The sequence below is a fragment of the Ptychodera flava genome, unplaced genomic scaffold (genome assembly GCF_041260155.1).
Source record: "Ptychodera flava strain L36383 unplaced genomic scaffold, AS_Pfla_20210202 Scaffold_52__1_contigs__length_894533_pilon, whole genome shotgun sequence".
Lineage (NCBI taxonomy): Eukaryota > Metazoa > Hemichordata > Enteropneusta > Ptychoderidae > Ptychodera > Ptychodera flava.
In genome coordinates, this window is record NW_027248374.1 from 108,752 (window position 1) to 180,840 (window position 72,089).

A 72,089-nucleotide genomic window follows, 5' to 3' on the forward strand; every position below is an offset into this window, starting at 1 on the left:
TTAAAGCTGCAAGCAGCGTTGGCGGGGCCCAAGCGGTTAACATGGTTGAAAAATCTTGCACTAATGATATTATGTGCAAAATTCGAGCTTGCAAAAGTAGGATTTTGAACATCATCTAATAGTTACTGTACGTTTCACTTGGAATTTAATATTTTACGGAAAATCCAATATGGCGGCAAAACCACGTGACCGATGAAAATGCTTTTCACAAACTTGAAAGAGATCACACTTAAGATGTTACACAAACAATTTCAGCTCAATCGGTGTGTTGTTGTGGAGAGGAAAATTTTTAAAGATTAAATCATGATTTTCCTAAAATCCAATATGGCGGCCAAACCACGTGACCGATCAAAACGCCTTTCGCAAACTTGAAAGAGATCACACTTTTTATGTTACATGTCAAATTTCAGTCGAATCGGTGTGTTGGTTCTGGAGAAGAAGATTTTTAAAGATTTCATCACGATTTTTGCAAAATCCAATATGGCGGCCAAACCACGTGACCGATCAAAACATTTTTCGCAAACTTGAAAGAGACAACACTTAAGATGATACATGTCAAATTTCAGTCAAATCGGTGAGTTGGTTCTGGAGATGAAGATTTTTAAAGATTAAATCATGATTTTCGCAAAAATCCAATATGGCGGCCAGACCACGTGACCGATCAAAACGCCTTCCGCAAACTTGAAAGAGATCACACTTAAGATGTTACATATCAAATTTCAGTAGAATCAGTGTGTTGGTTCTGGAGAAGAAGATTTTTGAAGATTAAATCACGATTTTCGCAAAATCCAATATGGCGGCCAAACAATATGACCGATCAAAACGCCTTTCGCAAACTTGAAAGAGATCACACTTAAGATGTTACATGTGAAGTTTTAGTCGAATCGGTGTTTTGGTTCTGGAGAAGAAGATTTTTAAAGATTAAATTGGTATTTTTCAAAAATCCAATATGGCGGCCAAGGTCACGTGACCGCATGCGATTTATTGGCAAATTTTTAAGACCTTAGGCCATGCTTGCTATACAAAAAATTTCAAATCGACTAGACCCCTAGGTATTCTGGAGAAGCCATTTTTAGATTTTTGGAAAATCCAATATGGCCGCCAGGTCACGTGACCAATCGAAATTTGTATACCCAGGTGCACGAGATCTCATAGGTACCTATTAGCCCTGCAAGTTTCAGAAGTTTGCGGTAAGCGGTGTTTGAGTTCTAGGTCGACAAAAAAAGAGCGGAAGAAAAAGAAGAAGAAGAAAGTTGAATTCCTACGAAAACAATAGGGGCCCAGCCGGTAGGCTTGGCCCCTAATTAAAGCTGCAAGCAGCGTTAGCGGGGCCCAAGCGGTTAACATTGTTGAAAAATCTTGCACTAATGATATTATGGGCAAATTTCGAGCTTGAAAAAGTAGGATTTTGAATATCATCTAATAGTTACTGTACGTTTCACTTGGAATGTAATATTTTACGGAAAATCCAATATGGCGGCCAAACCATGTGACCGATTAAAACGCATTTCGCAAACTTGAAAGAGATCACACTTAAGATGTAACACATAAAATTTCAGCTCAATCAGTGTGTTGGTTGTGGAGAAGAAAATTTTTAAAGATTAAATCATGATTTTCCTAAAAACCAATATGGCGGCCAAACCACGTGACCGATCAAAACGCCTTTCGCAAACTTGAAAGAGATCACACTTAAGATCTTACATGTCAAATTTCAGTCGAATCAGTTTGTTGGTTCAGGAGAAGGAGATTTTTAAAGATTAAATCACGATTTTAGCAAAATCCAATATGGTGGCCAAACCACGTGACCGATCAAAACGCCTTTCGCAAACTTGAAACACATCACACTTAAGATGTTACATGTCACATTTCAGTCAAATCGGTTCGTTGGTTCTGGAGAAGATGATTTTTAAAGATTAAACCATGATTTTTGCAAAAATCCAATATGGCGGCCAGACCACGTGACCGATCAAAACGCCTTTCGCAAACTTGAAAGAGATCACACTTAAGATGTTAAATGTCAAATTTTAGTCGAATCGGTGTGTTTGTTCTGGAGAAGAAGATTTTTGAAGATTAAATCACGATTTTCTCAAAATCCAATATGGCGGCCAAACCACGTGACCGATCAAAACGCCTTTCGCAAACTTGAAAGAGATCACACTTAAGATGTTACATGTGAAATTTCAGTCGAATCGGTGTTTTGGTTCTGGAGAAGAAGATTTTTGAAGATTAAATGGGTATTTTTCAAAAATCCAATATGGCGGCAAAGGTCACGTGACCGCATGCGATTTTATTGGCAAATTCTTAAGACCTTAGATCATGCTTGCTATACAAAAAATTTCAAATCGACTAGACCCCTGGGTCTTCTGGATAAGCCATTTGTAGGTTTTTGGAAAATCCAATATGGCCGCCAGGTCACGTGACCAATGAAAATTTCAAGGGTCAGGTGCACGAGTACTTATTAACACCAACAAGTCCTGCAAGTTTGGGAAGTTTTCGTTCAGCCGTTTAAGAGATCTAGGTTGACAAAAAACGGCAGAAGAAGAAGAGAAGAGGAAGAAGAAATAGTAGAACTCGAGCAATAACAATAGGGGCCCAGCCGGTCGGCTTGGGCCCCTAAGAAGAAGAAGAAAGTTGAATTCCTATAAAACCAATAGGGGCCCACCGGTCGGCTGGCCCCTAACAAGTTTTAATGTGCATCAAACTATTGTTTTCAACCACTTCTAGTTCTGCAGTCATAGTGTAATGAATATATTCAATTTTTACTATGGCCCTAATGGGATTCGAACACACACACATTTACGGCAACATCGCCTAGCTACTAGTCAGCACACTAAACCACTAGGCCACTCGATCCAACTCTAAATAGAGTTGGTCGACGCAACCAGTTAGATGTTACCATTTGGAACGCGTACCAACAACACAATGTGCGTTGAGCAGACGAGCAGACACACAGACACGCGCACACACAAACATAGTAAATCTAAAAGCACGAAGCTTTTAACTGAGCGATCAGACAAACATCTTCTTTCTTTCTGTTAAACACATGATGTAATGCAGTAACTGGCAAGAATCCCCATAAAAGAAAAATGCGCATGAAATTGATTTTATCATGATGATGTGTGTTTTCTTAACAATTCAAACTGTAATAACCAGTTAAAATGATTTTTGCCACAAACCATTATAGGAGACGTCCAGCGTCTTAATTTAAAATGAATGTATACCTTTCTGCCTTGGTGACTTTGCTTTGCGTTCTTCGCTCACACATTGACCCCTATTGTAACTCAGTGTCCCCTATTTAAACAATCACGGGACACTGTGTCCCACCTTTACAATTCCTGGGCAAAACACTGACTATGACACATACAGGGATGGCCAATGTTTGTTGGGCATAAATATTGGGGAGAGTCACTTTTCTCAGCATCATTTTGAAAAACTCGCCCTCCCTCCCTATAATTTTTTTCCAGTTCCTTACCGGTCAGCACATGTTGTTGAATTCGTAAACACACATGCCATGTTGCAGGTAACCACTTCATGCATACAAGGGCTTTCAATGCCTGTTAACAGTGAAGATGAATCGATAAAGTGAATTATGGTGAAAATGCAAATTATGACTGGTGAATTTTGGCTCGCGGCACGTTAGGGCTGATCGACAAATGACGTCACTGCTCTCTCATTAATATGCATAAATAAACATTTGTCCGCATTTCCCTCATAAACGACGAAAATAAAACCTGCGAGTGTTAGAATGGCTATTTAGCATCACACTTATTCGTATGAATTGATGACTGAGACTACAAGCTGCAACAACAGCCGCGCATACAACGACAAAATTTGTCCGAATGTCAGCATATTCGTCCGCAAGTCGCGCGCGTACATCTATATTTAGTAGCAAACCCGAAATTACCCCTTTATTGGACACAGTTGCCCTCGCCATGTATCGAACCACAGGTGACTTGCTCCAAGTCTGTGGGCATTTAATTATCAAAACAGAACAAACTGAAGGAAAGAACTTCGGCAGACGGCTAGGTGGTAGCTGGTACTTTTGGTCGCGCGTGGAGAGTGAAAACTTTAAAAGCCTAATTGGCCCAACTGCTCAGTGCTCCGCTGAAGTGCCGAGACAAGCCAGGCGACTAGCGACTGGGGCCTGTCTTCGACCGACAACCTCAGGCAAAACTCAACCTACTGTACTGCAAGTATTGAGCGATCATAGCGTACACTCTTAACAAAATAACAGCCTGAAAAACTGTAAGCAAACTGTCATAAATGAGCTGAAAGGGGACTCACATACATTAAGCTTGTCCGGTATCCATTTTTGGTTACCGCGCCGACATCTTGGACACGTCTCAGCAATATGGCACCTTGCAGACGATGACAAGGACCAGGGAGAACACATCTCCGAAAGTGGGACATGTGAATAATGACGAACTCAATCATCGCTGGTCGTGTACATTACTATGCATCACAATAGATGAATACTCCCTTGGAATATGTGAACGCTGCTGGCTGTCCATCACAACGACTGCAGACAGACGTCGACTGATATGATATTCACAGCGCGCAGTCTTGATCACGTGACCAAGTTAATAGTTGCCATGACACACGGACGCGTTCATCGTGTCTGTGTGTGTGATGACATATCAATTATTGAAGTGATTCTGACAGACTGTGATAAAGTGGTGGACATGTACACAGTCAGTTAGTGGTTCGATACACGGCTAGGCCTGCTGTATCTGTGCTCTCGCTGTCGCTCGTAACTTTCGTAAATTACGAACAAAATGAAAATTTACGAAAAACAATGAATGCTCGATCGGCCATTTACGAACGATTTTGTTGTTTTTGAAGCCTGATTTTCGGTCAAGATTGTGAATTCCGGGGAAATACTGTCATATCTCGTCTTTCAAAACTTACGCTGCCCCTATCATCGGCGCATCGACACATGGTGATAGCTGGCTTTGGACTTTGACCTGTGATAACATTAGCATGCGCGAAAAGGTTTCAAGATCCCCGGGTCTTGTAATCTCATAGTGGTGTGTCATGCATTACCACCCCAACCCAATAAGGTAGTTTCGAGACACCCAAACACTCACATGCTGTCAATTTTCCGAATGGACTGTTGAAGCGGATCGAGGGAAGCGGGCAGTTACAAATACTTTGGATTGATAGTATCCAGTTGGGAAAGAAGTTGGGCATAAAAACGGCAACTGATGTGAAAAAAATACGAAACAATGAAACCGCCGAGCTAGAAGAGACCAAGAACAGTCAGCCTGAAAGACAGTCGAACTACAGCAGAACTGTAGTCCGGACCGCGCATGGTTGAACATGTACAGCAAAGTGTTTTTTCTGTGCATGGAGGCGGAAGCGAGCCGGAAATCTTAGATGTCATAGATTTATCATTTGACGATCTGCAAATTGAATTTTTCAGTCAGCTTGCCAATTTTAATAGGTTTCCTTCAAATATTTTACAAGAAACTGTCTCAGCAAATGTTATGAATACTGATAGTTTTCTATGATCCAGAGAAAATGCTGTGCACAGTCCCATGACCAAAAAGTTTATCCAGACAAAAAATAAATGACGATCATCTGCAGCGTTTTAAAAGTGTAACTGTCTCTAAGAAAACATTAGCAGGATCACCAGTCTCAGTTTGCGTACTTAAATTGATTGAGATGAGACAAAATTTGTGCGAAACACAGACTGCCAAATGTTCTGATCAGTGGTTGTTTAAAAAGAATTTTAGAGATGAACATGGCATAATGACTGCAGCTATAGAGGCACCACCTAGTACCCATGAATGACGTTGCATACTTTCAATTGAAAGTAACAGAGCTTTCCAAATATGAAAAACAGGGGACAGATTTCTAGCATCTATAACTTGTGCAAACACTGATAATATTTGATAATATAATGGCCGCTTCATAAATTAATATATATTCATCAACCACTGACTACACACACAAGGGAGTTATGATTTGTGTCACAATATACTTGAACATGTTATGCTGTGTAATAAAGATAGAGTAATTTAATAACATTCATTGGCCGTTGACCAAATTACACACTTTATTGAGACAAGGAAGAAATTTCAATGTTACAAGCATTCATGACCATGATGCACTGTGTTATTCAATAAATCTTTTGAAAATGCGTATCAAAATATGAGTGTTCATTGTCAAAAAAACTAAAAAGGGATTTTTCATTTTCTTTTGTCTATAATGAAATCATTCATCATTTCTATCCCCTTAAAATCATCTATTGAGTACCAGAAGTGCTTGTTGAAAGTTGTGGGTTCAGAATAACATAATTTGTGCTTACTAATTTTTTTGAACCCAATTCGTAAATTTACTAACAATTTCAAAAGGCCAGGGAGAAGCACAGTGTATTGCCAATTTTTCTAATGCATAAACGTATATCGCCCTGCGACCACAGGGTCCTCGAGCTCCGATGATGATGGTGATTAAACATTTAAAAATGAAGAAAAATAAAATATATTTGGACTCAGTAAAGTTGTTGTTGTTGTTGTTGTTGTTATTGTTGTTGTAGTTGATAGTATTTGCAGAACAGGACAAATTATGCGCTGCAAAATTCAATACAGCCTCACTGTACACATGGAGGTAAGCTACCTCCATGCTATACACATGCGCTGCAAATTCAATACAGCGATATTGATGATGATGATGATTAAATATTTAAAAAGGGAGAAAAATAAAAATTTATTGGACTCTGTAAAGTTGTTGTTGTTGTTGTTTTATTATTGTTGTTGTTGTTGTTGATAGTATTTGCAGAAAAGAACAAATTATGCGCTGCGAAATTCAATACAGCCTTACTATACTATGCGCTGCAAAATTCAATACAGCCTAACTATACATGTGCGTTGCAGCCTAACTATACTATGCGTTGCAAATTCAATACAGCCTAACTATACATGTGCGTTGCCGCCTAACTATACTATGCGTTGCAAATTCAATACAGCCTAACATTACCCAAGGGTTGTCACTTCATTGCCACACACTTTTTTTTCAATCGCCAAAAATGCACCTAGCAAGCATCGAAATCGGTAAAATTCGACGTAGGGTCAAAGCACATTGGTCCTTCTCAATCATACTCAAACATGTTTACCTCTTACCGATGAAAGTCGAGAAATCAGCAGGTTTTTCGGCGCATCTGGTCGTCTCTCACATTATAGATTTAAAAGACCGCGCGGTACATTAAGTCACATGGGCGCATTCAAATCGAACCAATAGCAGAGCTGGATGGGCCCAGCGTGAAAACCTGGCAGTAACGTAAGTTTCTTACGTCTTTTGAAGACTATGGGTGACACTGTCTGCGTATGAAATTCTGGTAACTTTAACAGTTGCACTTCACCCATAGCAAGAGAAAGTTCTTTCCAAAGACGTGAGAAACTTACGTTACTGCCGGGTTTCACGTCGGGCCCATTCATTCAGTACGGGCTCAGCTATTGGTTCGATTTGAAATGCGCCCATGTGACTTAATGTACCGCGCGGTCTTTTAAATCTATAATGTGAGAGACGACCAGATGCGCCGAAAAACCTGCTGATTTCTCGACTTTTCATCGGTAAGAGGTAAACATGTTTGAGTATGATTGAGAAGGACCAATGTGCTTTGACCCTACGTCGAATTTTACCGATTTCGATGCTTGCTAGGTGCATTTTTGGCGATTGAAAAAAAGTGTGTGGCAATGAAGTGACAACCCTTGGGTAATGTTAGGCTGTATTGAATTTGCAACGCATAGTATAGTTAGGCGGCAACGCACATGTATAGTTAGGCTGTATTGAATTTGCAACGCATAGTATAGTTAGGCTGCAACGCACATGTATAGTTAGGCTGTATTGAATTTTGCAGCGCATAGTATAGTAAGGCTGTATTGAATTTCGCAGCGCATAATTTGTTCTTTTCTGCAAATACTATCAACAACAACAACAACAATAATAAAACAACAACAACAACAACTTTACAGAGTCCAATAAATTTTTATTTTTCTCCCTTTTTAAATATTTAATCATCATCATCATCAATATCGCTGTATTGAATTTTGCAGCGCTTGTGTATAGCATGGAGGTAGCTTACCTCCATGTGTACAGTGAGGCTGTATTGAATTTTGCAGCGCATAATTTGTCCTGTTCTGCAAATACTATCAACTACAACAACAATAACAACAACAACAACAACAACACTTTACTGAGTCCAAATATATTTTTATTTTTCTTCATTTTTAATGTTTAATCACCATCATCATCGGAGCTCGAGGACCCTGTGCTGCGACTGAGAATTCAATGTCACTCCACTGGGGGCTCGCAACGAATACACTGATACATCTGGGGTCGGACGAATTGCATTAGGAAATAGAAACACCGAAATTTGAATAACCAACCCCCCCCCCGCCCACCATCATGAGATTTGACGTCATGTGCCACTCACTGAAATTTTAACAGACCCCCAAAAACACACACACACACACAAAAAAACTTTGAATAGTTAAACACCAATGGCCTACATGTGGGCCCCATTTGTATAATTTTCACCAATACCTGATAAAGGAAAGACATTTCAACTCCTGGTATTAATATCCTGATAGATTATCATCAGTGCCTTTTGTTGGTTGAAAAAGGTGAAACCAACGGAATGAAATTCAAAGTCACAACAAAATGTAAATATAAATATCACCCTATAGGCCTAACCAATATCAAACCGATTATACCGGTAGGTATGGTTAAATAACATAGTGGTTATTAATTACACGTTTTCACATTTTGAGTGCATCAGCAGCTAATCATACATATTGAATTTACGCATACTGTACGTTGGTCATTTTTGTATGGTTTCATGTAAATAAATATTATTGTTCTCTTAAAGTATTTATTTGCTGTATATTAGAGATTTATAAGAGCAAAAAATACATTATCAAATAAACATTTAGGTATGCATATGAATGCATGTTATGCATTTTTTTATTTATTATGTCAAAACTTTGTTGTTGCAATATTGTGTTTATCAAAAGATTACCAAAATGTGTGTCAAAGTGGACAAAAAACAAGACAAAGAAAGCACAAAATTAATGTAAAGATTAAATTACATTTCGTTGAAGATACAAGAAATCTCTATCGCTTAGGTATTGTTATATATACAACGTACAGTATATATATATATATATATATATATATATATATATATATATATATATATATATATATATAATTGCACCATGTTTTAATCTATTGTTTTTCATTTTTTTCTATTATTTTCTGAATCATTTGATAACGACACTAAGTACTTCATTACATTTCCTAAAAAGGGTGCAGAGCACTCCCCCTCGGCCCCTTGCACACCCACACGATGCCCTGGTAGTTTTTTACAAGTTTTTTTTTTACTTTTTAATTTCAATAAGAATTCATTAGAGACGATCTTCTATTTTACAACATCTCTGTCCTCTAATTTAATGTCATCCTGCCTGTGCTCACATAGAGTACTACTACTTATTATGTAATCCGATTAAATGACAGAACATGTCTGTGTCTTATACAGGACGGATAGATCATCGTCGTACACCACGCGCCTCTTTACGGCAACAGCCCAGTAGGTCAGCGGAGCGGAAATTATTGCTCTGGCTCGCGAGAATGGGATTGATTTTATACGCTGACTTCACTATTGAAATTTGCGAAGTTCTTACTTTTTGCACAGTCCCTCGTGGGCTATTCAGCTCTGGGACTATTCACCCCTTGGACGAGTGTACATAAGCGAGAAACAACCCAAGTCTGAAAACAGAATGGCTATAAAAACCACGCCATGTCACATTCCGTTTCCAATTTCACTGTGAAAATTAGCAAGTTCATCTATCATGTAACCGTCGATCGTTCCCTATCATTCTCAAAATTCATACCTGGTACTTAATTTGCTTCAAAAACGCTCGTTTCGTGTGATTTTCGGCAGAATTCGACGGACACATCGCCAAAACATAAGCGTGAGCAACATTCCGGTCACCTCACAGTGAACGTTGGGCACCTCCACTTTACTGACGTTAACGCCGCGTACCCATGAGGGGTGACTGGAAGGTTGTTCACGCCTTATGTTTTGGCGAGATGTCTTCTGAACTCGGCCTAAAATCACACAAATATTCATACCTGATACTTTATCTGCTTACAACAATGCTCATTTTCAAGTGATTTCGCCTGAGGTCGAGAGACACCTCGCCAAAACATAAGCGTGAGTAACATTCCAGTCATCCCTCATGGGTAGGCGGCGCCAACGTCAGTAAAGTGGAGGTGCCCAAGAGGTGACCGGAATGTTGCTCACGCTTATGTTTTGGCGATGTGTCCGTCGAATTCAGCCGAAAATCACACAAAACGAGCGTTTTTGAAGCAAATTAAGTACCAGGTATGAATTTTGAGAATGCTAGGGAACGATCGACGGCTATACATGATAGATGAACTTGCTAATTTTCACAGTGAAATCGGACATGGAATGTGACATGGCGTGGTTTTTATAGCCATTCTGTTTCCAGACTTTGGTTGTTTCTCGCTTCTGTACACTCGTCTATGGGCGAATAGTCCCAGAGCTGAATAGCTCTCGAGCGACTGTGCTTTTTGTCAGGGAAAATGGTATGTTTTGTGGTCGTATATTTATAGCTTTTTCGACTCCTACCATTCTAGATCACTGAAAATAAGATCACTGAAATAAGTCCTTGTCAACTCGACTGCAATGCTTCACATTGCCACATATGCTTGTTCAGCAGGTCTGACAAAACCAAAAGACCAAAGTCCACATTCTTCATTTTAATTGTGACCAGTAAGCAAAATGGTTTGTTCCTCTTTTAAACTTTGTGACATCGCCTACGAAAGTTACAGAAACACTGCTTCAGATGCTGAGCTTATATTCAATGTCATTATAATTTTGTAGTGTGGGACGAGCGAGGAAGACACTAGAAGCATGTACTCAGTTTTACACAATGGCTGCTATAGTCTATACGGACAGACCGACAAGGCGTGAATGGGGGTGGACCATTGGGGGTCTGGAAGATTGATGAGGTAGCATTATTTTTGTACCTGATCCATTGTACATTTTTTCAACTCTCCCGTTTTATTGTCAATCCTTCTCTGGCTGATTTTTTGACATTTGCTTGGAATTTTTCTTCTTTCGAAAATATTCCAGACCCCCGGGATATCAAACAGGCCACACCTTAGTCAACAATCCCTTGTTATCTGACGTCACTTGTGCCTGCCGTATTATACCACAAACTTGTGTAAATTCTCGATGCATATATCAGATTCAACTATTCATGCACCGAACACATTGTTTCAAATAAGCCTCTACCATGCAAATTTGTTGCCTTCACGAGGCTGTGAGAGAGCGTAGCAACACAGTAACCCACCTCTCAATATTTGTCCCAAGCTGCACTAGGACGCCATTACTGTGGTGTTGGTTTGTTGGCCTGGGTCTGCTCTGCTGATTTAACACAAGCACAGTCGATGTTACATTGCACTGGTTGCCTCTGTGGAGGGACCGTGCCGTCAATAAGATATCCACTTAATCCTACAAAGTGTCTTTCAGTAAATTTCCATCAGCATACACAACTTAAACCGGAATACTCTGTAGTACATGGTGAGTCAATGTAGTCAGATTGATAATGGAATTTGGTTAATTATTAATATTTAACCACAAATAAACTGGGCGGCTGTCGAGGAACCATTTCGTCGCATGACCTTAGCTGACCCCTTGCAACGTTATTCAAACACTGAGGACAACAATAGTTCTTTATTGTTCAGGTTCTCAAGGATTATTACTGTTTTCCTGATCGACTTTAATAGATGGCCATTCATAGTCAATCTCATAGCCCTTTGATCAATTGGTTTTTTAAAAGAAAAATTTATTCCAACCTGAATACACTAAAATCTACTGAACTTTAAGTAATAATGTAAAAGTACAAAATGTTAGTTTTGAAAGTAGTCATTTAGCTTGAAAGCAGAGCAAATATAAGTAAAATGGCACCATTATTTGAATGCGTTCATGTCCTTTACCGATAAAGGCAACGTAGGTATACTGGTCACCTCTATTTTCCTACAAAATCACGACAAGCCCGAGTTACCCAGACTGCACTTGTGGGCTCTCGTCTGGACGCGTACGCCCGGATGAGAACAGTAAGCCCAGTCTGCGTAACTGGAACCGAGGGTAACCCTAAGGTCGCAACGCAATTTGGCCGGCTTCACACAGGCACCCGTGCGCTGGGTAGTCTGCTAGATCGATCGATTTTATGCTCGTTACATATCGATATTGTACTCGATCTGCCCGCTACTGCAACCTAAATACTCAGTGGCGGGCAGATTGAGCCTGAGTACGGTATTGAGAGATCGAGCACAGAATCGAACGCGCAGCAGATCCATGCAGCTCACGGGCACCTGTGTAGCTTCACCAGCTCCCTGAGTTTAGTCCGGATGAAATGAGAGCACTTGTATGGCCTGAGTCGGCTTAACCGGGCCACCGGAGGGCGGTGAGAGGGGCCATTCAATGCATTGACTGAAATAGAAACATAAGAGGAATTCGACCGCTCGGCGCATATTTTTCTGACGTGTCCTACGAAATCACAGAACGAACAACAAACTACATTTAAGATATCAGAGGGACACGTTCCGAAAATATTCTACTTCCCCGTTGACAAGCTTATATACTTTGCGACAACCAGTGCATCACGCATCGAAAACAAAACTAACGTTACTTCACGATATCGATTCGTTGCAACACAAGCTTTACTGTGTCATAATTCATTGAGTATACACAGAAAAGCACTGATACATCGACAGAATAAACACTGAACATAAAAGACCGCATAAACAAATAAAAACTGTAATCCTTTGATGTCTTTGCGCGTGTACAGCTATTAAAGGTGCTAAAAATTCATATTATAGAATTAAATATTCTTAATTTGTAATATAGGGCATCAGCTAGGTTTAAAGAGAACATTCCTGTACAAATGTGTTTCGAAGTGCAAAAGACACTAATTACAAATACCGATTATTCATATATAATCACAATGCACTATTTGTATATCCTATACCAACAGTATATCACTTATTGAATTAAATGGATTATATCCACATATGTCACGTTGAGATGTTCAATTTTTGTGAACTTGTGATTCTTTCAAACCGGCAATCATCTTGATTACAATATGAACTTGATGATTTACTAAAGGTTTAGACATGCCCTGTCTGCTTCTTAATAAATCTGCTTTATCTTGCGATATTCACCTCACGTACCATCTTCCTATCATATGGTTAAGTCTCACTGTGTGTAGAAAAGTCTGAGGCAACGTCTTTCCACCTACGTTATATATACATTGATTGCCAAAATGAGACGCAAAATATTTCCCTGTTCATAATCTAATTGAAACACGGCGATTTCGATTTAATCTAGTTCATATTTGAGTAATTTACGTTTACCTTTCTTCTTCCGTGATAGATAATAGAGTCTTGGTTCCAACGCCTTCTAATGCAGATAATTCAGTATTCGCTGAGCGGTAGTTTCGAAAGCGCACTTGTGCGGCTGCATCTCAGCTCGGCGTTGCGTCCTCTTCTTCTATGCAAAAATATTAACCATTCATAATTCACCTTGTTCAAAATCATTGCATTCATAAATAGATTTCCATTCGTTGACTAAAGTTCATGGATTTAAATAATAATACATAAATAAATAAATAAATAAATAAATAAATAAATAAATAATAAATAAATAAATAAATAAATAAATAAGTACTTTGTAAGAGACGCCATGGCAAGTTCCTTCTCAGTGGGTTCTACAGTATCTCTAGGTGGCTTTGAATTAGACGTTACAAGACAGCGAACGATACAGAAATTGTATGACATAAAGTAGAAGTAAACGTTCGTGTACATTGAAACGTTGAATATACTGTACAGTATAGCAGTCGAAATATTCGAACTTCGATCATTTGTTTTCACCAGGATGTGACGCAAAAAAATGACTCAATCATTAATCGCGACGCAAAAAACCCGGAAGCTCAGCGGAGAGAACAGAGGGAAATCGTCGGGGTTGGGGGCAACAGAACTGCAACAAAACACCGTCAAACAGTTCAAGCTAGATATAACCATGTCAGTTAAATTAAAATAAAAAATACTATCAAATTTGCAACACACGTTGCTAGGCCGAAAAAAGACAACTGAATTCCATGGTGTCACACCATTCCACATAGTGGATGCGTTTGAGTAAAAACTGCCCCCTGCGTGCATTGTTAATACTATAGGAAATGCTTCACAGGTGTCTGTCTGTGTTTGACTTAAAAAACTTCAAAACGAACACCCACATGCAGTAGACCAGAAAAGTGTTGTAAAAATTTGAGAGTCTGAATATTTTCCCTAAGGCCTATCCTACCCTGAGTGAGAAGTGCATCAACTAATCGGGCGCGTTTTAAGGTTTTGCAAATACTTTGGTCATTGTGGAAAATTTAGCCAATCCTCTGTCAAATTCATGAATAGAAACGAGGGTCACTGTGCATAGTTTAGCTTATGAGAGACAAATTGCCTAAAGTATACTGTTTCAGTGATCGTCGGATTCCCATTGTTGAGTTTTCACCTGAAAACGATCCGTTTGTGAGCTTATATATATATATAATATATATATATATATATATATATATATATATATATATATATATATATATATATATTATATATATATATATATATATATATATATGAAAATTGATTGCTTGTCAATGCAGGCAAAGTATAGTGCTCAATGCATTTCTGCAGGACGGTAATACTGGGAATCTAGGAACTTGTAGTTGTCACTCATAAACAGTCTCATTCCCGCCATATCCTCACTCCTGATGATTGCTTAGCGCAAGAAATAGCCTGTAGAGTGACAACTACAAGTTCCTAGATTCTCAGTATGTATATATATATATATATATATATATATATATATATATATATATATATATATATATATATATATATATATATATATATATATATATCTATATAGATAGATAGATAGATAGATAGATAGATAGATAGATAGATAGATAGATAGATAGATAGATAGATAGATATAGATATATATATGTTCGACTGTGGTTTTTCAGGTTGTCCCCAGTGTTGTCGGTGGCGTGGTTATGATATAAATTCGTTTGTAGGATATTACACACGTACCAATCTTCCGGTTCAAATAGTTTATTATAACAGCACAACGTTTCGTCCTAAAAGTAGGACTTCCTCAGGTGCTACAGATCAAAAAGTTTCAACACGGAGTAAGTCACAGTGATATTTAACGTACAAAAGTTACATGTCGGAGAAAATACTAAGTGACAGTATGGTGAAAATACAGGAGTTGTTTCTTACCTATTTGAATGGCTCAGATGTTGAATGGCAATTGGGAGAATGTTTGAATGTGTATTTATAGTGTGGCTGGGAGGGCGCTTGTATATATATATATATATATATATATATATATATATATAATATATAATTATTATTATTATCATTATTATTATTATTATTATTACATTTTTGTCATGAGCGCAACATGCTATCCCAAGTATTAGCTTATAATCCCACTCCGCGATTCCAAGATATGAATGTAACTTAAGTTGAGAGTTTAATGCAAATGTACGTATTCGAAGCAAACGCCTCTAAGTTTAGAAGATGGCGTCATTTGAGTAGCTTCAGAGGCATACAAACAATGAGTTGTGTAACCTGCGATTGCTTTCTCCCAACATATCGCCCACCTGTATCATGTGGCTCCGTTACCGTTGTCGTGGTTTGTAACAACTCCAAAATTTGACTTTTGTAACACATATAAAGTGACTGCTTATCCCACGGCCCTACCCAATGAGTTAACTTACATGCATAGAAATGTCACCAGATATGCACTGCAAGAAACAAAAAACAAATGGACCACTACACTTGTATACTCTTAGTTATGTGCAGAAGAACAACGCATTGCGAATTATATATAGTAGATATACAACTATCTTATCTCAACCCAAAAACAGATGAGGCTTGGCTTATATACCAGTTTGCTGTTCGTGATTATGAGGTGAGAAAATCTTCAGAACCGAGAAATGCTTGATGAATGAAGGCACAACACAGTTAAAACCAACGAAATAAATACCGATTACAGGTATTAAATAAAAAAGAATTGAGGCTTTCTTTTCTTCCGCCGCGGTGGTGGTACTCTAAGGGAAAATGTGTACCCATGCGCAATACCGAATTCATGGAAAATGGGGAGTATATTCTTCATCATATAGGTCCATGAAAGTAAGAAAAGAGTACTTTTTTTAAAATCAGTTTTTTGAAAAAAACTGATCCGTGAGAGAATTGGAATACCCCTTTGAAATCCGGTAAATAATTTTCGTATATGTGCAGCCATATCAACGAAATTGAAAATGAAATCTTTCAATAGAATACGTCATCATGTACACTATTTTTCACAAATGATAGCATGTTTCTCCAGACTTTGTTGATGGAGGTAGGCTGGTACAGACAACAACAATACACTATTTTGATGCGTCAAGACAATCTCATCGCTACGATATCGACACGGTGATGGTCATTCTATGTAGACTGTATTTGCAGTGAGGACTTATATCACCTACACCTAGAATTTATAAAAGTAACGTGGTGTTTTCGGATTTATTTTTGTCTTATATTTCTTGTCAATTTTCGCGCCAGGAAATTACCCCTGGACTGTACCATTATATTGTAGGGAGGGCCATATGGTGTGAGGGACAAAAGGTTGGTAATATTCATTTGATACACTTAGATTTGCATCTATATTTTATAGATTATTCTAACTTTGGCTTTGGATAACTAAACGTGTAAGATGACTACAGAGACATGATTTTCGCAGCAGTCACTAGTCGAGTACTGTAAGTTGTTGCGAGAGGTCTGCAGCATCAAGCCACGGTTACTCTTTTGGTGTAGAGTAGGACCGTGATCAAGATCATCAGTGAAGGCGGCTGGAGCAATGTGATTGAGATCCGACGATAAAAGTTGTACCGGGATTTATTATCCATTCGCGTCAAGCGACATTTTTATATCAGAGACATTTTACATCCTCCAAAAACAGAGATGCCGTCCAAAAATTTAAAGTACAACGCCTTTTTATGTCCCGGAAGACATGCACATGTCCCTCAAAGTACCTACAGGCCCTACCCATAACTCAATGGTGCAATCCTGGGTTTGCTCCGTTGTATGACATATAACACTTGAGGCAAAGTCCCTTGGAAAGTCCCAGATAAGATGTATTTTGACATTTTGCGGGACCATCATGAATACCAAGCCTTTTCCTGCGAATGAGCGCACATGAACAAACAGTCAGTAGCATTTTGTGACATCTTAAGGGTGGAGTATGGTACTCAAGGTTGCAGAGTACGGAACACAATCTATAATATGGTACGTGTAAAACAAATCTGTATGCAAAAAACGTAGACCCTTGAGCGACACCCTCGCCCAGCACTCTTGCTCGCTCCTGACAAACTGAACCAGTAAAGCAAGCGCCTTCCAGGCTTGACCTGACCTCAAATGAACCCTATTACCCACAACCCCCTGCTTTGTATGCAAACATACAACATGGCGGCGGCCGCGTCTCCTCGACTGCTTCAGACCACAGTCCCTCAAGAGCGACTGTGTTGAGACCGTGACGGTTCCGCAGCCTTGCCGCAACATCTAGGTACTAGGTATCAACGATTTTCAGTCAACGACGCATCGATATCCCCGGAAGGGGAGTCGTACACTGACATTACGGACGGAGCAATTTTACAAGTGACCCATGTTGAGCTTCATCGTCCGCCAGCACGGCTCGAATAGCCAGACAGGAGTCTGATTTCGGGAAGCATCCGGCTGACCGAACAGCAGGCCGTGGCAAGCGAAGATGGTTGAGCTTCGGCGTCGCCTGAGCTAACCTAAGGTATACTGCTGTACACTGTTTTACCATGACATAGCTGGGGCTGCGGCCATTCGAGTTACTCTGTCGCTAACTAACATTATAGTTTACACAATCAGTCTGAAACATTGTTCAAGGCATGAAGGTAGCAAACTGCACACTCTGAGATGATCGAATTGCATTCGCTGACATTGCGCCGCGTTCAAAAAAAGTGGTGGTGGAGGGGGGGGGGGGGGCTGGAGGAATTCAGGGGGGATTCGAAAATTTTTGGGGTAGTCGAGGGGGGGGGACTTGAAAGTTTTGCTCTGCCTATAGGGGGGGGGGACCTGAAAATATTTGACTCCCAACATTTTGATGTCGTCCATGGTTCTAATGTTAGTAAAATCTAGAATCGTTTTGTTATACTTTATGTCTTTAATCTCGAAAAAGTCTAAAAATATATGAATGCCATTAAATTTTCGTAGAACAAGTTGGCCTTGTAATGGGGCAGGAGCTTCTGAGATGAAACTGTTGATAATTTTTCAATATTTCTATGCAATGTATCAAACACAGTTTCTTGGTGTCTCTCTACAGCATGCTGAAAAACACAATATTCAGTTTGTCAACAAAGCCAGTTTGTCTAAATATTGGTGATAATTGAATGATACAAATGCACGGTTCACGTAGGCTGTGTTGGCAAGCTGAATACTGCTGGATAGCTCAACATTCTGTAGGGAGTAGAACAAGAACGCAATTGTATAAACTGAACAAAAATATTGTCAAAATAAAAAGTTATTACAACTACTGCCCTGCTACTACATACTGGCAGTGACAGTGATACATGTAGCTCTGACTCTGATGTAGTTTAAGAAGAGTTTCGGTCATAGGACACTCAATCGACAGTGAAACATACATCTACTTGTACACAAGATCCAGCCAGAGAGTAACACAATTACCATGGATTTTTGAATTCTGACATATTAGAACAATCAAATATTAGAGAAAAAAGATGGGGTCACCATAATTGATCTTATACAAATGTACGATGAAAAGTCAGTTTTTCTAAAATCACTTAAAATCAATATATAAAACCATTCATTTCAAGTTCATGCAGTGAATGAAATTTTCATTCTCATTGTACCAATAACACAAAAAAATTGTTTAATAAGCAGTTTTTGAACAGTAAAGACTCTAATTTAAATCTTGAAAAATGTGTTAAAGAAAAATGGAAATGGAATCTTTTATTTTTTATCAAATTTGCCATTATTACACCCAAAATTTCTGAGATTAAAACATTAATTTCATGGAATATTTTAACCTTCCAGTATTGTCAATTTTGTAAAACATTTTATAAGTGGCATCTAAGTTGTATACCGGTATGTCTTGTACTTTTGAAAAAGAATTGGTAGATCACTGTGCTCTTTTTTTCACAATTTGGTTAAACGTAGCTAGGAATACACAATTTTCATACTCTCTCATGATTGTCATTTAGTGTGCTTTTCGGTTGGTGCCATTAAACTGGCCAGAGGTGGATAAACTCAAGTCGGCTTAGACTGAGAAATCCAAAAAAATGTACTGATGCATTTAAAAATCAATCAATTCAAGAACTTGCCCTAGGTATCTGGCTCTACAACCTGCTGATAAGAGGTAGTGTTGAACATTTGCATGCAGAACGACACATTACATGTTTTTTTTACTCTGCGTGCATTCCTAATAAATATGCGGCTATATGGTAATTTGGGGGGGGGACTTGAAAATTTTTGAGGGTATTGAGGGGGGACTTGAAAATTTTTGAGGGTATTGAGGGGGGATCTGAAAAAAAATAAGATTTCAATCGCGATTCCTCCAGCCCCCCCCCCCCCCCTCACCATTTTTTTTGAACGCGGCCTAATGCCCGTCTAGAACAGGTCAGCTGCAAGAGGTAAGCTGTGAAACAGCCCAATCCTTTTAATGTGTCAGGACTTCTGATATGTGTCCTGGCTTTGTGGTTTTGTTGTTGTTGTTTGGTGACCTGTAGCGCTTCCATCACCTCGGTTATGTTTTCCTTCAAGGATCGAGGTACCTCCTTACTTTCCCCATGGAAGTAGATGTGAAACTACCTCCATGCTCGCCCTGTGGAGCATGAAGGTAGCCCAACACAGCACTGTGACAACTACCAGAAAGTCAACAGGTGTTCAGAGTGTACCGGTAGAGTGTTCTACTTTGGCTACTCGGCTCCCAGAGGACCTCTTGTACTGTTCATCAATTACTGTGCTATAGTGGTATATCAAAACGTATCACAGCATTTCCAACTTTGAATAAAGTACTCTGAAGTTTTCTTACAGTGTAGCTGCAAAATTGTAGTGCTACGGTGAGGCGGTCGGTGATATTGGGTTTTGCGACTTAACTCACCTGAAGCGCTACAATGCCAACGGCCCTGTAGAGGTGAAAATAGAGGTATTCTGTTAGTCGCTATTTGGGCTAGTGCAACTCTAACAACCACGTCGATCATTGGTCAATAAAGAACAATAAACAAAAGAACAGCTATCTTTTGGAACAATTATGTCATAACAAATGATATAATATGATATTATAATTGTTGATATAATATGATATAATCATGATGTAATTGTTCCAAAAGATAGTTGTTAATTAGGATATTATTGGTTTTGTTGTTTATTGTTCTTTATTGACCAATCATCGACGTGGTTCTTACCGCAGTTGTCAGTGTGGTACTAGCCCGAATAGCAACTAACAGAATACCTCGAAAATAAGCGCACCCCATTGGACAAGGAGTGTTGATGTGATTACCAACTTCCAGTAATGGCGGCTCCCAAAAACACAGATGCCCAATGCACGCCCAATGTTTAAATTGGAACGCGATCGACGTGTTTGAACAAATTTCAGTAGTGATAAATCGGTACGACCAAATGCAGTAAACATGTAGCATTTCACATCAACGCGCCTGGTCCAGTGGGGTGCGCTTATTTTCACCTCTACAGGGCCGTCGGCATTAATTGTAGTGCTACTGGTGAGCGAAGTCCCCAAACCCAAAATTCACTGACCATCTCACTGTAGTAGCGCTATAATTTTGCAGATAATCTTACAGTGCATCTTGCTGATTGACACCATTCTAGGGAGGCCAAAAGAGAAAGTCATACAGCAGTGCACCACAACATGTACAGTACTCCTTAGTTTACAGATGTATCTACATCTGTTAACAAAGTTTACAAAATTGCCAGGGTCGCATTTTTTATCTTCTTGATTAAAATTTCGAAGGCCTTCATAGACTTCAAATCGCATAATATTAGCAAAATAGTCTGAAGATAGCATAATTTGTTTTCATCAATTTATGCAGTCCACACAAGTCCAAATGCGGCTGGTGTTATTGAAATAAAGTATTCTGATCAGAAGTGTAACAGTTTGACTGGAAATCATTTACTAGTATTCTGAACTTCATCATAACAAAGGCAATGCTGCAATTTCCCTTACATCTCTTTCTTTCCATGATGTTTGAAATTTAATCACAGTCTTGGTGTTTTTCTTACAGTTTTTTGAAAAAAGAATTCAGCCCTTTTGTGGATAAGTTGGCATCTGCACAAAGATTTCCGGCAAATCAACTTTTCAAGAAATGGACAATGCTGGATTCCTGGGTATAAATAGATCAACAGGTGAGAAATGTGTCTCAACCTTTTTAAACAACCTTTGTCTTGTTAGTATGTTTGGGTAGTTGACAAGTTGTTGATGATAGACAATCAGAGAATTAGAGGAAGTCACTGACCTGTTTCCTTCCCTCTATGTTTAACCCCTTTTACCATCATGGTTTGGCCCAAACCTATTGTTATCAAAGGTGATTATGGACCTGCAAACTGGGAATGGAGACAAACAGGTCATAGGACACTTTGACAGAAAAATTGTTGGCTAAGTGTAGAGAATTACGTGGAGCCGTGTCAACTTTGAGCTTTAAGAAAAGAGTAGGCCAAAGAACCATGGTATATTGGCAATATACCACGGCTGACATACACGCAAGCTCTCAGCTATTATAGCTTTGTCAATACCAGTGAATTTTGTGATGTCATACTGTCAGATTATTACTGATAATGTATCAAATTATCCAGCATTGTGGCCCAAGATGTTTTCTACATGTACAAATTCACAGGCATGGCCTAAACTATATACTGTAGCAATAATGTTCATCCCTATTTCCCTGTACATAGATCCACATTCCCCACTGAAAACAATAGGTGTGGGTCAAACCATTATGGTGACGGGGTTAAAACAAGTCAACAGAAGCCATAGATCTGCCACCCTCGGGCAGATGTGATGAACCACTGACTGATAGTGTTCTTGTTGATGCAAATTCTACAGATTACATACATTAGAACAAGGCTATTTTTAGAATTCCTAAACTTGACCCAAAAAGTTCAAAAAAATTAAAATGAAGAGAGCAAAGTGATCAACAGTAAAAGTAATACGCATTGAGAAGTTGAAAGTCTGTCCCAATGTTGCATGTTGCCTTAATTCTCTGTAATTTCTTGATAGTGTATTGTACAGATGTAGAAATATATTTGGGTACTTTGAATAATCATTAGTGCACCCTCTAGGCTAAATTGACACTCCACAAGTTCTGTCATAATAATTTGACATATTACATGTACTGGTATTGAGTGGATGCGAAGAAATTTCCAGAAATTCATAGACTCAAAGAGTTAGTGAGTTAGAGGGCACAATGGTGAGCATTCATTTGTCATCAAACTGATCAGGGGATCAGAAACTGAATATGATGTTACGGTTTTCAGCAAAACTGACACGTGCATGGGTTTCTTGATCCTGTACATAAATGTACATGTACAATCTGCTCTGATGTTTTAAAATTCATGTTTAAGATGTAGACTCATAGGAAACTTGGACTGCTGACAAAATAAAATATTCACTGTATTTATCTTCCTGAAATAAATATTCATGTTCCTGTTGTTTTCAACATAAAAATGATAATATACAGCAAAATGATAATGTACAGCCAAAATCTGCTCAACATTATCATGACTTTGCAACCTGTCTTAACTTTGAACTTTCATTACATTGTGAGCCGTCAATGAGGGGTTGGTGTTTTTAGGGATACTAGACTAGTTTCTAAACTGTAAAACCTTGACATTGAAAATCACTGATTTTACATCTTTAGGGAGATTTCCGTGAAATGACAGAACAGTGAGAACAAGGAACATCATTGCACCAAACTTGACATCTTTGCCAAAGACCATTGAAATGAAGTATATTTTTTATCAAAACACAGAATGTTTAGGTGCATATGTAGATTGAATTGTATCCCTTGTATAATGTATGAATGATTGTAGACATAGCTGGTCACTTACAGTAAAGGCGGCTCAAAATACATGTACCATGGTGGTGTTGTATTGTTTATGGGGGTATAGCCTCAGCCTTTATGGTGTTAGCAGATTCATGTGTATCATTTGATGTTGACAACAACGAAAACTTTGAAATTTATTTGAAACACGATAAGTACATTCTGTTTTGTGTACACAAATAGCAACAACACATTGACAAAAAGTAGATAGGAGCAAAAATTGCCTTTGGTAGGTTGAGAATTACCATTTTGGCGTTATGTGTAATCAATATAACGTGTGCTGATGTCACAGTGTAAGTCTATAATATTTGTATTTTAATTTGTAACAGAATATGGCAGAACGTGTGCAGATTTCTTCTACACTGTTGCATATATGAAAGAGATTGACGGAATTTGATGTGGTGGTTTGCCTCTGTCAATTGGTATGCAGTCAGGTGAGGGAACTCCAGGTCACCACAGGTATCGTCTACTTGTTCACTTTCAACAGAGGATTTATTTTGGTTTATTTTTTTTGTGTTTGTGTCACCATTGAAAGAGAGAAAAACAGACTTTGGATATCTGCTCTGCTTTGTGTATATATAGTCAATACATGTACACTCTGAAGTCTGAGACATACATATAATATCGCATAACAACTCATGACTTTATTAACCAACTATCATGTACATTATGTCATTGGGGACAGCGCAACCAAGGGTAAGACATGAGCAATTCAACTTTCCACCTTCATGTCAACAAACAAAAAATGTCCTTGGAAGCAAAACATTTAGTGTTGAACATGAAATTGCAAGTTTAAGACTCAAATTTTACACTTGTAATTTGCCAACGCTATGGTGTGAAACGTTCAAAACTAAACACCAAAACAAGAGCATTTTGAAACTTAGACTTGCAGCAAATGATTTTCGTGTAACAACAATGAACACCGATGTCAGCTTTCAATATCACAACAAGAATGCTGAGTAACCAGTGTACTGGTACATGCACAGTCACTCCACAAAGACAGTGGTACAAGTAGATGTTTGCCCTGGACTCACTGGCAGAATGTAGGTCGGGCTACACTGTACTTTCACAGTAAGTCGCCAAATGCCCTAGTGGTTGGGAGGGCATCAGGCATCCATGTCTTAAGTACATTCAGCCCACCCCACGTTCCGCCTATGAGTCCAGGGCTATGCACATACACTTAGACCACCGCATGCTTCCCCACGATTCAAAGCCATGCACTGCTGTACCCCTTTCTGATACACAGATGTGTTATGTAAAACTTGAAAGCATGTTTTCTCATCTTTGAATCATCTAAAACACATCAATGAAAGCTAAAATTATATTCATGAACAATACATTGAAAAAGGACATGTATCAAACCCCTGGGGACAGAAATTCAGGCTTTCAAATTTTATCAATTCTCCACTGACTTACCACTTTTGGAGGCTCATTTTAAAGCTCTTGATGAAAGAAAAGTTGTCACTGTCTAAGTTTTTTAAAATCGAAAATTGTATATTACCTGTAGAGTTATAACACAGTGATGGCGGCCATTTTGAATTTCAAAAATCAGGAAATCTTGGGGACCGTCTCAGATTGTCGCAGAAGTTCAAAAAGCGAAATTCATTCGTTTAGGGGGGGAGGGGGTTTGACCTCCATTCAATTAGTGAACTTCACTTTCGCACTTTTATTTTGTGATCACAAGTTTTCGTGTGTTTATTTTAAATTAAAGAAAAACTGCACACTTGTGCCAACAAATTTGTAACCGTTTCCATCTCGTTTGTGCCCCACACACAATTTACCAATACTAACATTGTATCCTAAACCTTTCACTTATCAAATTCAACAAAGAAAAAAGTATCATTTTTTAAATGCGCTATTTATAAGCGTATGCTCTAACCACTTGATGTCTTTATTCTCACATGTTATGCATCTGGTCATAGTCGTTTTAATATGATTGAACATGCCTGGTCCCCCTTGTCAAAGTTTCTCGCTTATTTACCGCCCCTACCAAGTACAAATTGCGTGTTCGCAGAGACAAAGAACAGATTCAAAAAGGGAAATAAAATAAAATGAAACTTTTATGCGGTAAAATGCCCTGTTAGTAGTCTAATCGATCGTTACTTAATTAGTCCCCACGGACACCGTCGGGGGGGACTTATAGGTTTGGTCATGTCCGTGCGTGCGTGCGTGCGTCGTCTGTGCGTCCGTCCGTCCGTTCACGCAGATATCTCAGATACGCCTCGAGCGATTTCATTCAAACTTGGTACATAGATTACTTCATATGTCATACATATGCACGTCGATTTGTTTTTTGATACGATCCAATATGGCCGCCAGGCGGCCATTTTATTACGATTTTTCATGTACAGAGCCATTACTCAGGCATATCTAACCGATTTATTCAAATTTGGTACAAGGACATTGACCTATGTCATACATATGCACGTCGATTTGTTTTGTGATACGATCCAATATGGCCGCCAGGCGGCCATTTATTATGATTTTTTCATGTACAGAGCCATAACTCAGGCATATCTCAACTGATTTTATTCAAAGTTGGTACAAGGACATTGACCTATGTCATACATATGCACGTCGATTTGTTTTGTGATACGATCCAATATGGCCGCCAGGCGGCCATTTTATTACGATTTTTTCATGTACAGAGCCATAACTCAGGCATATCTCAACTGATTTTATTCAAAGTTGGTACAAGGACATTGACCTATGTAATACATATGAACGGTAATCTGTTTTGTGATACGATCCAATGTGGCCGCCAGGCGGCCATTTTGTTATGATTTTTTATGTACAGAGCCATAACTCAGACATGTTTCAACCGATTTTATTCAAAGTTGGTACAAGGACATTGACCAATGTCATAGACATGCACGTCAATTTGTTTTGTGATACGATCCAATATGGCCGCCGTGCGGCCATTTTTTTACGTTTTTCTATGTATATAGCCATAACTCGGGCATATCTCAACCGATTTTATTCAAAGTTGGTACAAGGACATTAACCTATGTCATACATATGTAAGTCAATTTGTTTCATGATATGATCCAATATGGCTGCATGGCAGCCATTTTGTTACAATTTTTTCATGTCCTTAGCCAAAACACGGGCACGTCTCAACCGATTTTATTCACCGATTTTATTCAAACTTAGTAAAAGGACATCAGACCAAATTCATGAAGAGGACTCTATCCTCTCTGAGGACTTGTAATCAAAGTACCCATTAACAAGTGGGGACTGTGTCATCTACGATGACTTGTTGTAATGTGGCATGGGGAATGCGTCTTCAGTAGCTATAGCAAAATGCAACATTGCACCCTAAGGCAGACATAAACGCATTTCGCACTTTTGAAGTTTCGTTTTAGGGGGAGGGGGAGGGGGGTTTTGATCAAAACGAATTAATTTTCGTTTCTTGAACTTCTCGACAATCTGAGACGTTCCCTGGGTAATTTGTCTCTGTTGTACCAAACTCTGCACGGTTACCTGTGACGCTATTTCTTGCTTTGGTGAGAGAATGGTTGAAAGTTTCACTGAGGAAAGTTGGAGCAAAAGTTGAAGCCTTTAACTTTTGAGGCTCATATTACTTGAATGAGACTGTATCAATATAAGAATATTTACATTTTAATGAACTTTTATCTGGTTCTTGAATCTAAAGGTAGTGGCTATCTCCTTTAAGGAACTAGGGTTGTATATTAAGTCAGTAGATTAATCTGTCAGAGTTCTGTCTTGAGACAAAAATGAGAAAAACACGGTAGAAAGATGACGGTTTTTGTCCCTTTACCGAAAGCGATTTTCAAACACTATTATAATGATGTGTCCATGTTGTAATATCTGAGCAATCATATTTATTTTCTAGCTTTGATTCAGATGAACTGAAGCAAATGTTTTTAGAGCCAAGCATCAAAGATGATATGGTTGCCAGTCTTGGAGTAAGTGAAACTTGAAGTGGTTCTGATTAACTAGTAGGTAAGGTTTATCACATTTCCATTAACCCATTCATCAGCATGGTTTAACCCAACCCCATTGCACTGCTACATGCAGTCATGTCAGTGTAAGAAGATCATAACTGACATTGACCCATTCATCAGCATGGTTTGACCCAACCCCATTGCACTGCTACATGCAGTCATGTCAGTGTAAGAAGGTCATAACTGACATTTTTTGATGAAACTGACTGAGAATAACTTGCATGGGCTAGATTTCAAAACCAAGTGAAATCTTTGCCAAAGACCACTCTTGAGCATTTATCGGTCCATGTTTCACATTCATGTTATGACTGCTACTATTACAAAATGACACAACAGTTTGTACATATGACCCTTTTGTACTATGATGATGTACAGAGCAATGGATGGGATAAGGGTTATCCACACTCATAAGGTAGATTGTGCCTCAATTTGGACTGCTACAGTTTTACAATACTTTGCTGACATGCTACTTGTGAGGACTCAATTTTAAACTTGTCAGGAAAATAAAGTATTCACCTTGATTTTGTGAAAATCAAATATTTCATTTTCCCCATGGATTTAAAGGATTAGTAGCTGTAACTTTTGACAATTTGTTTCTTTTTTTTTGTCTTTAAATGCCAAAAGAACTACATTTGTTTTTTTTTCCTACTCCCCAAAGAATGTTGGGATACAAAGTATTCAGCTTGTACTCTGCATGTACTGTATTTTTTGTCAACAATAATAATTCTAGTTTTATCAGAATTCAAATGTCAACAATAACAGTGCATTTCACATTTATAGACACTGTGTTGACAAGCTAGATTGTGATTTAAAATGATTTGGAGTAGAACAACAAAGAAACTTGAGTTGACGTTGAAAACAAAAACTGAAAAAAGTCATCAAAAGTTACAGTTACTGTGCATTTATCATAAGGATAGCTTCCATTTGAATTTTAAGGAGTATTAATGAGATGATCATACAGTACAGGTTTGAGGTCAGGAAATAATCCTTTGACATCTTAATATTGTTACATTTTATTTAGTTTGTCCCACCACTACGCTAATTTGCATGGTGACGCCTGATATTTATTTATTACTGCTGATTGGAAAGTTTCCTGGAGGCAAATTTCGAGGAAAAATTAAAATAGTTCTGTTCTTTCAGGTTCAAACAATGTACTGATATTATGTGATATTCTTCCAAAGTGACTTTTCACAGTATTAACTTTGCACTGAAATAATAACCATAAAGCTGTGTCATATTTTGTGTTTACACTTTTTAAACAAACTGACCAATCAGAGACAACATTAAAGATAAATGCCATGCAAACTGACCAATCACAGACAACATTAAAGTCAAACTCCATGGAAACTGACCAATCACAGACAACATTAAAGACAAACTCCATGCAAACTAACCAATCACAAACAACATTAAAGGCAAACTCCATGCACACTGACCGATCACAAACAACATTAAAGATAAATGCCATGCAAATTGACCAATCACAGACAACATTAAAGATAAATGGCATGTAAATTGACCATTCACACACAACATTAAAGGCAAACTCCATGCAGCCCCCCTAACTTTTGCTTTTTAATTTCACTTGCAAGACATGAACACCACGGCAGTCAATAAAGGTGCATGGTGATTACGTCACCAATGGTTGCAAAATGTGGGTAACCAATAGGATTCAAGCAGACTGGATGTGCTTGCTTGCCACAGTGGTGATGGGCCCCTGCATCTGAATAAATCTATGATCTGTGTTGCTCTGATACCAAAGTAAACATCAATGCTGAAGGACTGATTTTTTTCAGTGTCTTGTTGGTATTTTGAAATGACAGTGGTGTGATGTATTCCTTAACCCTTTCACACCCCCCATTTCCCTTTGTAGAGGTCCAACTTTACTTTACTCCATGCAAACTGACCAATCACAGACAACATTAAAGGCACACTCCATGCAAACAGACCAACACAGACACATTAGCCCTTTTAGGCCTGACTATCTGGTAACTAACTAGAGCTACCCATATATATAGGGGTTAGTCCTAAAAAGATTAAAGGCAAATGCCATGCAAACTGACCAATCACAGACAACATTAAAGGCAAACTCCATGCAAACTGACCAATCACAGGCAACATTAAAGGCACACTCCATGCAAACAGACTAATAATAGACAACATTAAAGGCAAACGCCATGCAAACAGACCAATAATAGACAACATTAAAGGCAAACTCAAAGCAGCCTGTAACTTTTCTTTTTAATTTGACTTGCAAGACATCAAGACCATGGCTGTCAAGAAAGGTTGTGATTACATCATCAATGGCGGTAAGATGTGGATAACCAATGCGATTCAAGCAGACTGGATTGCGTGCTTGATAACACTGGTGCTTGGCCCTGCATCTGAATAAATCTATGATCTGTGTGCTCTCAAAGGTAAACATTAATGCTTGAAGTCTCTGTGTTTTTTTCAGTGTCTTGTTTGCATTTAGAAATGACAGTGGTGTGATCTATTCCTTTACCCTTTCACCCACCCCCCCCATTTCCCTTTGTAGAGGTCCAACTTTACCATAGAAAACAATGGGATCGATACAAACCATGGTGGTGAAAGGGTTAAGCAGGATGAACACCAATACTTGGCTGGTTCACAAAGTGTAATGTATGTGTGAGGTGCATTGTTGTTGACGACTGAATTCAAATCTTGACTGAAAGTCAGCATTTAACAATAGCAATGCAGCTTATGAATGCACAGATTGTATTGATAAGCTGAGTACAAGTCTTAGTTTAGTTTATACATGCCAAGGAACTGTGGTTGATACAGAACAAAATACTGCAAAAAAAGTTAATACTAAAAGTTATTGATTGGTGTTAAAAAGCCAGTTGCTTTAATTTGCAATGATTTTTTCCCTATTTTTTTAATCAACTGCATTTGCTTGTTCAGCTCTCAAATTGCCTTTCATTACACAATGTTGAACTTGACAAGTAAATTTTATTCCAGAGTAGAAATCAAACATAAACAATAACAGTAGACAGTGGGTTGACAAGCAAAGGAAATGGTGTTTCAACATGTTTTGGAGAGCAGAAGAAAAACTTGCAATTGATATATGAATAAAAGATTAGTGAAAACATTGACAAAAGTTACAGCTACTGGCTGCACTTACTTAAAACACAGCCATTTTGATATTGTCCCATGATTCAATAGACTCTGTATGATGTCAAGTAACCAGAATCTTGACAAAGACGTCTAGCACTGCAGAAATGGCACAGGGAACAGACTTAGCAGACACTGAGACACAAGCAACAGCTGCCACACTCCAAGCAGTGAGGGCGCTTCCTCAGTTTAATTTACATAACAAAGGCAAAAGAATAAGGACACTTTCTAATGTAAGAGACACAAATAAATAAGGGCATTTTATTCATTACTCAGGTCACATCAAGTCCGGTCAGTACAAGGATATCAGCTTCGAAATTTCTGTGCTGTGCCCATGTTTTTGACATCAAGTCAGGTCAGTACTTTATATTATTGCCCGAATATACCGTATGGGTTTATGTGCCGGACAGTTTGCCCAACACCAGGAGGGCATATTGTCTCTTGCTGCATGGGGCACATGTATTCAGGTAATAGTATTTTTATTATATGCCTTCACAGTTAACATTAGTTACATGCTGAGCTTTCTCAAACAATTTTACCATTATCGACCAGCATCAAACAGATTTTAACAATGCGCAAATGGATAGTTTACATCTAGCATAAGGTGTCTACATGTACCATGACAATGAAAACGTTGAAGGGCTTCATCGGACTGGGTAACTATGAAAACCAGTCCGTACATCGTTTCACACGGCACTGCTAACTCCCTGGATATTCCAATCAAATCAGTGCAGTGATTTACACTCATATGAAGGCATGTCATACAAGGATATCACAGTCAAAATTTGGTGTTTTATCCATATTTTTGATTTTCTATGAGTCTTGCCAGCATGGATTATTTAGTTCAGTTGTCAGTGAAACTAAAAAAGGAAAATTTAATATTCGTGGTAAGCATTACCTTCACAGACATTTTACCTCAGGAAACTTTATGCCATAATTTCTTTCACCAAAAAATTATACAAACTATATATTATTTGACATTGAATACAAACACCATAATATTAAAATGATCACACTGTCTCAATGTTCTTTCAAGGTTTATATCATCTTAATGTAAATGACCCATGGGTGCATTTAAGCATAGAAGTATTTTCATTGTAATAACACCATCATTTGCAATTGCCAGATAATTCAGCATTAAGTGACAAGAAATATGATGTAAATCTGTACAAATTTCCCCCTCCACATGTAAAATACCCAGGATTCAGCTTGTCAGCATATTCTACACATCTTCATGCTGCGCATAAATAGTCAAGCCAAATATTTTCAATGATGTGATATGCTAAATCATGGCAAAAATTGTTGACATGTGTTTTCTCTTCACATCATCATTTCTGAATCTAGTAGAATCTGTTTACAATAGCTGTAAAATGAATCTGAGATAAATAATTAATCTGCTGTTGATGAAGTCAAGGATCCATTCTACTGATGAAGGCAAAATCCTCAACTAATTTGTGAAACTTTGTGTGTATATATTCCTGAACAAATAAAAGTGTGAATGTTTACATTGGCAGACATTTATAATTTCAAATATTGATAAATTTAACACAATTTCTTTCCATTGATCCAAATTTGCACCGTAATCCCTGATTTTTATTTATGTATGTGATAGAGATTATGTGAAAGTTTACTTTAAGAAAGTTGAACAAATGTTTAAGTCTTCAAATTTTGAGATACATACAACTTAAGACTCAAATATACTGGCCAAAGTCTTTTGAAAAATGCACTTAAACTGAATCTTTCCAAGTGCACCTTTTGTTGTTACAGTGTGTGCATATAATTATATTGAACATTGTCTTTGAGTTGTGTTCACATGGTTGATGAAAATCATTATTTTTAGAGGTGTTTGATGATATTTCATGAAAAAACAAATGTAAGAATTACAGCTATTCTGCTTCTAATCTTTCTCATCCTGAAACTTTCTTATTTTCTCATTGTTTTCAATAGGCTGGATGTACCGGTACCTACATACAGCAAAATAACTCTGTTTTTGTTCCATTGAATTAAATTTATAACATTTTTAGTGGTTTTCTTTTATTCTGTCTCCACAGCAATGTATCTGCAAGGTTAGAGACATCACCAGACTTGCCTCCATGGCTAAGCTCAAGAGTGGAAGGCTAGTCAGAGACACAGCTGATCCTTGTCTGCAATACTGGGATGGAATGGATTTTACAGATGATGTCTTCATCAGCAGATACTGCAGGGATTTCAGGTATATTGAATTGTTCTTCATTCCAGATTATTTACAGTAATACGTACATAATCCTCCATACTTATGATACCATGGATATCAACCATGCAAGCATCTTATGCTACTGCAGAGCCCCTAAATCAAGGGCTTAAAGTCATCAGTAAAATCACCTATGCAATATCAAAACAGGTAATAGAATATGTGCTATCCAAACTAAGGGTTTGTGTACAACACCTTTGGCTCACCACATTGACATAGAGGGCGCTCTTTTAACCATCCTTACAATATTTAGTGAGCAATCGAGTTCTGTAAATATACAGATTCATTAATAAAGTGGCTCATATAAAGGAGTCTGTCAATTATAAAACTTAGGATAAGTAACCAAGTAGTTTGTTTTCATTACAAATCACAAGTGTAGTGCCAGAACCACAGCAAAACTATTAGTAGATTGTCTGGTCTGTCATAGAGATAGAACAACTCACTGCACAATGCCAGGTAATTTATTTGACTCTAGGATATTAAAGAAATGAGAAGTACAAGTTCAAAACAATCTACAATACAAGTGTTTGGTTTTTCAAAATTAATTTCTAAATTCAGCCTGTTGGTGGTGATTGTACAGATTCTATCATATCATGTAGAGCTGTAATCTCCTAGGAGTGGCCTGTGAAGAGAACTTGTACAAGCTAAGATCTTAGTGTGTGTGAGACAACATGATTTTTTAGTCCCAACGGACACCGTCCGGGGGGACTTATAAATTTGGTCATGTCCGTGCGTGCGTGTGTGCGTGCGTGCGTCCGTGCATGCGTCTGTGCGTGCGTCCGTCCGTCCGTTCACGCAGATATCTCAGAGACGCCTGGAGCGATTTCATTCAAACTTAGTACAAGGATTATCACCTATGCCATACATATGCACGTTCATTTGTTTTACGATCCGATTCAAAATGGCTGTCTGGCAGCCATTTTGTTTCCTGTATTTGATGTCGGTGCGTATGTTCACGCAAATTTCTCAGTGATGCCAGGAGCGATTCCATTTAAACTTGATACATTGATTTCTCTATATGTTATACATATGCACATTGATTTTTGTTTTGATCTGGTCTAAAATGGCTGCGTGGCGGCCATTTTGTTTCCTATATTTTACGACTGTGCGTTCGTTCACATAAATTTCTCAGCGATGCTGGGCGCAATTGCATTGAAAGTTGGTACCTATATTAATCCTTATCACATATATTTGCATGCCGATTTTTGTAATGATTCGATCATAAATGGCTGTGTGACGGCCGTTTTCTTTCCTGTATTTGATATCCATCCACAGGGTCCCCAGGTATGATCCACAGGGGTTCCAGGATGATGCACAGGGGCTCATGAATGCAGATATCTGAGATATTCCTGTGCCAATTCTTTTTAAACTTGGTACAAGGATACGACACTATGGCATACATATGCAGGTCTATTTATATTGGTGTTGCATGCATAACAGGTATGATCCACAGGGGTTCCAGGATGAAATCAATATTAATGCTGTGTCTATGCATAGGGGCTCATGAATGCAGATATCTGAGATATTCCTTTGCCAATTCTTTTTAAACTTGGTACAAGGATACTACACTATGGTATACATATGCAGGTCAATTTATATTGGTATGGCATGCATAATTAGGTCTAATTTGCATAATTTGAGATTAGAGCGCTGTTTCTGGTACAACTGTACCAAATTTGATGAAACTTTGTGCAGATGGTTTGAGTCCCCACGGACAACATTCGGGGGGACTTATAGGTTTGGTCATGTCTGTGTGTGGGTCCGTGCATGCATGCGTGCGTGCATCCGTCTGTTCACGCAGCTATCTCAGAGATGCAAGGAGTGATTTCATTCAAACTTGGTACAAGGATTACTTCATATGTCATACAGATGCATGTTGATTTGTTTTGTGATATGATCCAATATGGCTGCCGTATGGCCATTTTATTACGATTTTTTCATGTATAGAGGCATTACTCAGGCATGTTTCAACCGATTTTATTCAAAGTTGGTATAGGACATTGACCAATGACATAGATATGCACACCAATTTGTTTTGTGATACAATCCAATATGGCTGCCTTACAGCCATTTTGTTTTGATTTTTTTCATGTACAGAACCATAACTCAGGCATATCTCAACTGATTTTATTCAAACTTGGTACAAAGACATTGACCTATGCCATACATATGCACGTCAATTTGTTTTGTGATACGATCCAATATGGCCGCTAGGCGGCCATTTTATTACGATTTTTTCATGTACAGAGCCATTACTCAGGCATGTTTCAACAGATTTTATTCAAAGTTGGTACAAGGACATTGACCTATGTCATACATATGCACATTGATTTGTTTTGTGATACGGTCAAATAAGGCCGCCATGTGGCCATTTTATTACAATTTTTTCATGTCCTGAACTACATACAGCTCAGACATGTATCAAGCGAATTTATTCAAAAGTATTTTCACAGACCTAATGAAGAGGACTCTGAGGACCTGTAATCAAAGTACCCATTAACAAGTGGGGACTGTGTCATCAACGATGACTTGTTTTCCATGTTAGCATTTTGTAATATACTAATATTTCCAGCACTGCTAGAGTTCACCATTACTTTTTTGAAGTCTACAGTAGTGAGAGCTGTCAGAGATATAGGATAAGATCTGCCATGATAGAGGACAGAATATCTGGACAAAGAAAGTCAGCAGTTATTTCCTTTACAACAGTTTTGAATTGTTTGAGTGACCATGGCAACACTTACCATGTTTGATAAAATGTTATGATACAGGTGTTTGTCTGTGTTTACACTAAAAGGACTATTCGGGGTTCCATATAACCAAAAAATATTTTTAATAATTTAATTCAAATGCAATGGTTATTCTGTTGTATCTCCACAGCTTGGTTAGAGACATCACCAGTCTTGCCTCCATGGCTAAGCTCACAAGTGGAAGGCTAGTCAGAGAAATGGCTGATACCTGTCTGCAATACTGGGGTGGAATGGGTTTTACAGAAGATGTTTAATTGGACTGTGCTGAAGGTAATTCACCAACTGTAGTTTAGTTTCTTTGAAATATCTCTCATCACAAACCCTGTTTTTGTGACTGAGTCCATGCTGTTCCATTGATGTGTACAGATGTCATGTCAACAGATTAGCTCTCAAGGATATCAGTTCAAAATACAGTATTTCCTTACTTGGTGTACCAGTTCATATTTGCTAGTTTCAAATGCTAGGTCTCTCAACTCCTTATTGGGTAACTTTTCACTTCAGACTCCTTCAGCCAAGATTTTGTATTATCAGTAGAATATGCCGTGTGGAGGACTTGTGTTTGAAAATTGCATCATGGGTAAAATGTTCTGACCTATGGAGTTGTACCAGTACATTGCATCATGGTAGAATGTTCTGTGCTATTGAGATGTACTTTGCATCATGGGTAAACTGTGTTGTTGAGTTGTACCTGCACTTTGCATAATGGGGAAAATGTTCTGTGCTATTGAGTTGTACCAATACATTTCCATGTTAAGTGTTAAACAGGAACTTCCCCTATAAAAGCGGGTTTATTGTATATCTTTGCAAATGTAAAAAAGCCACACTACTGATCGGATGTGCCGTGTTTGGTCCCAGAATCCCATAATTTTGAAATGTTTCAGGTGTTCATTGTAATCGAATCTTGCATATGATGTCTATGAATATATAGCGACTAAACTTGAGTTCGAAATAAACGGAAAAAAATGTTCCGCATTTTGTCGGAGAACGAACATTTCAAAACATGTTCTCTGTGTTTGACACCTCTTTGAAAGTTTGAATATGTCACGTAAGTGCCGATCATGATAATTCACATTTTTCATATGGTCAAAGTGATGCTGTGAGAATTCAAAAACCTACGCCCAGTGTGTGCAAATGGCTGCGTCATCAGTCATCCCCCTATTGTGCGCCCACGGTCCTGTAACTTCCCAAAACTGTCAGGAATAGAACTTGCCTTGGTGCATGTAGAGAACATTGAAATGAATTTTGGTGAAATGAACAGAATAGAGGTACATTAGTTTGGTGAGAGATATTCCAAAGCATTGTGGGTAGTGTGTACCTTGAAAGTGGTGAATTGCCTAAAGTTTGTAGGACATTGCAATGCATCATGGGTGTATATACACAGTACAGGACAAATGTAAAGGTATTGCTAGTGAACTCAAGTCTTGTGTTCTTGTTTAATGGTGTTGCATTATGGGTAAAATTTGTGGTGTGATTTCTGTCAATCAGATCAAAATGATAGACAAGATGTCTGCATGGTCTTCTTGGTGTGTGTTTCAAAAAAAGACACTCTACTTTGAGTTTTTCAGACAATGAGGTCAAAGTACTAAGGCATACCTTGACATGATTTCAAAGCTGAAACACATACAACTCTGATGATGTTCACTGACTTGACCTGATGGTGATAGATTACACCACAAAGATATGTACTACTGTTAACTAATTCTTTGTACATGTACATAGTTTTTATGCTGATTTTAAATGATCTGACAATAAAAGGTTTCAGAATCACACTTCAGTTCAGTGCAGTTTCCCAAATCTTTTTGTGTTCCATGCATACTAACCACACTTCCCACGTTTGTCTTTTCCATGGTATGTCAATCCTTCATATTTAATCTCAGTTCAATCTCATCTTTAATATATGCCTTATCAAGTCACACAGATACCTTTTGTGTAATACAGATAACATGTCTTGGATAATGTAACTTGAGTTCATAGACTGTATTATTAATTGTTTTCTAAAAAATGTTGATTCTTTGTATCAGGGACATAATGAGTATATACAATGAACCACCACCAGGCATGTGTGTAGTTCCTGATAAAGACGATATCACAAAGGTCAGTGTACAATTTATCTAATCACCCTCCATAATATCTTGTCAAGTACCCTACACTGGTCATAGTATCAATTCTTGTTTGTAATTATTCCATTAGCAATCATCACAAATTACTTTCATGCAACAATTTTGCTTTTGATTTGTTGTGTACATACACATACCTTAGAAACATACGGTATATGATGAGAAGACAAAACACAAAAGTCTTCTTTTCTTTGTAACATTCCCTGTAACGATATTATAATTTCTGATACAGAGAAATTCCATGATTTTTATATGTACATGTAATGCCGCTTACTTCTGTTTCATTTAAGGTGCATGCACTTATTACGGGACCCTTTGACACCCCTTATGAAGATGGTTCTTCCACTTCCTTATTAGGTTTCCTCCAGATTATCCAATCAGACCCCGTAGAGTCAAGTTAATTACCACAGGTGATGGTAAAGTTTGGTTTAATCCAAACCTCTATGGAAATGGCAAAGTCTGTCTTAGTATTCTAGGGTGAGTAATTTCCTCCATTGCATGTCCTATTTGACCTTGCTTTGGTTCCATAGCCCTGCCACTCCCTGGCTGGCTGTGTGGGGCATTGGGGGCTACGGTTTTGTCAATTGGAAAAAAAACATAATCCAAAGTCGGAGTGCATCTAGCGCCCACCTATAAAAAGACGTCTACGTAGATGTCCATTTTCCTCTTGGTCTAGTCAGTTTTTCGTATTTCACCGGGCTGCTACAGAGGAAAACTGCGCCATCATGGATATTAAACTGTTGACCTATGACATCACATTCTAACATTGGGATCTCAGCAAAAAGCATGTGTTCTCGGGTGGTACTTTGTTTAGTAAGCAAACTTCAGCGCCACAATCAAATCAACTCTCTGACAATATTTTTTCCACACTTTAATAGATGTAAACCTGTTTTGTTGAGATCCCGTTGTTAGAATGTGGCGTCATAGGTTAATGGTTTAATATCCATGATGGTGGATTTTTCCACGGCAGCTGCCAAGTGAAAAAAATGAAAAAGTGACTAAACCGAGAGGAAAATGGACATCTACGTAGGTATCCTTCTGTAGGTACGCCCTAGATGCACCCTGACTCTGGGTTACGTTTTTTTAGCTCATATTTGGTTTTGTATATAAATACCAAAAAGACCTTATATGATGAGTCGGTGGCATCTGTATGTCTGTATATTTGTGAGTATGTATGTGCGGATGTATGTCCATCACACACAAAGGCTCCCATATCGCCAGAGCTACCATCTCAGTATTTGGTGTACAGGTAGATGCAGGGGTTGAGATGTGAATTTGTTCAAATGAACATATCAGTATCAAAAATGTGCAAATGTCTTTTTTTTTCTGGAGAATTGCAAGAAAAAAGCTCACTTTCTGTGTGCATGATTTTCAGCACACGACTGTGCACTTTTTCAATCGACTGAACCGTAGCCCCACTCCCCCCACACAACCAGCCAGGGAGTAGCAGGGCTACTAACTGCAGCAAACTTTACCAAGCATCTGTACTGTGTGTCCTGCCGCTTTCCTGCCGCTATCAACTTTCTCATTTCTTTGTGGTCTCTTTGGTTTCATTAAAACCCACTTTTCTACTTTTATATGATGGCATTGTTTGGGCTCAATGTCAGTGTATGATAAATATTTGACAAAGCATGTACACAGTAGGCAGTCAAATGATTGACTCTGTAACAGAAATGCTACACAGAATCCTATAATGTACTGTTTAGTAGTTACGTACACATATAAATTATGTATACATTGACTTTGTCACACACACATACATACCGGTACATACCGGTACATATTCATACATGCATACATCCATAAATGCATGCATGCATGCATGCATACCGGTACATACATACATGTACCGTACATACATACCGATACATGCATGCATGCATGCATGCAATGCTTGCATGCATACATAAATACACCTGTTCCTCTTTGTATGAACATATATATGCAAGTAGAGAGAGACAGGGAGCAAATGTACTGTAAATATTGACTTCAGTAATTAGAAATACATATTTATTTCATAATATATTTTATTATACGTGACAGAACCTGGTCAGGGCCAGCATGGAGTCCAGCACAAAGTTTATCCAGTGTTCTTATATCAATACAGTCATTAATGAATGAAAAACCCTACCACAATGAACCAGGCTTTGAACAAGTAAGTGTTTACTAAAAGTTTTTACTTTTAATTTAGTGTCTACTATCTTTCGTTGATAAAAAAATTAAACATACTTAAAAAGGTATGGAGCAGAAACTCTTAATGGTGTTTCACAAGCTTTGTTTTGTACAAGAAAAAGTTCATGTTCTCCCTAAAGCGTGTTAAGTAGCTTGCCAACACAATGTCTATATGTGAAGAATGTGCTGCTAATGATATCTATGAAGTCTACCCATATACAGGCTGAGTTGACAAATTGAAAATTGTATCTGAACCTGCTTTAAGTATAACAAGAAAAGTAGTTGATATAGAAAACAAAATGGTGGAAAGTCATCAGATGTTACAGCTACTGACAAGGACAACAAAAAGCAAGTGTACAACAAGCATGCTAGCAATCAATCTTGCATAAAGTCTGTCTTCAATGTGCCCATCTCAATCTCTGGTACTTTCAAAAGTACATGTAGATGCGCGAAATGCTAATTAACACTGTCAATCTTTTCTTTCAAATGGAATGTTTATCAATCTTTATCAATACATTTTCGATTGTAAAACATTGATAATAAAGTGGTGCCTTTAAGAAAGGTACTCCTTCAGTCAAAGTGTGGGACCCTGAATGGCGCCCCCAGTGGCAGATTTGTATATTCCTTTTGGTACCTCAGAACAGGCGTAACATGGCAAAGAGCTTATTTGTAAGCCACCAGAAAGAATGTTTTAGTAAAACGGTACTGACAATTGAACTGGAGTATAGCCATTAGTTTTAAAAAGGCTAAAACTTATTGTTCAAACACCACCATTTGAAAAAGTGTTGCTCGCTTAACCCTTTGAGCACCAAAGTCAATTTTTGTCACCTTTATAAAATGTAACTCAGTCAATTTTTTTTTCAGATTTTTACCTAAATTTTGATAAAAAACTATAGCCAATTAAATTTTATGTCCATTTGTTCCAAAATTATCGAACAACTGCAGAAAAATTCATAAAAATTTGTAAAATGTTGTACTCAAATTTTGGTGGGAAAAAATTACAGCACTCAAAGGGTTAAATCTGTGTCCAATACTTTGACAGAACATTGACAATATTTTAGAGTGCAAAAGTGAGGTTTGTAACTAATCTTAATTGCATATTGTTTGACATGCAACATTTGTATGATTTATTGTATTACGTGACCACTCACACAGTGGATCTCAGACTCTTATGAATTTCAAAATTTCCAGACTTATGAATTTCAAAATTTCAAGTTATAGTTACCATCCATAGATATCAGACCAAAGTAAATATGCCAAGGTTTATTCATATACTGTCCCTAGTTCCATAACAATGATTATCAATTAACAGCCATTAATCATTGACTCTTAAACTTTGTTTCTAGGAGAGACAGAGTGGTGATGCACAGAGATATAATGACTGTATCAGACATGAAACGATACGGTAGCAGTTTGTGAAATGTTAGAAAATACCTCAGACAAAGTTCCAGATGAACTTAGGTAAGTATGGTCATTGCAGTTACTGCACAGTCCCATCTTACCACAGCGTTAGTAGAAAGAGTGGAGAAAAAAATGAATGCTTTTTTCAGGTACCGTACAGTCATCCAACCATCTATAGTCATCTGTTCTATTTGATTGTTTGAGGGCGCTGTTTAACTCAAACAGTGGTGTTCATCTAGTTCTTACTAGACTGTAGACAGTGACTTGTGCTGCTATGGCTGTTATTTTGTTAATGAAACAGTGAGAAGTTAGTGCAGCTCAAATGTTTTTAGCTCACATTTGGTATACAAATGTAAGGTAATCGCATAAGCTAAAGTTGGCTGCGTCTGTATGTATGTGTGTACGTATAGTATGTCCGTCAACATCAAAAACTCGCAAACCGCTGCAATTTTCAGCTTGTACCGGTATTTGGTGTGTTGATGTATCCTGGGCTATAGATAGGATTTTGTTCAAATTGAGTCTGCATTGCCAAAATTATGCAATGAGCTTAAAAATGTGAAAATGGTCAAGAATTATTACTCCAGAACTGCTGTTTGATTACTTTGAAATTAGTGTGCAAGTACCTTAGGTGAACCCTATACAGTTTGATGAATATCGTGGAGATATCTTGAATTTTGTATTTTTGCTGAAATTTTTGGTTATTTTTCTCGTTTTAAGTAAACACTTTTCTTCTCTGAAACGGCCAGCCAAATCGCTCTCAAATTTGGGTTGGATGTTTGCAAGGGGTTGTGCTCTTCTAATTTATTGAAATTATGACAAAATTGGGAAAATTACTATTTTGGGGCAATTTTTGTCATTTTGGTCAAAAAATCTTAAAATGTATTTTCTTTTTAACGCCCCTGGACAGACTGCTTTTATATTTGGCACACCGATGTCCAGAGATGACAATAGTTAGAAATGTGGAAATTGTCCTGAAGTATACAAATTTGTATTTTTAAAACAATTTTGTCATTTTTGGTCAAGAAAACTTGTTCTCAAAATTTGCAATTGGTACAAAAGTCCCAAATTGATGTTATTAAATAAATTTGTATATTTCAGTTAATTTTCTCAGTTTGCGACCTTAAATGACCTACACCAACCCAGGATATGTTGTGAGACAGTTTGGAAGGCTGTGAACATAATTTTGTCATATTTGGTATCAATTTGTAGGAAAATTTGATCATGAAAACAAAGCTGAGCTGCATTTTTTCATTGCGGACCAATTTTGCAATTTTTCTATGTTAGACACACCAGAACTGATGAGAAATTTGGATCCAGGATAATTCCAGATGTTGTAATAATCCCCCCAAGAGTGGAAGGCATTGCACTATCTGTAACTAACTTAAGTGCTGTTTATCTGCTCTACTATTTGAAGGCTAGCACTCATAGCATTAATTAAAAAATCCCAAGGTTGTAAATACATTTCCTGCTATCTGGCCTTATGTAAACATGGTCAATACCAAGGGGTAGAACATTTGGTATTCAGGAGGGGGTAGTGTCTAGAAGATTAATGAGGTAGCATTACTTTTTACCAGATACCTAGTACACTTTTCCCTACTCCCACCTTTTCTTTTTATCAAGCCTTCTCTGGCTATCTTTTGTTGTTGACATTTTAAAGATGACCTCCAGTACTAAGTTGGAGACCTACTTGCTTTTGTCATTCTTTTTTTTCTGGTTTAAGGAATGTCTACAGCTTTCCCGGCACATACTGACTTGGTTAGACTATGGTGACAGAGTCACTATGTGCCGGGAAAGTTGTAGAAATTCCATGAATAAGTTAGTTTCTCCATTAAAAGTTCTTGTAAATGAAATTGAGTCATTGAATGTGGGAAAACAAAGCGAATAAACAAGAAACAAAATCAGCATTTGCAAAGAAGCTATAAACATAGCAATCCAACCATTTTGCCAAATCTTTTGGAAAGGATTTTTGTGTTAGAAACAGCATTATTCAAGAAGTGGTGTCATCACAAACTGATGATGGTTATACCTGCCATAGACAAAGCACAGTAGCCAATAATGGTGACACACTCACTGCAATGTATTGTGAGTAACACTTATTGAATGTTGCCTGAGAAAGTCCCTTTCATTTTAAGAATATTTATGATGCAAATATATGTTATAATTATTGATAGTTTATTTACAATGTCTATAGTTTTCACAAATATCTAAGTTTCAACTTGAAGGAAATAAATGTGATGTTTTCAAGGCAAAAGAGGCCAACCACTACATAAGGAGAGTCAATTAAGTATCTTTGCCAGTAGACGATTGAAGCAATGAAAATTTGGGTAACAGATTTCAAATCTATGTGTACATTATTGTTATTCTGAAGATCCTAATATATATTTTATTGTCATTGTGTTTCAGAGATGTGATGGAGAAATCATTTCCAGAATTTTATGATTATTACACATCAACTGTCAATGACAGGTTGTATCTATCAGGGCAAACAATGCAGGTATGTGTACAATTCTAATTAGCATATTGTAGTTGGCATTGAATCTTCTTTGAACAGAACCTTGCCTTATAAAAGCCGGATTTTTGTAAATCTATGCAAAATGTAAAAAAGCGACGCTACTGAACGGACGTGCCGTGTTTTGTCCCAGAATCCTATAATTTTGCCATGTTTCAGGTGTTTATTATCATTGAACCTTCCATACAATGTATGTGAATGTATAGTGACTAAACTTGAGTCGAAAAATAAACTGAAAAAATGTTCTGTCTTTCGTTGGAGAACGCATATGTTTCAAAATGTGTTCCCTGTACGACCATTTAACCCCTCTTTGCATATGTTACGAAAGTGCCCATCATGATTATTCAAATTTATACGGTCTAAGCAATGCTATGAGAATTCAAAAACTCCGGCCCAGTTTAGCAAATGACTGTGTCATCAGTAATCCTCTATTGCGCACCCATGGTCCTGTAACTTCCCTTTTAATGACCTTTAGCACTGTCTCTTCCCTGAGGAAGTAAATGCTAGATTCTTCACAAAGTTAAACTTTATCGTACATTTTCTCTTCAGGATCCGTTTGGTGAAAAAAGAGGTCGCTTTGAATATGCAACATTAAAAACAAGACTGGAAGTTATCAAGAAAAAGATAGAAGAGAAATTAGGAGATAAATTATCTGATTTAGACAGCGATATGAGCACATCAGATACAGAAACTAATATTGATACAAATACCAATCAATCAATTAGCTGATTAGTCTACGAATCAATCAGATGTTAAAATATGTCATTGAATGTAAATAGTCATAATAATTATCAGAGAAGAAGGCAGATAACTTACCATTATGATGTAGGTGTCTGTTTGTAGTTCATGATGTGAACTGTTTGCAAAATGGCAAAATATAATGACCCTTCCAAGTTTTGTGTTATGGTTTTATTGCAGGGTATGTTTTGCTAAGTTGTCATGACAGATTGTCTGTGTATCTGTAGACATGGAATGACGCCCGGTGTACAGCGAAGGTGACTGACTGTGGTAGCCAATGTAAAATGTTAACAGAATGCATACCATGGCACTATACATTATGACAGATTTATTTAGAATTCAATCAAGAGAGTTTGTATCATATTGTGTCCCATGTTTTCTGCTGATGTGCAGCTGGCTCAGAAGGTTATATCTGATTGGTGGATTGTCGCTATTCACAGCAACTTGGGGAGTCTATTGTGTATAATTCAATGATAACAGTCTTTCACATGCTAACCTAGATAAAGTTGTACATGCCTCTACACAGAAACAGTCATTTAAACTTCTGTTTAAATTTCCCTCAAGTAAACTTTAAAATTATTCTCTTTAAAAATTGATGAAAAAAACAGGGGTAAATGTGCAAATTTAAGTAAAAGGGAAACAAACTACTCATGTTTACCAATCTATAAAATTCAAAGCGACCACTTTTTCTAAGATAACCTTGTGGAGAAACTTAAATTTTTGATTTTCTTCACTACCCTAACGTAGAAAGTTGATATACTCTACAAGCTTCCAGACAAGTCTGACATTCAGCAGATCAGTCAAGTATTGTGAAAAAGTGATTTTGAATATCTGTCCATAAGAATCTCTCCACATTAAAGCCTCATTATACCTGTGTTCCATGTTTTTCACATGCTAATCATCAATAAAACATCTGTGCACTTGAAATATAGTGGGTCCAATCTTATCATTATAATCTGCTTCTGTTGAGGGTTCTTTATTAAATATAGAAAATACACCTTAAGATAATATTGAACTGTAATATGGCTTAATGTGAAGGTGTTATTCTCCATGTTTGCTCAAAAACTCACCTGTGATAATCTGTAAAGTAGGGTGGTCACCATCTGCAACAAAGCTGGACAAATGTACGCTGAAATGTCAGATGCTTCACTCAATCAATCTTCAGCATGCATTACTTTCCAGGATAACGGTTGATGTAATCATTTATAATTTACTGCAATGATTCACACTGAATGTGAGTTGAAGGAATGACTTGTGGAAATTCTACAAAATATCAACATAGAGGTTGAAACCTATGGGAATTCCAAAGAATATTAACACAAAGTCAATTACCTGTATTCTGTATAATAACATGTGGACATTCCAAAAATTATCAGCATAGATGTAACTAACCTTTGGACATTCCCATGATAATCGGCATAAAGGTCAATAACTTGTGGAAATTTCAAAGATTATCTACAAAGAGGTCAGTTGCTGCAGAGAATAAAAAAATATTGGCATGGAAGTCAATAATCTGGGAAATTCCAAAGATTGTCAGCATACACGTGCATAATTTGTGGAGATTCCAAGATTGCCAGCGTAGAAGTCAATAATATGTTGAAATTCCAAATATATTGGCATAGTGGCCAATGATCTGTGGAATTTCATTGGATATCATCAAAGATGTTGATTTTCAGCATTTCAGAATATAGTGAGTTCAATGTTGATTACATTTTTTTTACCATTTTTGTTTGAGAATAAAGTATACTCTCTTGAAACCCTATGGAAAGAACAAAAACATTGTATTTCCTTTGCATTTTTAGCACACAAATGGTATATGTATATATACCAAAAAGAGCTTATATGGTAGGTTTGTGGCATCTGTATGCATGTCTGTATCTATGTACATATGTATGTTAGTATGTGCAGATGTATGTCCATCCACATCAATAACTCCAAAACCGCAGCACCTTGTACTTGGTGTACAGGTACACCCAGGGATGGAAATGTGAATTTGTTCAAATGAATAATGTCAGTGTCAAAAATATGCAAATGGGATAATCAAGGGAAAATCCTGGAAAATTGCTATTACTCTAGAACCAAAAGCCAGATTTGGTTGGAACTTTATATGCAGGTTCTTTATAATGGATATGGCTACATTTGTTCAAATTGTGGTGAAATTTTGATAGTTGTATTTTTGGGGAAATGTTTCCTGTTATTGGTTAAAAAATCATTTTCTCCCAAAGTTCAGCTTGGATTGCTTTGACACTTTGCAGTCTTGATCCTAGAGTTGTCTTCTGTCGGATTTGTATTTTTGGGACATTTTTTTTGCATTTTTGGTCTAAAAATTATCTGTATTAACAATTCTGATTGCTTTGAACATTGTATGTATGTACCTAGAGGCAACATTTGTTGAGTGTCTTCAAATTGTGGTGGAATGTTCATATTTGTATTTTTGGGCAATTTTTTCCCATTTTTGGTAAGAAACTATTTCTCTGAAATCGCTTATCTGATTGCTTTGAAACGTGGTATGCATGTTCCAAGGGGTAAAATTCGTCAAGTATACTCACTTTGGCCTCCCACATTGAACCCAGCATGAGCCAAGTGTCATTGGCGCTATGTTTTGTTATTTTTCATTCATATATTTTATTCAGAAATGAATTTGAAACAAGCCACTATGTGATATGATGCAAATTTCTGATTCGTTTGTCTCTGGTATTTTTAGCTCACATGTCAAAATGAACGTTACATGTTATACTATATGGTACTGTGACCTGAGTCAGAGTTGAATTTCATTTTTCAATGTTACAAACATTAGGCTAATTAGTCACTTGTCAGATCAAAGTCATTCTGCGTTCAGGTCATCATGTTTTATACTGCCCTCTACAGGGCATACAAAAGGAAAGCCAGGAACATGTCTGCGTAGTCATTGACATCTCTATTCTTCATGTTAGTTGAACATGAATACCTTTAGATGACACAGGGGCAGTATGTCTGTTTTTGTGGTAAACCTTATTCAGGAGTCACGTAGGGCCGGCCCAAGTACCCCATACCAGACGGCTATCGACAAAATTTGGGGACATATGTAATGATAACAGAACTCTGTGGCATTCCAAAGGTATTTCCAGAGGGATACGGTGTATTCTGTAGCCAGTGGCACTGTGCTTTTCCGAGCAAAGTATTGGCAGAACGCCATCCGAGGCCACGAGGTTCTGTCATAATTTTCAATACAATAACTGACAGCTCAAATCTGGTAAAGTATAAAATTGATAGAAAGTACTAGCAGCATCGTTCTCTTACTTCAAGACTTTAGTGTGCTACTTAAAGGTAATGTACACGTATACATGTAATTTAAATTTTTATTTTCGATTCAAGCATTGAACACCAACTCACTCTAGGATTCTTTTCAAAAACAGAGATTAACATGGCATCTACAGGGAAGATGAAGCCAGACTGTCGCAAATGGATACGGGGTGTGGTTTGGGTATCCCTTTGGTCATTACAGTTAAACAGATGGTAGATTTCCTTTGCAAGAATCAAACTGATTCCATCGTGCTCCAAATATTTGCTGTATTTAACGTTTCTCAAAAAATATAAAAGACGGTCTAATACACTGGGGCTAGACTTAATTGTGTCAGAAGAATAATTTCATTCTCTGAAATTACAGCAATGTGATATCATGGTAAACCTTCAGAGTCTGTGAACATTATCAAAAATATCAAATCACAGCATATGGTCAAAAGCCAACTCTTTATTTGTCATAGCATTACGCTGAGCGCTTTTTTGTATCATTATAGGTTTGTCAAAACATCTTTCACGATGTATTGCATCTGATGTTGTTGCGAATTTGCTTCTATAAAAATGTTGAATAATTATATCTCAAAAGAAATATCTTGCAGTGAGATGACTCCAGCATTCAATAAACAGTTAAACATTTTCTAACTGTAGACATAGCCAAATTACCACCATACACCTTTGAAGAAATACAGCCTATTACTGCGTGACTTGAGTGATGTAAACCAAGATTGGCAAAATCTTTGTTAAATTCGGCATGTATTGCTACCTTACTTGAACAACAAACACGTTGATATGACAGGCAATCATCGACAGTAAAATTATGCATGCTGCAATGTCAGTTTAGCTTAAGCAAGAAGTCAAATATTTAATTATCCACTTCTTACGCGACTTAAGAAAGCCCTTGTTTCAATGAAGACGACATGCAAATGGAGGTCATATGATCCTGCGCTGGTACAATGTCTGAGTATTTCACTTATTTTGGTTACCTTGGTTACAACGATCCGATAGGTCTACGCAATTTTCGCCAGAAAACACTAGCGTCACTTGTAGTAAGTGGATTATTGAAGCCACTTGATATTTCCTCCGGATAGCACTTTCATATAATGATGACCTTAAAAATAAATCAGTCATAAAGGGATCAATGGGCCAGTATTTCTAACCATAAATATACCTTATTTTGAGATGTGTACCAGTCCAATCTCTGCACACCTGACTAAGGCGTTACACGTAGCAGGCGTAACTGATTATACGAAAATTCCTAAAGACCTAAAGGTTTATAAACACCAACTTCCGCGCTGGTGCGAATGCCAGTGTTGTACTTTATCTTGGCATATGGAAATCTGCAAATGGTTTTTCAAACATAACCTACATAGCCATCATAGCGTTGTCACAGACAAAATAGTTTAACATGGTGCTAAATATTCCATGTCTCAGGCTGCGATAGGTATACAATGCTCTTAGTGAACATAAGTCTCAATTATAGTAATAAGTCTATTTCACTTACTATAATGATAGGTCTGTTTCACTTATTATTATCATTATATTGAGAGCATTTTTTAAAGATTGAAAGTGGCTTGCAGTACTGTCAATTATATTCATGTATCCGATCACTTATACCACTTTAAGAGCTAAATTATTACTTAACTTCATGAAACGGTTGCGATGCGAAAGGCATCCAATATTGCAACTATGATCATTTTCCATTATTTTAGGCTGATCCGTCTGTTGTGAGAATCAATTAAAAAACGCCCGAGGGCAGAAATATTTTATGCCAAGAAGAAGACAAATTGTTTTTACCATAACTCATACAACAGCCAGTTCTACAACCAATTATATCATTCAGCGATTTGGCTATGACCGTGAGTCGACACTTGCTCTGCCAAAGGAGGGAAACATATTCGCCGAGAGATATCCTTTCCCACGCAGACTTCTAATGCATTAAAAACATTGGGGATTAAAATTATCTATTTCAACATAATGGCAAACCGTTTCAGCTACAACAGGCTGGAGTTTGATCAAGTTGTGTCTAACGCAATCTATATGACGATATTGCGCAATTCTACAAAAAGATACGAGTCGGCATTTGGTTTTTACAATTTCCTGAGCATATTTAATCGAACTAAAAGTAAAACACCACTGGAAAACTTATTACAAAGCCGGACAAATATTTGAAGAAATCAAAAGGGGGTGCGAATTGTCTGTTGAGAAATGGTTTGTCTGATAGTTTTGATTTGATTATCGTTTTGACAAGAACGATTCTGCTATTAATGTTGTGTTGTTGAAGAAGATTTTACGAAGGAGAATGGATGATATGTAATACATAAGCAAAGGTATAAGGAGTAAGAACAGACGACACAATATGTCACAATCCGTTGCAGAGAAGATTGTGAAAAGGAATTAAGCTGAAGTTTAACTGTTCAGTAATTTTAATTCCACGTTTTATAAAAAAGAGAACAGCTATGGGAAAAAACTCCTATGAAGACCTTCGTGAGTTTCGTGCACGTCTGCAACAGTTCCATGAACAATGTGTTGACATAAACAAAGCAAAAACAATTAGGGGCCGTGAAGACGGAATTATCATGAAGGCTCATGCAAACATTCTATGTAAACTAGTCTTCTAAAGTGACACAGAATTTCACAAGATTATCAAAAACGAGGAAACAGAAAATTACCATATCATGGGAGAAAAGACAACAAACAGCTCAGCATCGATTGGAAACATGACCAGGGTATAGCAAACAAACATAAGATCTTCTCTTTGTGTGAATGCCACTGTGGTCATAGCTAACATTTGTCTCCTCACTTTATTTTCGCCGCATTGTTCAAATGAGGGACCTGCCGCCTTACTTATGTCTAAGTGTCAACATGTGTGCGATGGTGTGTTGACATCTCAAGAACAGTTCATCGTATCAAACAAATTCGGCATAGGCTAGAACGTCTCACATTTTCGCGGATGATGTTTGCACATTAAGAAAGCTATCGACTAAAACATTTGCAACTTGTGTTCCTATGGTGTTATCGTAATGGAAATTGCTTGCAAGATACCTTCCTTATACTAATGTTTTTAATGCTCATTAACAATCTTTTGTTGATTTCTCACGATATATTCCAATGTAATGACTTAACCAGGCAGATTTCATGTCCGAAGTAAATACCTGAACACGGATTTAATCCATTTTGTCATGCATTGGTACAACAACAATATATTAAATGTATTAAATGTATTTCTTGCACTTTGATCAACATAGCTTGCTAATTACTATTATCCTATTCTTAACATCTGGAGTCATTATTCAGATATTATTCATGTAATTAATTTCAATTTCATAGAAGGAAACGTACATCAGGTATGTCACCTTCAGAGGTTTACTGAGCACGTGATCAAACATGACGGGTTTTCTTTATTTGTCACGGGTAGGGATATTGTTATTAAGGCGCTCTTTTCCCTCAGAGAGGCTATTCATTAATGATGGGTTTTATCTTGAATATGATAAAGCACTTGTTGCGGTCAAGTTTACAATTCCCTTTAACGAGCAAGGCTTAGATATTCAATTTCTTAGCCAACATTCAAACGTTGACTGAAAATTGTCACAGATATTATGCTTCTGGATCCCCATCATGAATCAGTCCAGTATATGAATTGCTCTGTGTGTCGCCTAAAGACCAATATATGAGGCCCTCCCGTCCATCCACTGGAAATGAAAAGAGGATAATTGCTGACAAAAGTCTTTATTTACAGATGATCCAGATAAAATTCTGAGGAATGAAAGTATTTCGTAAATGATACAAAACGTCGTAGAAAATTATCGTGTTACTGAAAAAATAATAAAAAGTTTATGTACGATAGTAAGAGGGATGTCAAAAATAATTTTAATTTTCCTAACATTGCTTCTTTGTGTAATTGACCTGAGACTGCTGAAACACAACTGTTGAGGATGACATTGTTGTAAACTGTTTGATAGAGGCTGAGCCATTCTGTTTACCGTCGGGATAAAGCTAAATGCAAAATGCTTATTTGAATGTACAAAATCATTAAGAAATATCATCACATATTCCGCAGTTACTTTCGTCGTAGCACTAACAATTTTTTCCTTAAGCTAAACTTTTGCCCTTTAAATCAAAAAATAAATCCTGTCCATATTTTTATAAATGTATAATCCTTTGTATACACAAATCTAATCAAATTTCGTTTGAACTTGAGCTTTTAACAAAGCTACTATCAATCCGGGATGCTCCCAAGCGGTTCTGAAACTTTTCCAATTTTAGACGGTTTAGCTGGCCAGACCTAAGCTGATCTAGTGATTAACTTTATCCGCAACTCCCTGTGTGAACGGACTGAGCTGCATAAATTGGTTAGACCTAAGCCGCTGTAGGGATTAACTTTATCCGTAACTCGCTGTGTGAACGGACTGAGCTGCATAAACTGGCTAGACCTTAGCCGCTGTAGGGATTAACTTTATCCGCAACTCGCTGCGTGAACGGACTGAGCTGTATAAATGCCCTCCCACGACATATATTTGTAATATAACAAACAACAACCAACATTCCTTTCGTCATGCTTGCCGAACAAAGCACTACATCTCGTGGCAATAATTGGTCTGAAGAAAAGATTTGTCTGCTTTAATATCTTATTCTTGGAAGACCAAAGTATACAGAGAATGCTGAACCCAATTTCTTTACACTTTACACATGGTAATGATTCACCGTGTTCTTGAAGAAAGTTTTACCGAGGAATTACATTCTATACAAAAATTTAAAGATCGAAATCTTTCACATCTTTCTTGCATATGTTTTTTATTTCGAATTACAGGCATCAATAATAAGCGATGACACATAGGTTATTAGAAGAAAATGGTTTTTCGAGAATATTTACCAATGGTTTGATCAGAAATGTTCATTATTCTATACCACTCTCTTCAATTAAAAGCTTTTATGAATGAGGGCCAGTTTTGTGATACTGTTTTTACTGAGTTCTTCTTCCTGGAAAGCAGAGGCGTATAAGTCAGAAGTGTAAGAATGTTAACAATCAAAGTTTGATTGTGAAACTGACACTTCAATTATTCTTTATGTGGATATTACAAGTCATAATAGACTGCAGGGTCTCTAGTTTACACTCTTTAATTGCCAGGTATCATTGCAAGCCTTAACATCCCGTCAGTCTTCGTTCACAAACAACACATCTTGATTGGGGAGATTTATGGGGGACTGTGAAAATTTGAGGATACATAAGTTCAAAATTGAAATGACTATAGGACTGAAATGATGGAGTTAAAAACAAAACGCTGATTTGAATTACCATACTGGAAAATTTCTAAAGACAAGTAACTCAAAGGTACTCAAACGTAACTTTAGCAGCAATGTTTCATGTTGAGTACATCGTATTAGTGCCAGTGTCGGTCCGAATTACGCCAGATCCAGTCACATCATATCAAATTAAATGTTGAGTAATGTACATAGTAATTATAGACCGTCACTTTCTCATATCATACAGGTCGGTACAATTAACATGAAACTGTCCTGGTCACCTAAAACCGTTCCTAAACAGCTTACGTTTTTACACATATTTCACTAAGGAGTGTATCCGCTCCTTTTGTTGGGGAGACTACCAAAAATGAAATAATCAAATAAACTTCCGGCATCCAATATCCAGTCTATCATAGATGGCTATTATACTAAGTTATCTGAAAAGGATGCCCTTACGCCATGTGGAGGATTAATGTAATTTAATGTTTTTATTTTTATTTTTAATAGGAAAAATAATGGCTGGGTAATTACTACCCACTTCAAGACAATGTTTGAGGATTAGGAAGCTGTACACGAGACAGCAATTGTGTTTGTGATAAAACAAAGGAATTATAAAGATAGACCATTTTACGGCTAGTATGATACAAACGTTATAAGTGTAAAAGTAAAAGATTTATCTCTTCTATCTTCATGAGTTATTTGTTCAGCTTTGCTGAAGCACAGTTGATGACAGCAAATGGGAAACTTGCGTCTTTCTTTATAAAATGGTACATCTTTTGGCTGCACACTAATTTGCAATCTAAAGAAATTCATCATGTGCTTAAGTAATGTATTCTGCACTCTGTGGAAAAGTATGAAAAACGTAAAGTGGTCAGCACAAAGCTTATTAAAGGTATTATAAATTATTACAAGCTTATTATGAATAGTTTTTGTTTAAACTTCAAGCATTTTAGTTTCATTGCAAACACAAATCTCTGTATATCTTACTTCACCCTAAAGGAACACAATAGGTTACCTTTATTTCATAAAGGAACGTTTATACTTTTAAGGATGGATAAAGTTTACCTATTGCTACTGACATGATTTATTGCAATTTGGAGCATTTCCTTTTTATAACCATATTAAAATTTAGCTATAACTCCCGCTGCAGGCGGGTATACTCGAAATTATGGAACAATTTGCGACATATAGAAAACGCCGATTTTATCACATTAACTTATGTGTCTAAGTCGTCCCATTTGGCATCATATCGTATCGTATCATATCAGGTCCTAAAATACAGAATTCAGATTTCTGAGAGACGGAAATTCGGTGCCCGTGACCAAGCATTTTTGTAAGTTGGGACTACGTTGACAACACACGCATACAGTATTCAACGACAACACACGCATTGTGGCATTACAGTGCCAACGCAGACATGTTTTAGACGTCTAAATGGAACACAGAAATGGCTAAAGAGTAAGCTCAGAAGTGTATTCGGTCATATTTTACGTTAAGTGAAACAGACGACAAAAAGTGACAGTGCAAGATTGGCAAACCGCCAAAAGTACAGTGAGGCCTTTCACAAGCAAAGATGAAATATCTACACTCGTGTAACTATGCAAACTACTAGTTATTGAATTGACCATTTTTTTATTTATGTATTTACGTATTTATTTATTTATTTATTTATTACCCCCAAAATTTCTCTGCCAGCTAAATACCCTTCTTTTATTGGTTTCAACAGCAACTCTCTATGCTAGTTTAGGGTCCCGGTTTAGCACTGCTAAAACAACATTTAAGCATCGGTGGAATGTGCTGTCGTCCAATGAGAATGGCGCATGGTAGCATGGTATAAAACAATCCCCAATAATCCTTTAGATAAAATAAAGCATAGGCTTATATTCCATACGAATGCAGAAAATTGATAGATTCGAGGAATAACTGTCACCACTGCAAATAAACACTTTATTTACAATTGATTGCAGATTTCATTTAAACCCATCGATTGCTGTAATTCGGAAACTGTACATAGTCCTGTGTACATACGCATTAAGTCACCAAAACATGTTAATTTACTCAGTTTATATAACGAGCCCTGTGAATAATGATCGCCTACTCGAACGGTAAGAATTGGAAAATGTTAGCATACGCTGCCTTAAAATTAAACGCAACAATAATTACCACATGTGATACAATCACGTGAAATGCATCACACAGAGGAGTCAAGAAACAAAATATCTGCATACTTCTCGTCGTTTAACATTTAACGTTTGTAGATAACATTCAAATTAATGTCGCGGGAAGAAAGTTGTTTTTTGCGATATTTCCTAAATTTGCATTGTTTTTATAAATAACCAAGGAGACTTTACTGAATTACAGTGATTACAGCAATGTTGTCGCTTTTCAGGTTTTAACTCCTCTTGTGATATGCGTTTACTTGTTTATTTGTATCTTTCTTGTTTGTTTTCTGTTTGTTGTTTTAGTGAAATAAATATTTCGGATTATTGTTTATTCCTGTTGTTCAAGAAGAGAATGCTAATTATCCTGCAACGAAATTGTGAAGTTCTAGTCCGGTTGGATATTCAATGCCACTTTCTTTAGATGCCGCATGTTACATATTTTCGACTAGTTGGGAGTCTGGTCTTCTCTGGTACTCTGCTGAACTTCTGTCCTTTGTTTTCCGGATTCCTTGCGCCGTTTCCTTATCATTAATAGTATTAATAACATTCCGACTTGTACTGATATAGTTATCCCAACAACGACGAATATGTTTGCAGCCATGTCTGAAAGTTAACATTTTAATCATTATATTTCAATCATAACCACGCTATTAATGAGTAAAATAATGTATATCAGCAACGTATGTCCGTCAGTAAGGAGCTTTTGAAATTGAAGTTCAGCTTCTAAAGAAGAGCCGGCTCTAGCAAGATACAAATTCAAAATATGAGATTTCATCTCTCAAAAATCTGTCGAATTTATGAATTTAGCTGCGCTTCTGCCTGTCAAACGTCTCATCATGTGTGTTCAGCATTGTATATGTATACACTCAACGCCTAAAATATAGAAGTTAATTTCGGCAAAACTTTGCTTATATATTGAACGTGTTCAGAATCTACGTTCTGATCATTTATATTTAACAAAGCACTGACAGCATTTCACGATGACTGTTGCCTGGTACAATGAATCGATTGATGACAATGATATACTTTAGATTTGAATGGATTAACAGAGAGATATGACTGATGTTTTGTTTACCTGCAGTATGCTGAATCTGTTCTCTACAACGCGGGAAGTCTTTATTTCATAGATAGGGTGTATTATGTTTTTGTTAACACCTACTCCAATTCCTTAAATTCAGAGTTCATAGGCTTATTTACACAGACCCCTCGTTCATTGTTTGTATTCCAAAAACTCTAATTAAAATGTAGAAATTTTAATATGAATAAATATTTACAGTGTTGATGATATGAAATATATATCAAGTCAAACAAAAAAAATCGCTTACCAGAGTCTGATTCGCCTTTCACAAAATGCCTTCCCGACTTAGCGTCAGGTTGACCTTTGGTCTTGACTAGAGGAATATCTCCGTCAGTACTTAATTCTAGAGTTTTCGTCTCAGCTTAAAGTAAATATCAATGTAGACATATTTGAAATCATTCTATTACTTTTGCAAGGTGAAGAATTAGCTAAATCGCGGTCACGCTCGTAGCCATGAAATTTTTAAGCAAGAACTCACAAGACATTTTCTCCGTAGATATTGCCAATATATTTGAACCTAGCTAATCACGGCTGTGAATTGAGGTAAGTTGTACAGCAAGGAAAGAAACTGTCTTTCAAAGACTCTGCATTCACTTCAACTTACCAGTTTAGCTACATCGATGATCCACAGAATAGCGTATACAAACTTTGCTGATTCTAACATATATAACATGAAATTTGTCTGCTGTTGTACATGACGTTTGACCTCCGAAATTTGTAAATTAAACAAGTGATAACAATGTATGATAAACAAAAATCGTTGTATGTATATATCTATCATTATTATCATGCTGTTTCATGAGTTTACCTCACTATCAAATATTATCAACATCTTACCTTCATGAACTAAATCCCCAGATGTTAGTCCAGTTCTTTCCAGATCAGTGAACTCTATGCAGGATTTTGACAAAGAAAGTAAACTATAACAACAATGAACATCACGTCTGCATCAAGTTTCTTGATCAATTCAAATCACATCGTAATAGTATCAACAACAAAGCTCCTATTCAAAATTGTTCTGCTGCCAATGATGGTTAAGCATTTGGATGGATACGCGATCTTCCTTTTTCGAAAACAGACAAATGCATGCAAGCAGTAGCCGGAAATTAATTTCGTATCATAGCTTTTACACAATCATACATCATACATAAGACAGTTGTCACTATTTACGGCCTGAGGGGTCGGAGGAATGTCATTGGAAGATCCAAAATTTCGAGTGACCCCGCCAAACATGATGAATTTGAGTAACCCGCCTCTCTTACTATGAATTTTGACTGACCTACTTAGAAAAGTTAAACACCAATACATGTAATTGTAAAATTTATAATATACAGCAACGTACTGAATAGTGTTTTTTTATTTTTTTAATAAATGAAACTGGTAAAACGCCACAAGGGGAGAGCATGATGGGGGCACGATAGGGGTTTCCCTTCTTTTACTGAAAATTTTGAGAAATTGATGTGTGTTATGACGCAATATAATCTAAGGGTTGTTTCAAATTCATTTTGCAGTCGGTAATACTGTATGAAAATGACTTTGAAAACTGGTATTTTCTTACATTTTTTTGCATGTTCACTGTTTGAGTAACACAATTCAATAACGAAACAATGACAATACATTTTGTAAAAAAAGTTCTCAGTTTGCCAGATATTGGAGACAAATGTATATGCCGCAATGGTAAATCTGTGACCTTCTTGTATCATTTCTCCAGCTGCCAGATTATAATGACAAGCCTGAATGTGACATGCTTAACTGTGAAAATGATCATTGAACGAGTTGAATTAAAACATACAGTGGAATTTGATCGAGTGTCCCTTTTGCCTTGCAGAACTCGACAAGTCTTTATGTTGATTATCACTAGAAAAGTAAACATTGGCAACAAATTGAGTATTTGGTGTTAGATTACAGCGCACGCGGCGAACGTTTCCCAGACACTGTCTCGTCTACAATAATGACAGTCGTTTCAGCATGCCACTCATGCACAACAAGCTTGACACCGCACTATAGCTATAGCACATCATCAAAGTTTTTTTCAGCTACAGCTTTGTGTACTTTGATTTAGGAAATATAACTCAGACAAAACTCACTGGCATATTTTTCGAGTGTCGGATCTATATCTCGAGGAAAGTCCTCAACATCAACCGGACTGACTCTCGGCGTTTTATTACAGTGAAACATTGTATTTTTTCAGCAAGGTAAAGAATATTTTGAAGGCAGAGAGATATCATCGTCCCCTCCATGCTAACCCGTTGCCGTGTATGATGCCGTCCGGGAAATTAGTGCCCAAATACGGTGAATTATTTCAGAAACACTTGGTGTGTTATTCAATGGCACAAAATGTACGTGTTGATTGAATTGCACTTGCCTGTGCAAATCAACACTTTTCTTCAAGTCTATTTTGTAGCTCAGAGAAGTGTCAATTCAGAGAGAAGTGTCAATTGAGAAAGTTTCATTTAGCTGAGACAAAAGAGAAAGCGGGATTAAAGTTTCATTGGGAGTGTTTAGCATTTTCTGGTTGACAATATTCAGTGTTGTATCGTGTCAAACTTGTTGATAGAGTAGACTGTACTCGCAATGCTACAGACTGCATGCTGAAGGAACTGTTGTCGTGATTGCTGACATCGAGAGGAGAAGAAAGGTTTTTTTTTTAAAGAATTTACTTGTTCTTCATAAAGTTCCCAATTTAAAGTAAACACCTAAAAGAAAACTGGTGATGTGCATGTAGTGCAGTGTTATGCTTGTTGTCAGTGACATGCTGAAACAACTGCAGTGATCGTGACGAGACAGTGTATGGGAAACGTTTGCCGCGCGCTGTAATCTAACACCAACCAAAGACGAAGACTCAATTTGTTGCAAATGTTTACTTTTCTAATGATAAGCAACATGTAGACTCGTCGAGCTCTGCAAGGCAAACCGGACACTCAATCAAATTCCACTGTATGTTCTGTGATAATAAAGGATGAATTCAGTTCAGTTCTGTCCTTGGATCCTGCGAAAATTTTGAAAAATTGATGCGTGCAATGGTGCAATATGAGAGGTTTGAATTTATTTCACCCCCGAAAATGAGTAATCCCCTCTCTACCTCTCCACATTATGAGTGACCCCTCTGGCGTTTTCAATTTGTTAAGTGACCACTTCCTCACATTCCTCAAACCCCCAGGTCGTAAATAATGACGGCTCCCTAATACTGAATATCGTGGACTATATTCAAAGCCCAATCACATAGCGATATAACTACGCCAGCTGTTAACACGCTTTTTGTTCATGAGTTTACCTAACCATCGATTATTATCTCCATCTTACCTTCATGAACCAATTCCCCAGAGATTAGTCCAGTGCTGTTCACATCAGTATACTCTATGCAGGATTTTGACATAGAAATATTAAGCATCACGTCTGCATCAAGTTTCTTAACCAATTGAAAGCGTGTCGTAATAGCACCAACAGCAAAGCTCCTATTCAAAATTGTTCTGCTGCCTATGATTGTTTCTCTACTAGAAACAAGTCACTATTATAGTATTCGTCTAAATTGAATGGCAAATGATTATGTGTGATTCGCGTCAACTATATAAGCATTTGGATGATTACACGCGAACATATATTTTCGAAAACACACATAGGCATGCAAGCAGTAGCTGGAAATTAATTTCGCATCATAAAGTTTACATTATCTATTGCAAATAAGACTGAATATCGTGGGCTATATACAAATTACTGGACTCTCATTTTTGTCCCTTCTAACCTCCCTTAGTGAAATCCATCGGCATTCTTTCACTTCTTGTGTTGTCAATATCTAGATAGAATTAAGAAAATCAGTGCGGAAATATGTTTAGATGATAAGATCAAGTGAAGTTTATAATATATGGTCATAAACAAAATACTGAGATTTATGTCCTAGTATATTGTGCCGAAGAAGTATTGTCAAAGACGTAAAACGTCGAGAACAATACCAAAGCGTACGGTGTACGACGACATAAATCATGGTAATTTGTGAATAATCTTGTTAGAGACCTTTTACGTCCAATTTTACCAGGAAAAAGTCATAATTTAAGCGTTTTTTGGATGTCCGTTGCTTACTACACTCCCGGGACTGCACGGAACGATTACGAAAAGACTGCAAACGCGTTTAGCACGTCCGCGAAATCCGCGCAGCGCAGTGCACCTTGAGTTATCGTACTCCACATTGGACTCCGTGTCCTTAAATACCAAAACTTACTGTACGACGAAACTCCTAAGGTTAGAGAGACAAGTTGATAATAATGCATTCCTTTGCAATGAGGACCAACCTTATTAAGTGTAACATATTGCAATATTGAATGTCTCGCATGATTTGATATTTCAAAAAAGTTGGTCACTTACCGTGTATTATATATTATATATATATATATATATATATATATATATATATATATATATATATATATATATATATATATATATATATATATATATATATATATATATATATATATATATATATATATATATATATATGTGTGTGTGTGTGTGTGTGTGTGTGTTTTATATAAAGACACAAATTACTTCAAGTACAATATAATAACATATGTTGCTTTAGTTTAATTCTTCTGCAATCTTCATCTGTCTGACAATTGCAGGATGCATTAAACTTAGGTAACAGGTATTATTACTTTGTACTTGAAGTAATCTGTTGTGGTGTCCGCACTGGGAAATCACAGTGCTCGACGCCAAAACCGAAGCATTATATCCCACGATAGGTTCCCACTGTGTAATTTTTACAGTGAGTACGGCCCCGGACAGTAGATGCGCGAGCGTTTGAGCTATGATGACGTAGCAAATGACTCGATCACCCTCAAAAACACTTTGAGTTGGTTTTCAAAATGTCGCAACCAAAAGATATTATTTATCAAATTTTAACAACACCTACAATATAGAATGGAACGTCCCAATATATAAGTTAATGTGTAGAGCTAAGAATCCTTTCAATTCTGTCTTATGACAGCAGGATGCAATAAACTTAAGGAACATATATAATTACGTTATTCACTGATTCTCAGTTAAAGTGGACAAAGTGGAGGGTAAAATGGTTTTGTATTTGATGTCGGCTAATCAGTATAGTTTTATATCCTGACTATTGGGGACATGACTTTGCACTAATGTGCAAATTTTGAACACATAAATCAACTAGGTTTTTATTTTTCGTGCTATTCAATTATAAGTATGCAAATTTAACGAGTAATTTACGTTACCAAGGAATGTTTTTGAAATAGTTATACCCATTAAAGTAGCCACAGATATTTCGGAAAGTAATGTTTTCATTTAAGAGAAAGTTACACATAACCTTCATGAAATAGGTAATTGACGCTTACAACACAATGTTGATAGACAAACAATACTGCCAAGTTCGTGATACCATCAATCTGAACAAAATTTTCATGAACTCTGATATCATCTTTATGATATAAAAGTGACTATAGATTCGCTTTAAATTGTTTGTTTGTTTACTTGTGTTGAGTACGAAATAAGAACACTGAGATTAACAACTGCGCTACGTTGTTAATTAAAAACATTTATATGTTCCTAGAAAGTTGTAACGTAGATTACGTCACTATTGTCGGTGGTAACGTAAATCAAAGAAACTATCACAAGTTACATGGATCTTGTCATCTTTTAAACATTTTGTTTTGTCATAATTAATATCAAAGGAACGAATGGACTTTATCAATATCAATCTTTCTGTTAACAACTAAATCACTTTGATTTAAAACTGTATGTTATCTAATCTCTCTTAGGAGGGATTATGGAATGTTTTATCCATCAAATGGAATGTTTCATCCATCAAAATTCCAACATTTCTGTAAAACACTTTGCGTTTCAAATGAGATCATAAATATCGGATGAACTAACATTTGTGTAGTCCTCTGCAGCAGTTGTCAGCTATCTGCCACATTGATATTCACGGTAAAGTCGATCTTGAATGATAATAACGTAAATTACATATTAATTCCGATTGCCTCATAGAAATGTAAAGTTGAAAAGTCATGGACTACGCTTGGGGAAATAAATGTAGAAATACAAAGTTTAATTGTCATTTTCATATAGATATAGAGTAAAGGACTATAATCAATCATACTAACAAGAAAGGCAAATGCTACCGAACACATTTCGAAACGCAACATGCGGTAAATAAATTGTCTGAGAATTCAGAAATATCATTCTCTTAATAACAATGTCAGTATTGTAGCAGCTTCATTACATTAAGAAGTTACCCTTGTTTAAAATATTGATCAGTTGGACTTAAGGAAACTTAGATGGTATTTTAACGAACTGTCTCATCATTTTCCATGGCAAAACTTCTTCTTGTGCTAGTTCATCTGTTAATGAGCTTACATACAGAACTCTTCCACTTTTATATTTTTACTTTTGCTCAATACAACACAATACATCTTTCAATAAGAGCCTTGACCTGGGCAATTTTCCCGTGTCGTATTCTGTGACTGACATATTACTGAGTGCTTTTTTGACTTTCTGTCTTCTCCGACAACAACTGCATTGACTTTGGAATTTTCTTTTGCCTTGCTGTGCTGCCCTCTACTATAACTATTTACTGGGTTGTAGTATACGTACTTCTTGACACGCTCCCTATCCTTCCTCTAAAACTCTCCCCTCTTTAGGTCTCTTTTCATTCTCCTTAGGCTCTATGAATTTGTACTCTTGCTTTCTCATTCTGCAAATAGTAGACATATTGCCCATGGGCCATGGCGATGTGAAAAAAAAAAACAAGAACACATTGTTGTCACATATAATTGTAATCTACGTTACGGTTATTGCAACTAAATATTATCTATTAGAAAATTACAGTATGTTTGAATATGGCGTTTTGAGGAAGTCACATCTTTGTTGTTTACTACTTCGTACTTTTACAAGCTTTAAAATATCAAATGTGATTTTATAACGAGTGCTTCTTCGCAAATGTAACTTACGTTACCGCTACTTTGAAATTTGTTCATATTTTCAATAGATATATGATTATATATATGTTTTGCCTTTGCTGATTATTAGTTTGCTTCGTTAATTCGGATATTATGTCAAAATACGAAACGTTTTACTGAAAATCTTATTTAGCCCTGTTCAGTTTGCTTTTTAAAATTTAAGTAATTTACGTTACAAATGCCCACCTGCAAATATGGTCAGTCATATGATCCAGATTTATATACAGTGTTGCTAAATGAAGTTGATTCTCAAGTTGTAATGTACCCAAACAGCAAGACAGCAAGATAACAAATCATATAATGACACGTATCGTTACTGTATCCTGGACGCGTCAAGATGAGGCAACACCGTACATGAGCAAAATATTCACAGGGTCTGTCTTTTAGAATCATTTCCTCACATTTTGGTCTGTCTGAATGGTGATTTGAGTCGTCTGCTGTTGCCAGCTACCGGACAGCCTGTCGGTCTCGTTGTGAATAGTATTGGGGTTAACACAAAGTCAGTGTGCGGTGGCCTCCTTTAGGGTAATACGCTGGTAACGTTTTTTACTAGTTTACGTAATCATATGTTCATTACATTTTAAAAACTTTTTACACAATTTCTGCATAAATTCAGCCTATAGAAAACAAATATCTGTTTCATATGAAAGAAGACCTTGTTCAAAAATAAATTATGTGAATTGCTAAAACTTATCTACTTGAGCAATCAGAAAATTAACGGTAACGTTTATTACATGATTATCTATACGGGTAGAATGGGCGAATATGGCAAAGGGGCAACTTCATGTTGTAAGGAAAACATTGTTTACTTACTACTGAAATAGAACTAGAACAAATCATGTCCATGTACCATTTCTTTTTGTAACAGAATAAGGAAATATATCCGAATTAATGGCGTACATCAACAATGGACAAAAATTGCTTGATGAACGATAATGTAAATTACCTTGATTATACGACAACGACAGTTCATGAAGAATATGATGAAGGCAGTAATTCTTCAGCCGAAAAGTTGCTTTACTAAATGCGTGACATATTACTACAAAGAAAAAAGGAACGAAATATTTCGATACCCCTGCAAATTTTCTGAGAACAGAGTGAACGTAAAGAGTATACTGAATGCGACATTGTTTTACTGCGAAATTGATGAGAAAATCAAATTCAGAAAAGGTTAAAATTATTCAAATAATGCATTTCAATGGTACATGTAGATGTTTCTAGTGTAAAATAGCTATTTTGTTTAAAGTTTTAACATCCGATAAGACTTTCCTACGCACTGTTCATTTTTGATAGCCATACGACACAGTCACACCAATTTGTCCCAGTTAACTGAGAATCAGTGTATTATTAATAACGATTTGCCTTCCGCGTCGAGCACTGTATTTTCCAACGAGGACATCTGTATACTTGTATGTATATATATATATATATATATATATATATATATATATATATATATATATATATATATATATATATATATATATATATATATGTGTGTGTGTGTGTGTGTGTGTGTGTGTACTCTTACCTCCTTCATGTACAACGTCAGAGTGTGTTTCACTTCTTTGCATATCTTGAGGGTCAAATGAACCGACATGAATGCATGCATACATGAATGAATGCGTGCATGAAAATGTATGCATTCATGCATGCATGCATGCATGCATGTAATGTGTGTATGAGAGAGAGAGAGAGAGAGAGAGAGAGAGAGAGAGAGAGAGAGAGAGAGACTTTATTGTAGACTCTTGGTAAATTCATTTAACCTGAAACAACTTGAGCTTTAAGAATATTGTAAGATAAATATGGTCTTGAAATTGTTTTAAAGTTGCAAAGCCAGGCTTGAATTGTTGAACTACCATTAAGGAGTTTGCGTGGCAATTACACAATTAAGAACATGCATTTTGCATTTGAACGATTACAATCAGGTACTTTTGAAATTCCTGTTGTGGATTTTAACTTCTAATATATTGAAGCATATTATTCTGCATTCTTGTTATTGTGTTTTCTATGCGTAGACCCAGTAGTGCTTGGGAAAAAAAGACATTACCGGTAAATTATATTGCCGTGAATAAAATGACATGAATGTTAACTTTACCAGTTCTGTCTGTATCATATTGTAAATGATCTGCAGCAACCGCAACATATAGCCTCTCAGGTCCTTCTTCTTGGATAAATGAGATTTCTTTGGAAGCATAACAAAGTCCACAAATGTCGTACCCGGACGTACTCTATATACTTCAATCCAGAATACAACGCCAAGAGAAGCTCCGTATATTATATCGCCTTCAACGGCGAGGCCGAATAATGTTGATTTATCAGGTGAAAATGTTATTCTCGACACACCACCACTGTTTTCAATAATATACTTCCAGGTAGAATCGTTACTCGACCATGCGTACACGAAATAGTCGTCTGCAACTCCAAATATGGTGCTATTTACGCCGACACTGATACATCGCATACAGCAAGATGTGTGTATCGCATCCGTCCACGCACTAAGAAACCTACAAATAATTTTTCCTTCTTTGTCTAAAGCGATTAGACTGTCATTACTCAACATTTCGACATCAGTTATTAGCTGTCTATTATCTAGAAGGTGTACCCAATTTCCTCCTGCAACCGATCTGTACAAGTGTTGTCAATTCCAACCAGCAGAATACGATATTCTGTGTGGAAAACGTCAAAAGTGTGATTTAATGTTTTAATTCCTATCTACAATCACACCAACCTTTGAAAAAACGTTTTGACGTTCATGTAACTAACAATATTAATATGTTAATAAGCTACTCTACTGAATCCATGCATGGGATGTATTTTTTCATACACAGCGACTTATGTACAGACATGCAAATTTTAACGTGTTTTAAAATGTTATTGCTACCCGTGAAAAAGAGCAGTTTTAACTATAAAAGTCTTTTTCAATATCACCCGATAACACAAGACATAATATAATGTACCTTTATTATTTTCCGTCTCCACTTATAATATAAGTTCTTGACGAGAGTTTAGCGAGAAGGCGTAACAAATGAGAACAAACGTCGATATTACACATACCTTCATTGTCTTCCAAATCCTCCATATTGGGGGTGCCACTGCCAGTTTCTAAATATAGTAACAAAGGAATAATCATCATCAGAGTCATTATCAAATACGTCTTGTTTCAAAAGAGAGCTGCACAAAAGGAACCCTAACGATGAAGACCAATAATACACATAATAACTATATGATAGCTCCTCCCAAACCAGATTATTCAAGGGCTTAAGATTTCACATTAACTAATCGAACTGAGCATTATTATATGTAAATTAAAATTTGACTTAAATACTTTTATTTATGCGACAATAAATAGTAAATGGCGCTTACGCAACTCAAACTGTTTGGGCAATGAATACAAACAGAAGTGATTTCAACTGGCTTTATAAGTAGTATAGAGTGGTCGTTTTAGTGTAATTCTCATGACACTCTGTGTAGTTGTTTTGCCAAATTTTCCTGGTGCGCTCAATGTGAAAAAACTACAATAGCTTCAAGGGTGTACAGTTAGAGAAATCTTTTTTTCTTGCAGAAGTTGCAAAGTTTGAAGACAGGACACGCTACCTTAACCAGGATTGAAAAAATATATTGAAAAACTATAAAAATATCTCTTGAGAACAAGGTTGTTGATCTATTTACTGCATCTGCGGACCACAAAAACTCCTAACGACTTTTTATCCGACAGAACTGAAAACATTTTCTCCGATCAGGTGTTTATCTTTAAGCTTGCAGACAAAAATGAATAAGAGTTTTGTTTCTTTTTCTTGCCAGTTATAGAATCTGTCCACTTTTAATGTAAACTACAACTACAACTCTTGAACGGTCTCTTTTAGATACACTTGTAGATGTAGCGGGAGAAACCTGGTTTTCCTTGCAGCGTATCAGAAGAAATTTCAAAATTGATATAATGATATTATTGAACACCACTCTTGCGAACACATCCATACAGAGTTTGGGGAAATGATAAAGTTGCTATTCATATCTTTGAAGAACTCCCTCTAATTATCTTAACTACAGTCTGAAAGGGCAGTAAGAGTAGCCAATGTGCCACTACAGTCATACAAGAAAGGTATCAAACTCCTCATACTGCATTTCAATTCAGTTATACATCATTGCTAAATCTGCCTGAAGGTTGGGTGTTAGCTCTGCAAGCGTACCATCAGGCAGCACACTCAAAATGTTATCCAAACTATTGCAAGGCTCAGAAGCTGTCTTATTTGCAATCTGTGGCTCATCATCGACAGTTCTTTATTTTTGATTTCTTCTAACCATTATTCGATTTTAATGTATATTGCATCAATTGTCTCTTTACTTTTACTTTCAATTATATGAGTTCAATCAATGAGCCAATTTCTTCCGGGGTTACCGTTTCTGTTGATGCTTTATGGAGCAGGTCATAATACCCTTCTTGGTAATTAATTCTGTCTCTAAATAGATCTGTTTTCTCATTTTTTAGCTCAGCTTGTCACATAATTATCCATCTCGCAGATCTGCGCTAACCATGAAATCATCTTAATGTCATGCTTCAAGAACAGCATCTACTTATCAAACGTATTTCATCATAAGCATCATCAATTTATTTTCCGAGATCAATGTTTTCTCCGTTCATCTTTTTAGCTAACGAGTTCAATCACGTGAGCTATTGGCATAGCGATGTCTGTCTGTCTGTCTGTGTGTGTGAGTGTGAGTGTGAGTGTCTGTCTGTCTGTCTGCTTATACAACTCGAAAACGCCTGAAAAGATTAAAGTCAGATCTAGAAGACAGGTACCATATGCTGATTGCAAGAACTGATTAGATTTTTTAGTGTTGCTTGCATAATAATGAAGTTATGCAATATCATTTTTTTATATAATGGTTTCCATGTGGATAGAGTAATGACAGTGTCGACATATATCAAGGAATACTGCACAAAAATTCATGAAACTTTTCATAGATGTCAATCTGAGAACATTATGATGATACTGTGAGTATAATGTCAACTATCGGCTCATTTGCATAGTAAATGAATTTTTTTAAATTTTGTAACATAACTCTGAAATTCTTGCACCAATTTGATCATACATGCAATAAATATTGATCAGATTATATATCTAATCGTCCTGAGAAGCATTGGGCAGTGTCTTGTTAATAAACAGCCCATTTTAATATTTGATGAAGTTTTGTAATTAGTCATATAACTCCGATATAAGTGCTCATGATTTGATGAAATCTGCTGCAGATACTGAGTCTACAGATATTTAACTGTGTAGTAGAGCATTTATATTTATATCTTTGCAGATCATTAGTATACGTAATGCAGATCTCTGCACACCAAGTGTACAGTGTCGATTTGCATTTTATTTGTATAGGTACGTGCATACTTAACGTATTTGACACGTGTACAGAATCAGTATATGTGTGTATATTGTTGTATATAAAGCATTTTGCCCAGTGCAAGTTATAAACAGCTCATTTGCGTATTTTATGAAGTTTTTTAATTAATCATATAACTCCAAAATAACATCACCAACTTGATGAAATCTTCTGGAGATACTGATCTGACAGATATCTAACTGTGTTTTAAAACATTTAGAAGTGCGAAGTTAAGTAAGTGTTCATTTACATATTTAATTGACTTTGTAATTAGGTACATAACTCTGAATTTATGACACCAAATTAGGTGAAACCTACTACAGATATTGATCTGACATCTAATTGTCCGATTAAACACTGAGCAGTGTCAAGTTCATAAACAGCTCATTTGTATAGTTTATGAAACTTTATAATTAGTCCTATAACTCCGAGATAACTGCACCAAGTTTGAGTAAATCTGCTGCAGATACTGATCCTACAGATATCTGACAGTGTTGTAAAGCTTTTAGTAGTTTGAAGTTAATTTATGGTTCATCTACATAAACAATTAACTTGTATTTAGTGATATAGCTCTGAAATTATGGCACCAAATTCAATGAAACCTGCTACAGATATTGATCTGTCCCATGCAGCATTGAGCCGTGTCCTTATCATTAAGGGTTCATGTGTTTATTTAATGAACTTTGTAATTGGTGATACTACTCCAAATTACAGCATTAAATTTAAAACGTGCTACAGATGTCAATTTGTTAGACATCTTATTGTCAAACAAAACACTGAGTAGTGTCAAGTTAATAAACATCTCATTTGCATATTAAATACAGTTTTGTAATTAGTCAACTAACTCCAAGCGTACTGTGCGAAAGTTGATGAAAACTGCTACATATAATGATATAACAGATATCTGGTTGTTCTCTGAAGCGTACTTTTATGTACTGAACCTGTTGTGAAACACGTGAGCACATTCAGTTCACATCTGGTTTTTATCGACAAAGACAGGCACAACCATGAAAAATAGTGTATATACGATTCACAAAGAAAAGTTATGTTGTCGTCACGCTTGATACCTTTGTCTTGGTCTTTGACCTTGAAATTGCTGGCCACTAAAATAATAGAGTCATACCAAATGTCGACAAATCTATTGTGAATTGACAAGTACTTACATAAAGTAGATGTAAAGGAATCCGAGATACTTTAAGGCATAATCAGGAAAGAACTCTGTGACCCTATATGGTCTGCTTTACATAATATGCAATCTGGGACAATAGAGGCAATAACTTATTGTTTCTAGCATATGGCGGGAAATATGCCATTGCATGTGGCATCCTTTTATAACTGACAATGGAACAGTCTATCTGGCAGTCACCTTGAGTTGGAGATGAAAATGTGTCCGATAGATCGATTGATTTTAAGCTGAGACCTTTCATCGGTGCTCAGACCTTTCAGTTGTTAACACCGTTAAGTGGTTTACAAACATCCAGACAAACTATTTTAGCCTACTACGTCAATGAGGCTCGCCGTTGCTTTATGAAAGGAAGAGGTATAAGCGTAGTTGAATTGTATGACCCTGTTTTCCCGAAGAAGTGGTTTTGCCTGTTCATCTACTTGCGTACTTTAAAGACCACCCAGTTTCATTGCCATTGTCCCAAGGTCATGAATACGAAAGACGTAGTTCAGTCGGAAATATGTGAAATACAGCAATGCGTGGCCATATTTAGCATATGTATGCCGATATCTTTGTCCCATTTGATGCTATGGTCCCATTGAATGTATGCAAACCACATTGAATGTATGCAAACCACAATAACTGCAAACGGGTTGGGTCAACATTCAACAAGATATTAAAGAGGCACTCCCACTTGGTAACATTTTTAAAACACATTTTTTTAATGCCAACGGTCGATATTTGACGTGGCGACTCCGCGCGGATCGCGAGATATCGATAAAAACATGTCAATTCCGAGCGTATTTTTCACATCCCGAAGTTTTACGATCGTTTCTGGTTATGACCCGAAATTCCCCGAAAGTGTGTTGTTGTGCTGATTGACGATATTTTAAGGAGTCCAAAAACGTTCGAATGACGCAATTAAATTACATCCTACTGCGATGACTTTATATACATCATTATCAATGCCTTTACCTCTGGTAATTCTTGTTTAAAACTTCTCCTTAGTTTTTGTCGTTTTCATTATTCTCATCAGTTGTATTAAATCTTTAAGCAATACCAGATAGATATCAGTTTTTAAGTGTAAAATATTAGTTGCCTCTGATGACTACATTTTGTCGTCTGCCACACAGTTACGCGTGGTTCGATACATAGCGGCCGCCGCGTGTGGTATGCGCGCACACCACGCGGCGGCCACTATGCATGCTATGTATCAACCGCACCTATCTGTGCTAGTCACCTATGAAAATTCTGGTGGAATCAGCAAACTTTGTTTTTCGTTTTTTTTGCCGAGTCAGTAGGACTCGGCTTTCTCCCATGGGACATGACCGCTCACCGACGCGAGTGGTACTGCTGTGGCGTACAGCAGCGTCAGCGTAGACTCGTACTCCATAGCTTAGTTGACAATGGCCCCAGTGCCGAACGTTCTATGTTCGGAAGCTGAATTCAGGTGGGCCACCGGAATTCAAACTTTAACTTTTTTGACGACATGTTTTTATCGATATCTCGCGATCCGCGCGCAGTCGCCATGTCAAATATCGACCTTTGGCATTAAAAAATGTTTTTAAAAATGTTACCAAGTGGGAGTGCCTCTTTAAGCAGTCCTACTAAATGCGAAAAGACACAGTCCGTTTTATGGTTGTTGTGATGATATGTTATAACATTTTGTACCATAAAGAGTTATTCCCTTGTGACCTCTTTCAGTTACGTCATCTTTTCTTACAGTGGTCATTTATTCATTCATTCATGTTTATTGCCATTGAAGCAAAAAAAATATATATACTTAAATTACTTATAATTATCCGAACTACAAAGCACAACACTGAAATGGCAATTTTGGAGTCCAAAAGTAGCTTTTCGCTAGTCAAGTTTGGCTCCACCTCAAGTATTATTTTGCACGTAATACAATACTGAGGGCTGACAGATTCTTTACATATTAAATTTAAAACACACACAAAGAAAAGAAAAGAAGGGATACATGAGCAGCGTAATCAAGTTTTCAAGAAATTGCCAAGGTATTATGGTGAATAAATTACATTTCATCAACAAGGTATTGGTGAATAAATTACATTTCATCAACAAGGTATTGTCTCAGACCTTTCCTGAACCGATATTTCGATGTAAGGGTTTTCAAATGTATTGGTAATTTATTCCATAGCTTTGCACCTACATATTTAATAGAAAATTGACCTGCAGCTGTGAGCATTTTTGGAATAGATACATTTCCATATTGATTAAATCTTGTATTTCTGCCATGTTCAATCAACTGTAAATATTCACTAGGGTGATGAGGAAGGTTCTCATTGTACAAATCGAAAACAAAACTTCCTATGCCAAGTTTATGAAGCTTATAAATGTCGAGAACACCAAGTTCCTTAAACAATGGAGACGACGGATCTCTGAAGCCAGAATATGTCATAATACGTACACACATTTTCTGAACATTTAAAATGGTCTGTAGATAGGAAGAATAAGTACTTCCCCATACTTCTAAACCATACATAATGTTTGGTTGAATGAAAGATTTATAAAGTAAAATAAGAATGTGTTGGGATACGACATT

At 36.9% G+C, this 72,089-nt stretch overlaps 1 long non-coding RNA gene and 1 pseudogene across 3 annotated transcripts; both read left to right on the top strand.

The window, feature by feature from the left end:
* Positions 1-17,589: 17,589 nt before the first annotated feature.
* On the top strand, positions 17,590-29,600 carry LOC139128409 (uncharacterized). Of its 3 annotated transcripts, none has more exons than XR_011551288.1 (5): positions 17,590-17,932; positions 21,417-21,537; positions 23,561-23,690; positions 27,088-27,197; positions 29,458-29,600. It is a non-coding gene; the product is annotated as an uncharacterized lncRNA (long non-coding RNA). The 3 variants fall into 3 exon arrangements; XR_011551287.1 differs by lacking the exon at positions 29,458-29,600 and adding an exon at positions 28,792-28,955; XR_011551289.1 differs by lacking the exon at positions 29,458-29,600 and adding an exon at positions 28,792-28,955 and having other exon boundaries at positions 27,088-27,160.
* Positions 29,601-29,705: 105 nt separating this feature from the next.
* LOC139128413 (ubiquitin-conjugating enzyme E2 Z-like) lies at positions 29,706-46,216 on the top strand (annotated as a pseudogene).
* Positions 46,217-72,089: the final 25,873 nt, after the last annotated feature.